This window comes from Mugil cephalus, chromosome 3 (assembly GCF_022458985.1).
Source record: "Mugil cephalus isolate CIBA_MC_2020 chromosome 3, CIBA_Mcephalus_1.1, whole genome shotgun sequence".
In the NCBI taxonomy this organism is placed as follows: Eukaryota; Metazoa; Chordata; class Actinopteri; order Mugiliformes; family Mugilidae; genus Mugil; species Mugil cephalus.
In genome coordinates this window covers 23166672-23237612 of record NC_061772.1, presented here as the reverse complement: position 1 = coordinate 23237612, position 70941 = coordinate 23166672, and the positions used below count along the sequence as shown (strand labels likewise).

Genomic DNA, 70941 nt, shown 5'->3' with positions numbered 1-70941 from the left:
ATGTCTGCAGGCCACTTAGAGACACCATCTAAGCGTCGTGGGACTGGACCCAGAGTTGCATCTTTTGAGTTGGTCTAACAAATCCAATCCAGCAACTATGAAGCGCAACAGTTAAATAGATATCGTTCGGAAAAGAAAAACGTCCCTTTTCTATTCTAATATGTAGTGGAGGGGAAGTATACCGAGCGCTGTGTGTTTGCCAATAGAGAGGTGTAAAGTCTTGTGAGCGTGCATGGGATGGGCATGTTCACAACATAAATAAGGGTTAAAATAAGGGTTATACACAAGTACTGGGCATGAGTAAATGCATTTGGGATGTTTCTTTAACCCCTCTTTCAGATTTAGGTGGATGAACCTGTGGAGAACAGGGCAAAAAACAACAATTAAAGGATTAAAAACTAATATTTATTTTAATATTAAAGGACTTCTTAAAAGTAGACTCCTACTAGAAGCTGCTGGGCTGAGGTGGGTCCATGCTCTAATTCACCCGATCACCAGTGCAGTACGTCACACCAAAACGCAAACCTAATCACCACACGCCCACACAGTGCTGCCGTAACTCAATCACTGCAAAATAAAACCGATACAGGTCTACCCCGTGACGTTTCTACCACTGATAGTGACCCATGTTACTGTGAACAATGTTTGGAGAGGATTTAAATTCCTTACTTTACATGCTCCAGAGATGGAGGCACGTAAAGCCTTCCTGATCAAACATGTAATGCTACTACTACTACTACTACTACTACTACTACTACTGCTACCAATAATAATAATAAAAATAATAATAAAGCAGAAGAGCTTTCTGTGGCTCCACAGGCAGAGATCCCGGTCGGTCTGATGAGAGAGGCTCACTCCTGTCTCGAGGAGGAATGGGCTACAGTTTTTTCCAGTTCCTTGTGACTCTTAAAGTCCCTAAAGTCACCGTGGAGCTTCCCACAGTCTTTATTTCCTCATTTCATGTTCATCCGTAATATATAATACTGGTTTGCGTCTTTGTTTTCTTCACTTGTATTTGTCTGTGTGTCTTATATCCACGATTCATATCCATACTAGGATAATTACCACTTTTACCAACCTCTCATATTATGGCATTATACTATAACACAGGTCTTCAACAAGGGGTATATATATATATCTTTAAATACTACTTCATCTCTCCATCAGTTTGGGGGTCCTTGGCCTGAAAAACGTTGACGACCCCTGTACTATAACTATACAATTACCACCAGCACAAAAGTAGCAAATCCTTTTTGTTTCCCTTCAATGCATTTATTTAGTTATTTATTCATTCATTTACTTGTTTTTCTTCCCCCAGTCTCCCGTACATACAGATACCTTTCAGTATGCACCCACACACACACAGAGTACATAACCTTCCTGTAGGTGTTTCTGTTGTTTGTGTTTAATATCATGGAAATAAAAAAATAAGCTCCCCGGAACATGCGCTTTATCTGAGCACACAGCGATAGGTAGGCTGAGAGGATGAGGGGCATCTCATGACCAAATGTCTCCTATAGTGTCATCGCGAACTGTACAATTCGCGGTGACAGTGTACCGACGATGTGGAGAGATGAGAGATGAGTACATTGCCAGTTTACCCTTTCTGGTAGATGTTTCCATGGCAACCACGTCTCTCTTTTAATGAAGCACTAATCCAGCAGGGGACTGAAACAGAGAGACAATATGGCCACTGGCATTTTAGAATTTTAGCACAACATAATGTGTGCGTGTGTGTGTGTGTGTTCGTGTTGTGTGGGTGATGAAAAGTATGTAATCAGATTGTCAATCAGAGCACGAGGACCGGTCAGTCTAAACTTTTCCCTGCCAGGCTCTTGTGTCGGGGGTTATTTTAAAAGCTGTCTGGTACCCTGCCCGTACAGATCTGTCACGCCGCGGTGGAAATAAATGGACAGAGACGGAAAATATACATCATGTGACTAAGAAAAACCACGAATGAAGAGCCACGGACTTCCTAAAGAGAAAGAGCAGAGTGAATATTTCAAATCAAGCTGCCGTTGTAATGTAAAGCCCTACAGGTGGTCCAAGCATAATGTTGTTCTTTGTCATAGACTTACAATTATTATTCTCACATTGCCTAACCCGGCCTTCAAACTGTGAAAAAGGAAGAGTGAAAACTCTCTCTTTAAAACACACTACTGGCACGGCGAGCGCGCACGCGGACGGTGTTTGTGTGCCAGAAGCACGCGAGGCTGATACAGCCTGAGACCACAAATATTTCTAAATTCCACTTTAAAAAAAGTAATTCCTAAACTGAAGAGCTACACACACACACACACACACACAAACACACACACGCACACACTTGAAGTGAAAGTTACCGCAGATCTATTTCGCAGATGTCTGAGGTGCCACAGTTTGGAGCCACATTTTCTCTCATTATTTTCTGTTTTTGCTCCGATTATACTTTTGATATTTAGCGTAAAGACGCGGGGAACTTCTCAGAGATCAAGTGATCTTCTTGTGGCTTTTAGGAACTGGACGGTTTTTATATCCCGGTAGGAATTATATCCAGCTGAGAACTAGATTGCCAAGAAATCTGCACTCTTTCCAAATCTAACATGCTGAGTATAGATAGATAGATAGATAGATAGATAGATAGATAGATAGATAGATAGATAGATAGATAGATAGATAGATAGATAGATAGATAGATAGATAGATATTAAATGATGGAGATAAACAGTGACACTATTGGCCTCTAATGTGAGAACTTGATAATTAAAGCATCTTTTGACCCTGAAGCCTGAAGCTTCCGCACCAAGTGCCAACACGTTTGTCAGATGTTATTGGAGGGCAGCACTTAAAAGCACACACACATCAGTCTCTTCTGTTCATTTCCTACTTAAACCACCTCACTGTCTGTTAAGACTAGGATATTCCCTGCAGAGTAGTCTTTATTATATATAATGAACAAAGTGTTGCCTTCAGGGTTGCTGAACCAGATTGACAGAAGGTTGCGTGGAAGCTCAGCGTATTCATCCCTATTTACACGAATTTCTAATGCTTTAATGGCTCCCCTGGTCCTCATTAATATCACCAGGATCTACAGCGGAGATGGACATTATTGTGAAGATGCTCACGGCAACGGTAACTAAGCGCAATCAGAGGCGCTGCAGCGCACGTCAGATGTTCTTCATCCTGAATGAGTGCAGGAGGCTGACGTTGATGAGGATATGATGATGCGTTTGTAATATCCCATGGCACCTGCAAGGAACAGCCTGTGATGCAAGCACACGGAGGAGCGATTCACATGGACTTGCACACTTGTAACACAGCTAATAATGACGACAGGAGACTAGAGGAAGAGCAGCCAGTCCACATACAGCGAGTAAACTTGTTGCTGAGGTGGTGAAACGGTTCAAATACTTGCATGCGTTTCCTTTTCTTGAAAGACTTCCACCCGTCTCACTGTGATCAGCACAAGGAGGTCCCAGGTGGTTGCGTGTCAGTATAATTCAGACTGAGACTCTTTCATTTTGGACGTTTCACTCTCTTGCATCACTGACAGACAGCTGACGGTCGACAACTCCGGTGGAACTGCACCGTCCAACGTCCAACATTTATTTTTATCACCTTCTTAACCTGTTTGATCTTAGCTGCTTTAATACCTTTTATTCAGTTCATTTCGTCTTTGAAGCCCATAATCAGACAAAGGCGCTGTCGGGTCGAGCGCCTGCGACAGTTTAGCTCTCTCCATCGAGTGTTTCTAGTGTTTAGAGAGTGGAAAGCATACAAATTGAAGCAGCTGTGTGTGAAATGTATTGCCACATTTGCCCAGAGGCAGATGCAAGGAGCACACTGAACAGATTGGTGTCTTTATCTAGGCTGTGCAAAAGTTGAGGTGTTGTACTGCCCTCTCCTGGCCACAACATGCAAGTACAAAACGAGAAGTTTAATCAGAAGACGTGACTGGCTCAACCACTTCTGTTATTACAGTTTTTGTTTGGTTCTCTGATATATTATATATTTTATTAGATAACCTACAACCTCTCATTCATGTTTTTTTTGCCTTTATGTTATTTTATTATAACCAACCCTTCTTATAATTTCATCTCTCTGTGAGACAGTTTGCAATATTATTTATACATGTAATATTATTTATTTTTACAGGTAAATCTCACTGAGACACGATGACTATGGGAGGACTCGTTTTCAAGAGAGATTACGGGTGTCCAACATAGGGCCAGCAGGCTAATAGCAGCCCACTAGAGGGTCTCATCTGTCCCGCAGCATGAATTTACAAAGAACAAAAATCACATAGAAGACTGCATTTTTCTTAAGAAATGTTTTTTTTTTTGTTTTTTTTTTTTTAAATGATAATTTATTCAAAGTAAACATTTACTTACTGCTAACTTACTACTTACTAATTTACCTTTTTGCTCTAAAAACTAGTGGAAAAAGGAGTTATCATAGCTAAATTCGTTGATAACTTATGGTACTTGTCCGGCCTGCCTGAGATCAAATTCAGCTGAATGTGGCCCCAAACTAAAATGAGTCTGATGAACTGAGGAAATGATTAGACTGAAATTCAAATATACGCACATTTCATGAAATGACATGCTCTAATAAAACAGTTATCCGTTTAAGATAAGGAAATACTCCGAAAGAGGACGACAACGCACAATTCTGGCACAATAATTTACATTTACTTCTGTATTTGCATGTCTAAACTTACATCTCACACAAACAGAACAGAAACACAATCATGCATATCAACACATATCAAAATATAAAACGCAGCTTTGTACAGTTGTGAAATAATACAAATCAAGTAATGGAGGTAAATGTATATATGTATGTATACGTGTGAATATATTCTGTTTAAAAGAATGCGTGCAACTAAAGGTCAGAGTCTGTGACTGTTCGCCAGCTGCCCCTTTGTCTGGGTAAGAATCTCATGCGGAGATGTTCAGTCTCCCGCTGATGCTCCACGGGCTGCTGGGAGAGGTTGTTGGTCTGTGGGAGCCCCTCGAGGGTCAGGCCCTCGTGCGGGCAAACGGAGTACTGAGAGAGCAACGTCACCAGGATGGATTTCATCATCACCATGGCGATGTGCTTGCCAACACAGGCGCGAGGGCCCGAGCCGAACGGCTGGAAGTAACGACGAGGAGCCTAGAGGAGGAGGAGGAAGAGGAGGAGAGCAATAGTTAAAGACTCACGTATTTGATTATAACATCGATATTCATCAAACAGAGAGAAAAAAACCTGGTCGATGAAAACTCATAACTCTGTGGTTTAATACGATTTAAATGACAGTGGCAAAATAAACAAATATCCCAACAACGGTCACCAGATTTTGAAGCCAAAATGGAAAAACTCATTCTTTACATTGTTTTAACATACGTGGTCACAATATTGAGTGTCAGTTCTTTTAATTTTGTCTCCATTATTGCGTCTTCTTTCTATAACCGTGTGTGTATTGTTTGCTGCAGCTGGACCTAAATCTTACTAGAACTCTTCCTGTTTAAATAAAGGTAAAACATGCTGCTAAACTTTGATTGGTTTATTTGGTACATTAAAATGTGCCAAACCCCGCCCACTCTAAACCCACTGAGGCAAACCAAAATCCCCAGTGTTTGTATTAGGCTTGTAGGCCTCAGGGTCTTGTAGACTCATTTTTATTAACCATAAATTACATGGTCTGAGCGGCACACAGAACTCACGCACTACTCACGTGGCTTTTGAAGTGTTCCAGGCTGAATTCATTGGCTTTGAGGAAGAACTCTGTGCGGTGCATTCGGCCCATGTTCAGGATGATGTTTGTGCCCTTTGGCACCCCGTAGCCGTCAATGACGTCGTCGGACAGGGCCCGGCGCATGGTGAAGTCCACTACCGGGTGGAAGCGCAAGCATTCGTTGATGAAGCTCTCCAGGACCGGCAGCTTCTGAAGGTCCCCGTTCTGAGGTTGTCTCTCGCCTACAGCAAAGACAATGGGTGCATCAGCACGTGCAACTTTCTTGTGTGCACCAAGCAAATACAGTCTAATGCAACAACTGTGCAATAAACACCGTGCTTGTGAGGGTTTTAATTTAGTTTTTGTCATTTTCGGGGCTGCATTTCATTATATAGAATAGGGTTTCCTCTCTAAAACAGCCTTCGTTATGACCTTCATGAATATAATATAGTTTTACTATAAAAAGCAGTGTGAGCAGCCTCCTTACCCACAACCGTGTCTATCTCCTCCAGCAGCTGCAGCTCCACGTGGGGGTTTTCTTTGAGGAGCAGCAGCATGAAGAAGAGGCTGACGGACAGAGTGTCTGGGGCCGCGATCACCATCTCCAGCACACACTGCCTCACGTTCTCAGCGGACAGCTCGCCGTGGTTCTGGGAAACACACAAGAAAAATACGACGGGAGCTTAAGGAATGAAAAGCGAGAATGTGGAGGCTTTGGTTCGAGGCGAATGGAAAGCAGGGAGCTGACCTGTGCGAATATGAGCTCTGCTGTGAAGTTGATGTTGTCCAGTTTTTCTGCCTGCTCCATATCTCTCCTCTTCTGCTCTACGAGGCTTTCTATGGCATCTTGTAGCTCCTGGCTGTACAGACATCAACAACACTTGAGAATATATCAAAAAAAAGGGGAGAGAGAGAGAAACAGACTAAAAACCATAAGGAGAGGCTGCAAAATGACTGACTGACTCACGCTGCTGTCTTGTGCCTCTGGTGAATCCAATCAAACTTGAAGTAGATGTCAGGTTTGATCAGTACAGTCTGCCACGTGTCAAAATACTTCTGGATTTTCAGCAGCAGTTCTTTTTCTGGACACAGCGTCAACACAGATGCATTAATGCGGTTTCCCGCCACTGCCTTGATCCGCCACGCAAAATGCATGCGTGCACACTCACCGTCGACAGGCACACCCAGGAAGAGTCTGTTGGAGATGTCGACCACGGTGCAGCGCAGCAAACTGAGGACGTCCACGTGAGCCAGGCTGTCCAGGTCGTCCAGGTGACTCTTCGTCGAGGAGGCGCAGACTTCCACCGTCTTCTGCAAACTCGGACCCGTCAGGGCTGCGACAGAAAAACATTGTTGAATGCATTACTCGATCCGGCCTCAACCAGCAGTCTGAGTCTGCAAGGCTGCTAAAAGGTTCAAAGTATCACCTTTGGAGAAGTAGGTGCGTATCTTTTTCCACATCGCGACGTTGTTGTTAAATATAATGCCTCTCTTATTCATGCCGATACAGCTGAGTCCCTGTTTGCTCCCAAAACGTGAAGTATATTGTTCATTCTTCAGTACGTGGTGCACTGCTGAAGCCCTGACGATTAAAAAACAAAACAAAAACAACAACTCCTGAATATTCTTATTTCATGCTCTGACTGACTTGTGCATTACCTCACATTACCAACCTGCTAAGTATGAGGGTCTCCTCTCCATTGATCCAGACTCTGACAATGTCTCCATACTTGTCGTTGTAGTAGTTGCTTGCTGTGCCTATACCGGTCCAGATAAATCTCACGTATGACAGAAGAGGCCCCAAACCCAGACAGAAAGATGGACCTGTTGTGGTAAAATGCCAATACCTCAATATGCATCTCAGCCAGTACCAAAATGTGTCTTCGATGCCTAACGCGTGACCTTTCATCCTACCTGGTACGTCTTTCTTTTCTGTGTGAGTCCAGGCGACCAGCAGCAGACAGACAAGAAGTATGAGAGTTCTCGTTGCCACGGAGATGCCCGGCGATTCGTCGGCGGTGGCGTTCGGCGACATGGAGAGCAGGTCTGCCACCATGGCGTCCAAAGCTACAGGAGTCACCGCCTGTTCACAAGCGGAGATCAGATCCATAAGAGGGGAGATTTTTTTATTTTATTTATTATTATTATTACTGCTAACCTGCCGGATCCAAATGAAGAAGGCTGCCCCGGGGCTTCCTCTTTTTATAGCCTGTCTGAGCTGGTAAGGAGCCAGGTCAGGGTGATGTTAAAGCCACAACAGAGGAGGAAAAAATGGTAAACAACACACTGATAACCTTGAAGGGGCGGATTTGTGTGTGTGACCTCGGGTTTATAGGATCTGGTTCAATCGGTACATGTTGGCGTGAGCTTGTATTTTGGTGATGAGAAGTATCTTTGAACATCAAAAGGATTTCTTCGGTACACAAGAACAGCTGGGCTGTGTTGATGGGGGAGTGTCAGGGTCACTGTAGTTGGAAATTCTCATCTTTAAGTTTTTTTTTTTTCTGTGAGAAGAAAGATGAGGCCAAGATAGATGAGCTAAAGCTAGGATTAAATGGTTCACCCTTTAAAAATAGAATCGTTTGGCTATTTGGTGTCACAGTGTTTTCACTCCCACATTCCTCCATCAGACTGCCCAGCAGATGGAGAAGCAGAGCTCTGAGGCGTTTAATCAGATCTTTAGATGAAGATTGAAGGCCTTTATATTATTATCTGAACGTAAGTTTTGTAGCAGCTGTTGCGTTCCGCCCACTCACAGCTTTAGCTTCCCGCTGGAGCTAGGAAGTTATACGTCCTCTGAGCTATGGGGGAGGACTGGAATGAAATGCAGCTAATAAGCTATCATTTACATGTATACTGTACAAGACTGTAAAATTTAATGTCCCCATGGGGAAATTCTTTTTCACCGCACCATCTCCATTACACAAAGTCCACCAGCGCAGACCAAGACATGCGGTCAAACACATGAGAGATACACATTTAAAAATGGACAAAACGGTGTTAAACATTTAACCAAGTCCAGGGATTTTAAGGGCCAGTACCAGGCCATGAAGAACAAAGAAATACACAATTGAAAATATACATACAGATGTGTCTTTGTCATGACAGGACAACAGAAGACCTAAATAAAAACGACTAAATGAAACACTAAAGTTATCAGAGACACTGTTTGGGTCTCGGCTCAGATTTATTTGAAACTCTTGTTCATTAAATCTATTACACAACTATTTATTTAACACAAGACACAATCCTGTCTTTATTCAACAGCGGGGATATTCACACCATTGCAGTCCACTAAAAACATTAAAAAAAGCAATATTGGAGGCAGATATTAAAAGCAATATGATATCGTACATTTATCTGAAAAGGGGCGATTTGCACAGCCGAAAATTAAGGATATGTGTGTATGTATATATACACACACACACAGTATATATGTAATATATATTCAGTTGAGGCTCATCTGCTTTGTTACCTTAACAATAGTAGGCTACCCATTTTTTACAGTGTAAAAAAACACATCAAACTGTGAATTGCGCTTCCTTCCTACTTATAAATCTGAGTAATTTTTTTTTTGTTTTTAAGTTTCTATGTTATTATTCAATCCGTGACAAGCGCCATGTTGTCTGGCTTTGCCCCGGCATCTCGTTCCTTTGCTCACTCTGCATAAAGGACTCTGTGAATTCACTCGCCGCCCACGCTCGTCTCCAAGAATGTGCACGGTTCAAATGGCCGACTGTGTGCGCTGAGGCCCTGCCTTGATAACAATCCCGCGAACGGTGGCTAGGGCCAGATTGTTCTGCACGATTAAACAGCGACAGACCCCCCCACCCCCCCACACCCCACACCCCATGTTTCTCTCGAAAACAGAAGTTAATGTAACCTTGTCTCTGGGCTCGACGTTGTGGTCAACCGCATCTTTGTTTCCCCCAAATGTGTTTGGAGTTATTCAGGATGACGTCTGCATTCCTCCTTCAGCGCATCACTTTAATCCATATCTGAAGCAATGCCTGTCTTTTTTTCTTTTTCTTTTTCATAAAATGCGAAAGTTCTGCATTTAAAAATATGGATCGTGCATTTCGCGTGTACGACACCAATTTGCTTAAAAAAATTACAGGGAATTTATCACAGTCTAAATTTAAAGAGAGTTGACAGACAGATATAATAACAACTAGACGATGAACTCAGCCTTCAACCACCCGTCTCATAAAACCCTGAGAGTAATGTGCTGGATAAGATGCTTTGCTGCTTCTTCCCTACACTTACATAATAAAATGCTCATGTAACACTCTTAACTTGAAAATATGAGACATGTTTTTGGTGTTCAAATGTCACGTTGTCACTCACTCACTCCTTTGATTGTCTTTTGCGTGACATTTTACTGATTTAGTACAATTTCTGAATTCATTTCAATTACATTCAAGTAATTATACATTTTTAAACTTGCGTGGGAAAAAAGAAGAAGAAGCAAGAAGAAGAAAGATGGAGAAAGGCCAGGAGATCTGGCCGTCCTTGGCTTTTAGAAGCATATCAGACATGTCCCTCTTACACTTGTAAGGAGAGAGACGTGGCTGCTTTCCCAGCAGCTGCACCTCCTAAAAATGAAAACGGGATCAGAAAAAAAGGTTGGTACCAGACCACAGGTGGGGAAGATTTTGAGGGAATGTCAACAAATAATTAACAAATCCTCCCTTGATCTGAATTCTTTGATCAGGTTTTGCAAACACGGCATTGCTGAAATATGAAGCCGTCTGTGGGATCCTTGAGTCTTCCTTTGGAGTGTCTTTAAATCCGAGAGCAGTTTAATAAATGTTTGCTTTCCTCTGCTCCTTTGCTTTTATTCTTCGTATCAGCTGGATGACCTCAGAGAACAGTGAATGAGAGACAACAAAGGAACGGACCTCAGTGTTCTGTACATGCACATGGAAAAACATGCACTGGAGCAATTCAAGCTGTCCAGCAACTGTCCGTCAGTGACCTACAGCCTCAAGCAGGAGCGTGCACGCTGCAGACAGGGCTCGCTGCATGGACCTACCAGCAATGCTGCACCGTTGCTTCCTCTCTCTACATCTATGCTGCGTTTTACATGGCTGCAAAAGCATGTAGGTCAGCTGCATGAATCCAGAGTTGCTCCGCACGTCAAAACAAAAAAAAAAAAACAGCAGTGCTGACCACCTTTCACAGTCAAGATCTCGTATTTAGTATTTTGTTTTTTTGCCGAACTGTCGATTTTCTAGACGTCTGTCCCTTTTTTTGGCCCAAATCGAACCAATGGAAACGGGTCATTGCTGCTGTCGGAGAAATGAAGCTGCGAGGAAGTGACAGGGATGTCAGCCGGGGGGATAAATTCAGGAAGAGGGTACAGGAGATGAAGCTTCTCAGTGGAACTACAATGATGTTAATATACTTTGATATTTAAAACATTAAATAAAATTAAATAAAATCTACTACTACTACTACTACCGGTCACTATCTCTGGTGGATTTCATGCATTCATGTGTTATGTATGTTGGTGCTTTTGTGCGTACATCATACATAGATGCATGTGTGTGTGAGTGTGTGTGTGTGTGTGTGTGTGTGTGTGTGTCTGTCTGTCTGAGTGTGTGTGAGTGTCGGTGATGTGATGTCAGTCTGCCCACGGCGGTGCAGTAGAATGGGTTGTGATGAATATAAATCAGGTGACTGAACAGGCGGGGGTTTCTTCCCAGACAAGCCCAGAAGATTGTGTAATGCCCACTCCTACATTACTGGTGCACACATACATACCCACAACCCCTTCTCCACTTGGCGAACAGCACAACAACCACTGTATTTACCAGTCTGCCTCCAGATAGACCACCCGGACGGAGCCCACGACACAGACTGCCTACTGGACTCCGTTTGTGGCTTTCAGATACTCTGAAACTTTTCCAGAACTCCCTTCTTGTTAGATTAGACTGCCTTTCATTTTTGGGGAGTTCGTAACACCTGGATTGTCTCTGCCCTGAGTGACTTTTGTCCATTTTCACATATTCACTGTACCGCACTGGACTTCTACTCCCCTGCGAATGCTGAGGTTGGCTGGAGAGCCTCAGAAGAGAGGAGGTGAAGTGGTAACCATGTGGATCCCGACCCCCAGCATGACCCTCCCTCAGCGGATGGTGCTGTACGGGACGTGTGCCGTGGCCTTGATGAACTCCGTGGGCCTGCTGGTTCTCTTGGTCCAGCAGAACCGGCAGCATGTCCGGCTGGAGCGGACGGAGGCGAGGCTGACGGAGCTGGAGCAGAGCTCCGTGGTGGAGTTCCTCCAGGAGGTGCCGAGGGGAGCGGCGGGGCTGCGGGCGAGCGCCGGGACACAACCGCAGTACCAGTACTCGAGGAACAAGAGGAGCGAGGAGATGGAGAAGGCGCTACAGCATGAGCTGCACCATGAGGAGGAAGGGGAGCTCCATCAGCAGGAGGTCAGCCAGGAGGTCGGAGAAGAAGCCGAGAAGAAGACGAAACACAAGCTCAGACACAGCCAGCACTACCACAAGGCACACGTCCAGGACGACATGATGATGATGATGACTTACTCCATGGTACCGGTAAGATATACAGTGTGTAGTATGCCATTTAATGCCGGCTCACCATCTGGATGAACTCCGCAGCAGCCCTGGGGCCCGAGGCCAACAGGAGCCCTCAAGTTTCCAGGTCTAGCCTGTGTTAATTTGATTGCTGTAAATACCACAAAGCAAACATTAAGCTCATTAGGGCGTCACATGAGCCAGATGCTCTGGGTTGTAGACGGCCCCAGGTTAAAAGCTAATATATTTCCAAATAAAGAAACAAATAATTTCTGTGTTCTTTACTACGTTTGAGAGGGAAATTCATATTTATTTGACAATTATGCGTGATTATTCTATGGGTACGTTTCTACATATTAAACGTAACCCGTTTATGAAATTTGTTGCAATGTCGCAGATGAGTTGACCAGCAACAATTAAATGTTTATTTCTTACAGTATTCATGACCAGTGAAAGTAACCCTGAAATATAATATATATTAAACACTGATGCATGAATGATTGTACTTCAACACATTTTTTAATTTTTTTTTAGATAATAATTGATTTACAATAAAGTATAAGTACAGTTACTTCAGTCTAAATGACCTTAACCAAACTCTCATCATATTTCTCCTCAGATCAAACTTTTGATCGACATTTGCAACAGCACCCAGGGAGTGTGCATAGCTGGTACGTCCCAAACATTTAACAACTGCGAATCCTAAAAAAAAAAAATATATATATATATATATCACTTTTTATTCATTAACATCCTCAAACCTTCTTTTTGCAGGACCTCCGGGACCACCGGGTAAGTGAATTTAAACTCTATTCATACTGTATGCGTCCTTTGTGGTTTATTGACCCATATCTTGTTTTTTCCATTCAACTTATTGTAATTTTTTTGGTAGGTTTGCCCGGTACGGACGGTTTGCCTGGCCACAATGGAACTGATGGAGTCCCTGGACTGAATGGACTGCCTGGGGCTGATGGGAAAAGAGGAAAAAAAGGTTAGGAAAAAGTGAGGCTCTATTCTGTTTTCACTCACCGTCTGGAGCCTTAGGGTTAGGGTTAGCCAGTGGTGACCATTTAAGAGAACTTCTGATTCAATGTGAGAAAAAGATGAGTGTAACCTTGAGGTATAAGTAGCTTAATACCAAGAAGTGCACGCACACACACACACACACACACACACACACACTCATTTTGTTCATTGTAGAGCTTCCAATTCATGAACTGCCTTTCTTTCACTAATATTATTCATCTCTGTGGTTTTGGGCCTCAGCTGAATGAACTGGAAATCTCCCACTTCACTCTGTTCTCCTCCACAGTGGACGACATGACTCATGGCTATCAAGTCAATGGAATAATTCATTGCTTTAACAATGGGACAAAGTCTAGTTTTCAGGCTGTGAACACAATCTTTTACGTGATGTCGTCCACAGGGCCGCCAGGTGAGAAAGGAGAACCGGGGGAGAAAGGGGAGGCCGGAGAGCCAGGTCCGCCTGGAGAAGCAAGCCAGGCATCCAACGACGTCTTTATTGAAGGTGAGGAGTGTTTTGTTCTCAGGATATTTTTTATATTCAGCAGCTTTGTAAGTTTTCCTCTCTTCTTTAAACAGGTCCTCCTGGTCCACCCGGGCCTCCTGGACCCATGGGACCTCCTGGACCTCAGGGACCCCCGAGAACAAGGCACCACCGAGCCCACCTTCAAGCTGCACACAGTCTGGGTGAGAGGAGCATCAAGGATACACCATGCTGACAAAATCTTTACATCAAATCATTTCTCAGTCGTTGCTTATCCTGTGAATAATATATTCTGTTTCTAACAGGCCCGTTACACGGAATTCCAAATGACGAAACTTCCCTTGTGACAGAGGCTGTGGAGCTAAACAAGAAGCCACCTAAGAGGAACGGTACGCTTTCAGATGATTGTAGAGCAAAATACGTGACGTGTGACAGTAAACCTCTGAGCAGCTTGTCGTTTTGTTTTCCCTCAGATTGCCTGATCAAGTCTCTGATCAACCCCAGAAATGTGGCAAAGATGGAGAACACATTTGGCACATGGATGAAAGACACAGCTGATCTCAACGACGAGCGCATCTGGGTGGCTGAACACTTTTCTGGTAGGTTGGTTGGTCGGTTTGGTTGGTTTGGTCAAAGGAAAGTCGGCATCGATGTTCCGATCATTTATTTATTTTTTATGGTGAACGTTTGCTTTTCCCAAGGTCGTGTGATAAAGGAGTATAACAGCATTGCCTCCTTCCAGAACGACAAGGGCGACACTGTGGATGTTAAAAAGTTCTACCAAGGCTGCGGCCACATTGTTCACAATGGGTCCTTGTATTACCACATCGCTGGTAGCTCCAGCATTGCCAGGTAAACTGCTAAGTTTGTGAGACTCGATGCTATTGCTGAGAACTGTCCTGCAGTTAACAAACAACTCGTTTGTTCCCAGATTCAACTTCCACACCAAGAGGCTTCAAACTCTCGCTATAGACAACGCTTTGCACCACAACCTCGCCTACCTGCTCCACAACTCCAAGACGTACTTCAAAGTGGCAGCAGATGAGAACGGCTTATGGCTCATCTTTGCGTCCAGTTTAGACGAGAGCATCACGGTGGCTCAGCTGGACCAGAAGACCTTCTCCGTTACCACCTACATAAACACCACCTACCCCTGCAACAAGGCCGGCAACGCCTTCATCGCCTGTGGAGTCCTGTACGTCACAGACACCAAAGACACCAGAGTCACCTTCGCCTTTGATCTGCTGAAGGGGAGGCCCGTCAATATGACGTTTGACCTGAGGTCTCCCGGCGGACTGCTGGCCATGCTGTCCTACAGCCCTAAGGACAGACAGCTGTACATGTGGGACAACAGCTACGTCAAGCTCTCCGTGGTCCACTTCATCTCTGACGAATGAAAAACGTGACGATTACATAAAACACTGAGAAGAAAAGGCCTGCCGACTACTATTTATTCAACCCACCACTGGAAACCGGTCATATTTAGGTTTTCAAGACACAAACATGTGATTGTTAACTTTCCTGTGACATGTTCAAGTCAGATTAAGATCAAGTTACTTTGTTTTTGCTTAATAATTATATACTGCTGTATTTATATCCAGTTTGCTAAGGACATATACGGTTTTGGGGTTACTAATAGGCAATATACCGATCAGCCACAGCATTATGACCACTGACAGGTGAAGTAAATGACATTGACCATCTTGTGACAATATAATGTTCTACTGGGAAACTTGTGGACCTGGCATTCATCGGTGTGGATGATCCTTAGACATGTAGCACCCACCTAGACTAGACCCCACCCCATAGCAATGACACTCCTTGATGGCAGCAACCACCCTTAGCAGGATGCAGCCTGATGCAGAATTGCACAAGGTGTTGATCTGGCCTCCAAATTCACTACATCCCAAACTCATCAAGTATTTGTGGGATGATCCACAGAAGCCACTCCCCTCAACCCATAGGACCCAAAGCCCCCTCACTAACAGCACAGGACACACACAATTTTAGGTCATAATTATATGCCTGATCGGTGTATAATTTTCTATCAGTTGACAATTCATACAAACTAAACCCGCAATTTTCGCATCCGTTTGTATTGTTGCTCTATTTAGTGTGTTTGCATGAAAACCATCTTTAAAGCATTTCTATACAAATGTACAGTTTATGCCTCTGTTTTTCCTGTATATACTCTCAGCCCTGGTCGTTTATGTCTTTGGACATAAAAGAAAAATGAAATAAATAAAATAAAAAAAGAAATAATAAAACAGCGCCAAATGAGCCTGATGAAATAAAAATGGATTTATTCACTTTACAAAGGTAAAACTGGCCACGACCCGCTTTCTCTCACACACACACCCTCAGGCTCAAGCGCCCTCGGAAGAGTCTACCCACGATATTAGCTTCTTTTTGCATTAGTACATGCGCGCGCACACACACACTCAAACACACACACACCGGACACCAGCAGTACCATCGGTAAAACATTTAAGATACATACAGTACACATAGTGGGCAGAAAGAGGGAGAGAAACACAAATCTCTTTAATAAATACCATACATACACTTAACAAAAGTTACAACTAATCCAACTGGTATGATACAAACCAAAAATAAAGAAATGCTTTCATGTTTGTACAAGCTGTTGTGGTAGTTCATATATATATATTTATATATATTTATATTTATATAATTTATATATATTAAAACTATTTCAAACGTTTTACTACTAGGCCAAATAAAGCCAGACATTCATTTGTATATAACAGTTTCTTCTTCGATAACCTACTTATTCGAAATAAACTTTTTAGTGTCTCCAGGATTTGAGTGCAAATATCTATTCCTTATGGATGAAAACAGTAAAAACAACTAGCGAGGTAACTCACACTTACATACAGTAGACTGTGTTGCACATCTCCCAGTCAGATACAGTAAAACCCCTCACATTCCTAAAATAAAAGGCAATAAGTTAAATAGTTGTACAAAGGAATGGTCAACCAAACAAACAAACAAACACAAAGCTATAAATAATTTAAATAATAAAATCAACTTAATTAAAAAAGACTAAACAAAACAAAAAAAACACACAAATTCAAGACTTTCTTGTGCAAAAACCAGAAGTGAATCTTTGTGTTTCTGCTCTGGGTGGGTGCTTAGCTTTGGACCAGACAGATGGAAAACATTGAAATCACAGTCACAGGAGTAAAACACATCATCTTCCAAACAGGAATGTTCTAGCAGTGAGTCTGCCACACAAACAGGCATTTGAGGGCAGGTGGGCGGGCAGGCGTACGGATGGAGGACACAGCAGAGTGGACACGCACTCCAGGACCAGACCGGTGAGGGGTCGAACCCCGAAACCGCGAGAGGCCGGAGTGGGTGACGGGCAGCCAGTGAAATATAGGGGACAAGTGTGGGGGGGGGTGGGAGTCACTATTAGGAGCAACGCACCATCAACTCTTTCATAAGGGCTGAGAAAAGCCGGGCAAAAAGGCAACAGGGGAGCAGAGGGGATGGAGAGGGGTGTGAGGGGGGTTAAAACCATTGAAACAAAATGCAGATTCCAACAACTTGATTCACACTGGAAACCACTGACTTAATAACAAACCACAGTGCTGGTTACAGTAGATGCTAAGAGATTTTCAGCAGTGGGCACAAAATGACGACAGTTACACACTTTTAAAATTTTTGCTTGAGCACTTTTACAGAGCACTATCAATAGACCTGTGATTGCACCGCGTAACGAGAACAGGACATGCATAGCTTCCCTATTGACACACTCTAAGAGTAGAGATTCTTCAATAAAATTACAATAAATCTAGCTTTAAAATCAAGTATGATACCTTTTGCTTGTAACTTTGCTTTCAGCCTTTGTGTGGAGGAAGGAGGGGGAGTCGGTGGGGTTGGGGAGGAGGAGGAGGATGGGGGGGGTTTGCAGCTCCGTTTGTCATTCTGGATGATTTACATCGAGGGTAAACCCATGAACACTGCACACTCTGAAAGACGCCAAAAGTGTGGTGATCTTCTGACTAACTCTTCCCCCGTCAGTTACACTATATATGCCTAACGAGTGTCACGTAATCTTTTTTTTTTCTCTTTTTCTTCTTCTTCTTCCCGTCTCTTTCATGTTCGGACACCTCAGGGGTGGAAGTAGGCGTTACAGGGCGTCCACCAAGGCGCTGGGGATGTTGTAGCGGTCGGGCAGGACCCTCATCTTCAGGGTGCCGTCCGCTCCGCAGGTGAAGATGCGATTTCCGGGCCGCGTCTCCACCTGCATGACGCCGGCGCCGATGTTGCGGAAGATGGACTGCTTGGCGTGCTCGTTGCTGAAAGAGTGCATGAGCCCGTGGCCGGCTAACTTCCACACCTGGAGATGGAGAACAATGCGAGAGAGAGAAAGAGAGAGAGAGAGCGGGTGTTAAGCTCGTGTTCTTCTTTTTCTGCATAGCTCCACAGGAGGTTTATAACGTGGGGGTTGGTGCTGCAACTGGCGGGTGCCAAAACAAGTCTATTTCTGTTCTTTGTTAAAGAGCATTCAGTTCCTATCAAATGATAGTCAAGCAGACTACAGGCGAGTCATTCTCAAGCATATATATTTTTTGTATATTTTAGTGTGTATATGTTTCCGATTTATTTTATTTTATCTTATTCTATATTTTTTATGCAACAAACACCAAGGCAAATTCCTTATATGTACAAATATATTTGGTAATAAAGTCTTTTCTGATTTCTGAAGCAAAAATGGTGAAAAAATACAAGCTCCAGTTTCCAAATGTGATTAGTGTCAATTTAATTTAATTTAATTTAATTTAAGTTAATTTAAGTTAATTTAAGTTAATTTAAGTTAATTTAATTTAGGTTATTTTGGTCGGTAGAACAAACCAATAAATCCAAAAAAAAAATAAATAAAAAATAAAAATAAAAAAGGATAAAGGAACAAAATATAAATATATACTAAATGAAAATTTAATTTAATTGAATATTTAAATTGAACTGTGATATTTATCTTTTTTGCTTAGGTGTGGTTTATTAGTCTCTGAACTGATCAATTATCTAATAATATATTCTTCCAGATTTACCAATAATAAAATAATTATTATTTGTAAATAATTCAATATTCCACTTTCACTGTATTCTGAATAAATTTGGTTCATATATCCCCTAAAAAACGACCAAAACAGTCCCGAGGCGGTTACTGTGAGCGTGCGTCACCTTCATGTTGCCCTCAGCAGACCCGGTGACGAAGAAGTCCTCGAAGGCATCCAGTGCGAGGGCCTTTATGGCTGAGTCATGGGCCTGGAAAGTGTGGAGCAGCTGCCTCTGGCGGATGTCAAACACGCACACGAAGCCCTTTCTGCCTCCAGTAATCAGCAGCTGCTGCTTAGGAGCGTACTGCAGCACAGTGGCCCCGTTCTCGTGGCAGGGGAACGCTGAATGTGTGGGCGGGAAGAAACGTGAGACTGGATCACAAAGGCAACTTTCGAGAAAGCTTGTCACAATCAAGAAAGTCTATAATATTTTGTCTCATTTGAATCATTTGACCCATCTTACCGTGGACCATGGTATTGCTAGGAGAAATCAGAGTATCCCACAGGCAAACATTTCTATGGATAAATCAGGAAAAAAAAAAAAACATTAAGCAGTTGAACAAAACATTAAGAAGTGGTGTGGGTCATGAAGTAAATGCTGACCTATTATCATTGGACTGTCCGGCTGTAGCGATGAGGCTGGAGGACGTGATGAAGGCGAAATCACCGCAGGTCTTAGTGTGGCACTGCCAGCTCTAGCAAGAGGGATAAAAAAAAAAAAAAAAACACAAACACAAACAGCACATGTTTATTTTTCACGACTTCCATTTTATTCCTGAATTGTTTGTGCTGGGAGGAGAAGGAGGGAGGGAGGGAGCGGTCTCACCAGGTACGGTTTGGGGTTGGAGGACGTCTGGTTGACCTGCCAGAGACTGAGGAAGCCCTCTCCGTCAGCGACCCCACACTACAAGAAGAATCCAGAGCAGTCAGAACAATCACAGCAAAACAGATTATAGCTGTGTGTGTGTGTGTGTGTGTGTGTGTCTGTGTGTGTGTACCTTATTGCCCTGGGAGTTGAAATAGAGCCGGGTGACTCTAGCGTTTCCTGCTTGTCTGAAGCAAATGAGCTGCTGGGGTCTGTTCCACTCAAACATCCTCACGCTGCCGTCCTGAGCCCCGGTCATGTCTGGGGGGTCACAGAAAAAGGGCAAAGTCAGGGAGGAGACGGTGGCGGAGGAAAGAAAAAGACAAAATATATAAACTGCTGATGGTCCAGGGGGTGCAGGCCTCAATGTAGGCACTTACAATACTGATATATGGGATGGGACGTCATTCTCTTCACATTATTTAGATTCCTCTTCATAATCTGAAAAACACAAGTTAAAAACATACATTAATCTTACACTTGATTGTGTATAATATATATATTTTTTTCGTCAGAAACATCAGAAAATGGGGACGCACCAAAAAAATAAATAAATAAAGTAATAGAATCCCCTGCAGACGAGAGAAAGACCCTTTTATAATGTGTATTGTCTGACTTAGTGTATCGTGCTAAACATTTATCAACACGGCTGGGACATGGAGAACCCTGGCTGCGTGTTGCAGTGACGCAAATCTGCACCTTGGGTAGCCGGCTGTGAGAGCTGCTGCTATCTGTGTTTACACGAAGCCATCTCTGCCATGCAAACGTAAACCCTCCTCTCTGTATCTGTACAGACTCAGCAGGCTAGCTGTTTAGTCCACAAGGCTCTGTTTGGCTTCGGCGCTGATAACAATTAAAAATACAGCCTGGAAATGTGCAGGGACTAAAGACTTCAGGACTAACTTCAGGCACTAAATTGCCTTTTTAATCAGCTTTTTAATGAACTTACAGATGTGGAAATTTTAGATACGGCAAATCCGTGCGTTCAATGAGTGTTACGCATCTATATGAGAATTCAAAAAGACTGCAGAGTCATACTAATGCTTTTACGCCATCTATAGGCTATGACACAACTTGGTTTCCCCCAACTGGCTAATGCTGAGAAGTGCATTTTTCAGTGTTTGTGCATGACTGTGTATGTTGTTGTAGTAGTGAATCAGCTCTTACCACACTGGCTCCCATGCTGGTCTGACCACTACCGAGCCAGGGCATTGATGCAGAGACCGCCATCTGCGGCGGTGCAAAGGGGACGGAGCTGGCCTGGGCGATGTTGGTATGAGAGGAACGATGGTCTATGTCGTCAGAGCTGTAAAACCAAACGCAACGACTGCTTGTCACTTTGTGATGATCTTTAGACATAGTCAACGTAAATTAAGTTTGGAGTAGTGATTTCTTTTTAATTCTTATTATTTTAAAGAACAAAGCAACATTATGTGATTTGCTGTAAATCTGACCTGCGAGACTCCTTGTCAAAGTCATCTCCTATCCAGGTGTAGGGCTGGACAGCTACTAGAGTGGACACGTCCACCTCCTGGACATCGTGAGTGGAGGCCAACACTATCTCGTTGGAGTTAGCCTGCGGAAGGAAGGAAGCAGGAAGGAGAGGGAAGAGTATATTGAGGGTGCCCTTTGGAACAATCTCATCTAATTTCCTAGAAATAAACTGATATGTTCACCGATCAGGCATAACATTATGACATTGTGCAGGTCTCCTTTATACCCCCTAAACTCATGAGAGAATGAACATGGACCTTCTGCGGGTGTCCTGTTGTGTCTAGCAACACAATGTTGTTAGTGGGGGCCTTTGGGTCCTATGGGGTGAGGGGAGGGGCCTCTGAGGATAATCCCACAGACACTTGACCAGTTTGGGATCTAGTGAATTTGGAGGCCAGATCAAAACCTTGTGCTGTTTTTTTTTTATGTTCTTTTTTAATGTTTTTTGAGCTGCATTCTGCTGGGAATGGCTGCTACCATCAATGAGTGTCATTGCTATGGGGTGGGGGTGCCTGGTCTGGTCTACGTGGGTGCTACATGTCTTAGGAACATAGGTCCAGTCGTTTCCCAGCAGAACACTGAACCATCACAAGATGGTCAAAATTAGTCCAAAATTACGCCTGATCAGTGTATCTGATAATCTGGGAGTAAACTGCTGTCTCAATTAAACCTTAACTTAGTCTGTAATTACATGTTTATTTCCAAGAAACTGTCCAACTTTCCAGTATTTATTTTTAATCACATACACACAACTGACCTTATTGATGGCGAATGCCATGATTATATCAGACTCCTTGTGAATGATTTTGGCCTTTCCCCCCGGGTAGCCCAGATCTGCCTCCACCTGAAAAATCCAACAAAACCGATACATTCAAGAAACATCGGAGCTATAGTGGAGGGCTCCATTGCCAGTGAGTGACACTGCCAGTGAATTAACTCCCTATTATGAGGAATAGGGCAGAATAAGGCTGGGACTTGATTTGGGCCATTAAGCTGCTCCAAAAAAAATCATTTCAGGAAAAGGAAGTATGTACAGCCACATTTAAAAGAAGAGGAGAAGACTGTGTCTGACTGCTGATTTGTGTTACCGCGGTGACAACACCCTGCACAGTTAGCAAGCCTCACACAGCCCTGACAGTGAGCATGCAAGTTAGTAAGTCTACGGCATGTGCCAACTCTCTTAAACTCTTGCTTTTGGGTCCAGCAGAATCAGTCCAGCTAGAGAGGAAAAAAAGGAGTGAGAAACACAAGGAGACGTGTTATTGTTAGGGATCGGAAGTGAGGTTATGTGAGTGGATACGTGTCCCAGTGAGAGGAAAAGATTAGACGTTAGATCTAAGCCTTAAGTAGGTTTTATGCCAGAAAAATCGCCAGAGCAGTCACTGTGAGGCCGAGCTTGAGAGGAAACAGTCAGCACTTCACCCACTTTGGTGCAAACTCCAACTGTAACATGCAAACTTGTTAAAAAAAGCTTGTGCAACATGTAAATGATATATATAAAAATTCTTTTAATGTTCAATGCACTTGTTCCTTCGAGCTTGGCTTCGCAATGACTCTCCCAGACAGACGAACACACAGAGCCAGGGCCTGGGCTGGTACAGTAAATGATACTACCTTATAGGGACTGCTAGCTCCTGCTATGCAGTGTGGGCTTATACGGTCCATATGGTTCTCTACAGACTACACAACACACACAGAGGCAATATAGACACGGAACACACCGACACAGCACAACACAAAACACATGCACAAACACAGAAAAAAAATAAAACATGGAATGAAAAGAAAATGATGCTCGGCTGACAGGATCTTGATGCAAATAAGTCTAAAATTGTCCGCCCTATTAGCGTGGAGCTACAGGCACGTAGCAGGATGAATGGAGATATGAAAAGTGGATTTTACGGTTCAATTTTAAGCAATCTGGACACTCCCATTGGCAAGTAAAAACCAAGCACATGGGACAATAATCCTTGGGAGTTTTTTTTTTTTTCTAATTTTGGACTGGCAGCTACAGTAACAGTCTGTCATGGAGCTGATTGCATAATAATGAATATTTCTAGACATCACAGAAATGTTCTGTACTTGATTAAAAGGAGTCAAAGCAAAGATACTGGCAATAACAAAAATATCACCAACGGAGATAAATGGTCACTGAGCACTTCTCTGTGATGTCCAGATGGATTTAGATTGATAGCCAACATCTGGCTATTAAAAAAACATATATATGTGTGCTGGACTGTTATTTATAGAGACAAGGGGCCTACTGTAGATATGGTGAGTGACTGGAACTGACGAGAAATTAAAATACAGGTCAAACTGGTTCAAATGAAACTACTTTTAAGACTTTTGAGACTTTTGCTTTATCTTTAGATTCTTGCGGCGTAGTTTAGTAAAAGTATGATTAGCCAGTCGAAAGGAAAACTTCACAAATGACTTCTAGTAGTTAAATGTGAGACAGATCCACTTTTAAAACATTCGGGCCAATGAAATAATTGTGTTTAGGGCTGGAAATAAAAATAATAATAATAATAAAAAAAATTTAAATACATTTGGTGTGAATATGAACTAACATAATGATGAATAGTGACTTAGGGAAAAATACGATGAATGTTATTAACAAATGCCGTCGGCTGACCTCGCACTGCTTCCTCTTCTTAGTGAAGATGTAACGGATCAAAGTCTCCTGGAGGACTTCCTGTTTGACCAGGAAATGCCAAAGACGACGGACTGGAAATGACTGGTGGTTCTTTGTCCTGGTAGGAAGAAAAAAAAAAAAAAAAAAGAGGACAGAAATTAGCTACTGAAACAAAAAAACAAACAAAGAAACGTCTGCATGGATTACAGGAATTGAGTCTGTGTTTCTGAGCATTGTTGTTGGTGAAAAGGAAAATGAAGGCAATGAAGGATGATTTCCTTTACTCCTTATTTCCATTTCTCCTTCTGTTAATGACAAGGCGTTCCCAACTTTCAGAGTAAGCATTTCCTCTATTAGGAGGCTCCAGACATGTAACTATGTGCCGCGATGACACAGACTGTGAGAGCTGTGATTGGTCTCTGCTTGGTAGATAGAGTGTTTCCACTTTAACCCTAACTTCTTCATCTCCACCATTATCGACTTGATTTGGATAAATAAAGATGGAACACATTGAGGAAAGTTTAACCGAGGATAGTTTAACTCGGGATACAAACATTTGTATGACTTGTCTTTGGCGAAAGTTGCAAAAGTCGGCATTGTTGAAAATGAAGCAGGAAGTGGAAACAAAAATTGGACAGCAACCAGACTGACAAGTGCACAAGTATAAATGGCTCACACCGGCGTAGGCTCCATGCGTCTATGTTCCACATTACCCTAAATGAGCCTTAATGCCAACTGTGTAATATTTTTTGTGTGTGTGTGTAGTTTATTTTTTTTAATCCAAACATATCTTGGTGTTTGTTACCATTGGCTCAAGGCTGCATGCTGTTTCTACACACCAAGAAAAACACAACAGATACTGTTGCACATGTATGTAGTGTGTGTGTGTTTTACAAGTTTTTCTCTTTCTGTAATTACATCTAAAAGGAACTAATCCTCTAGGAATAAGCGTGAGTTTGTCCTTGCTGAAGTAACCGTGCTGATATTTGCATCGACATTATCTGCTCTGAATAACGGAAATAAAACTAAAAGTGTAGGTGTTAAATAAATATCCTTCTCTCTCCCATCCCTGGTGCGTGAAAGCACGTCTATAACTTGTTATGCTTTACATGACTGAACACTCACTTGAAGGGCGTGTTGTCTGGCTCCAGCATGGCCTTGTGTCGCAGTATGGCAGGGCCACCGCCTGCGCTGAGGTCAGTAGGGTAAGTGTTGATGTAGTTGGGAGGCGGGCCATCAAATTTATTCATTCGCTCGAGCAGAAGCTGCTCCCAGTTCTCCAGAGTCTTTAACACGGCGTTGGTGAGGGGGGAAGTGACTGGCAGGTCTGGGACACAAACACAAAGTCATATGTTTGAATAACTTATGGCTGGGGTCTTTTCTTGCTGTATGTCAGACTTAATTAGCTGCTTAGCATCAGTGATGAGGTGAACGTTTACCTGTGAAGTCGAGGCCGGTGAGAGGGATGAAGTTCTTGACGTTGTTATGAGCCAGAGTCACCACGACCAGGCGGATCAGAGCCCAGCTGTGTACACCACGGAAAGGCGGAAGGAATAAGATTTAAATCAGGTGCACAAGCTTCAAAACTGGTTGTGATTAAAGAAAAAAAAAAACATAAAGGCTGGACACTACCTGTAGGAGTTGGGGTCAGAGTGCTCCGTCATCTGTGTGTCAGAAAGGAAGGCGTCATCGTCATCCTCATCGTCCTCCGCACCGCTTTCGTCCGAGTCGTACAGAGCGCTGCTATCGGACAACGGCAGGAAAGGCTGAGAGGAATAATGGAGGAGAAAAAAGCCAATGAAAAACACAGATATGATGTATAATTATTTAGCCTGAACTAGGGCTGTCACAGTATTGATGCGATGATATGTAAATGATCCAGTACCACTTGACTACATCCACTAAATCTGCCAGTTTTCTTCCATTCTACTGTTACTTTGAGTATAATTCATCCCCCAAAAGAGAGAAAATGACAAAAACAAAGTTGAAGATGCATTGCAAAATCTGCCCTAGTTTGTCGCAATATCAGGCTCTGAAAATCTGATTGAAAATTGTGACAGCCTTAGTCTGAACTCGACTCTCTCTTTGCCTTACTTTGGCCACAAAGTAGTCCCACATGCTCAGCTCTGGAGGGATGAATTTCTCCCTGTAGGCGGGTCGCTCTGTGGGAACAGGAGGCGGGGTGGCGGGCGTCTCCTTCACAGGGCGTCCGGGAACCAGCATCCTCATGTTGAATCTACGCCTGTATCGGTCAACGTCCTCCGCTGGGGGTTGAGGGGGAGTCACTACGGGGAGGAGAGGGACGAACAGATGGCGTTCTTTCAAACACAAGCGAAGTCTGAAAGAGGCGAACTCAAATGTGCTGCAGTTTTGTACAAAGGAGGAAGACGCGCCGAGACTCGGCATCATTTTAATCAAAAAATTAAAAAAAAAAATAGATCAGGAGGGAAAGAACTGCATTCACACCCAACTCAGGGCACAGAATGCTCCACATCGACTACATATCTGAATCGTAAACAGTAGCTATAATTCCTCAGATCCTCGAGTTCAAGCACAAACATTTACCAATGCTACATTCGGAAAAGAGAGGCACAAACACACAAACACAAACATTTAGGATGGAGGCACAGGACAAGACAACACGGGGTTGTGCACAAACCTGCACCATTATCCTGGGTGACTATCTCTGGCATCGTACCAGACAAAACAAGACAGTAGACAGTGCAGTTAGACACACAGATACCACACAGTCCATTACACAATTGAATCAGTGAGTATGTGATGCAGCGCGTGAGACAACACAGACAGAAAACACATCAAACGAAGATCCGTTGAGCAGTCATGTGCCAAGCGTTTTCTTGTTTCCAAAGCACTCGAGGAGTGGGGGCAAACGTGATGAGCATGGCAACATTAGCTTAAAAAGAGTGAAAATTACAACATGATATGACGTCAGTGCGTTAACATTTCTGGGTAGTTGTGGTGCGTTTGTGCACACAGTCCCTCAAAAGGGCAGAAATTTAACATGTGATTTGTATCAGCCGGCTGGCATTTAAGATTGACTCTCCTCTAAAGAGCTCTTCAAGAGGCCCTTGGCCAGGCAGAGAGTTACCTCAGACTCTTTGGAAATGTGGAATATCTAAATGCCAGCTGCTATCTTAATCTTTCACAGACACAATGTGAGAACAAAATATTGTAGGCTAATAAATATGTATGAATCAGACTCATACAGCAGAGCTACTCAGGACTAGGGATGGGCATCAATAAGACTTTATCGATTCCCTTATCAATTCCTCCTGTGAATTTTTGGTGTAGAAAAAGCAGTTTCGTTGTTCGTGGTTTCGTGTACAAAACGGCAGTTTTATTGAGTTTCCAAACAACAGATAGGAGCTTGTGTAAGACAACGTATAGGAAATTGTTCCCTGGATCCTCACTAGCGCAGTTCTGCTGAGACTTAGCGATAGCTGCACTCCTTGACCAGAGGCTGTCGAAACACGTGGCACGTCGCCGACAAATGCGTCAGCTTGTTGGTGGTGTTGCCGCTCTTGCTTGAAATTACGGTGCTGCAAAAGTTGCGCTGTTACAGTCCCTTCTGGAGAAGCGAAGCCACACTAAGTCTAAGTTTCAGTCTCTCCGCCATCGCGTCTTTCTTGTTGTCGTTACATGATGTTAAATACGTGCTTGGATGTGCATTACCGCCACCATCTGGTCTGCGATGTAAAGATTCAGCACTAAAATTATCGATAAGGGAAATCGATAAGCATGAAGGCTAACGATATCGATGAATTGAACCAGCTGGAACCAGTTATCGATGCCCATCTCTAATCAGGACAGGGCAGGCTTGATTTCTACAAATTTAAATAAAAACTTGAAACACATCACACCGGAGCTAATATCAGCCGACGATGAAATATTTACACATTACTAACTACTCTGCTTCTTTCACATTATTTAGACTATTTAGTTCTACAGACGGGACCAAACACAAGGTGAGAACTCAGTTTGAGCTCTAAAAACCACTCAGCGTGTACCTGGTTTAGTCTCAGATTCAGATTTAGCCTGAGAGGGCTGCTCAGCCTTGGTCTCTGAACACTCCTTGCTAGGCCCAGCTGTTGCTTCAGTGACATAACAAGATGAGCACAGATGATGTTACAACATGTACATGCAAGTACAGTACACACACACGCACACACACAGATTCACTCTCTCACAAACGCACGCAGCTGTTGGCTTATCACAAATAACCATGTCTTCATAGCACTAGTGGGCTTTGTTGTTTGTAATGGGCATTCAGTAGTAGCTGCATGAAGAGAGACAGGGGTAAGTCAAGTCAAGCATTTGCAACAATGCAAACCTGTACAATTACCATGCACTGCAATCCTGCAAACCAGCACTGCAATCCACCAGCACAGTTACTCACAGCTGGCCTTAGTTGCAGGCGCCACAGCGCCCAACCCCTCTCCCCTTGAAACAGGAGGAGGGGGTCGTTTGGGGCGCTGGGTTTCAGTGGGGGTGGGAAGGGGGGTTGGGGTGAGGTTGCTCTGCTCAGGTGTTCCTGTCTCTTGAGACTCCTCTGGCCTGGCTGCCTCAAAATCAGCGGGCACTGGGACACAGGGCAGAGGGCACACTCACACAAGACACTACAAACCAGTGGCAGCAGCATCGTAGGAGCATCAACAGGTCAGGACTCAGCCAATATTATATCATAATATATATATATAGAAAGACCCAGAGGAATGGAAGCATTGTCTGAGGTGCGTGTGATTAGAGGATGTAAAAAGCCAACGGATGGGGGAGCAGAACCAGCAGAGCAGAATGAGAGCATAAACAGAATAACTAACCGTGAAATTATTAAACCACTTAACTGCAGAATTATATATAATTTTACCTGGTGGGAGCTCAGGCCTCTTTGGCTTAATAATGACCTTGGCCCCTCCTCCAAAGACAGCGGCCCACATGCGGTTATTGAGGGGGTGGGCTGCGAGGCGGAACAGCTCATTGCCGCTGTGAGTGCCCAGGCCGTGGATAAGCAACGCGAGATAAACGGCCACGACCGCTTCACACAGCAGCACGTTGAGCCTCGGCTGGTCCTCCTCCCTCGCAGATGTCAACAGAGAAATCAGGGACGACACACCTGCAGAGGGAGCACACGCGTGTAACATGGTATTTGTGTAATAGGTTAACGTAAAAAAAATATATATATAAATAAAAAGAATTTCTGAACAATAAAAACGCCTATTTATGAAACATTTCCATGATAGCATGATCACACTCTTTCCATTTCCTTCCCAGAGGCCACTGAGCTCCTATTATAGAACACCATCTGCCTCTCTGCCTAAACACAGACTGCCTCCTTTACTCTGCACTCTTTCCCTCCACTCTTCATATTCTCTCTTAATCATGTGTTTGGTGTTTTCACACCAACTGTACTCTGGAATATGATTTATTATATTGAATCTGACAAGGAACATTTCACTGAAGACCAAGCCCCAATTAGAACGTGTGATATTTTGTTAGCAGATTGTCAAGCAGGAGGCTTTGTTACCTGGCCACTGTGCGGGAGCAGAGTTGGGAGTTATATGTTCTTCAATGCTTTCCGTACGGAGTCGTTTCCTCTCGCTGAGCAACAGCCCCTGGTACACCATCCCGGTAAACTGGTTGGCCTCTGTTTGGCTGCTGCAAGGCCAACGTCAGAAAGGCAAACACAGAAAACATGTATGTTAAACATGAAAAAACATAGGCATTCTCTTTATTACTGCAAATAAATTGGAAGCTAAATATAAATATATGAAGTTTAAGCGTGGCTAAACTGTAGCATTTATCCAAAGCTAGTACAAGTGGCGTACTTGACACCAGATCTCGCAGAGACCTGCGTCACGGCACTAGAGATTCACACTTACCTGTAGCTGTGGCTGTCGCACAGCGCTTGATAGACGCAAGCAGACAGGGAAGCTGCTAGCGTGTGCAGAGAGCTCACCTGAGGACGAAGGACACATTTCATGATTCGACATCGTGATCCATGTTGGATCTGTATAATGTCTGTAATTCTCATTTGAGTTCTGACCCGGTCGTCCATGATGTCAGGATGCGGTGGGGTGTCCATGAGGGTGATGGTGTGAAGGATGTCGTGTATGTGGTTGCTGAGGTGGAGGACGGGATTGGCTATGACGGTCTTGGTGGGGGCGATGCAAGCCGACAGCAGCGGCAGAGTAGTGGGTAGAGGAAGAGGAGACTGCAGCTGCTTCACTGTTGTCTCCTACGAAGTAAGAAAGGATGAAGTTATTTAGATTTTACCGATGACCTTTTTGGCATCAATCCAGCACAGAATATACTGTCTGTGTGTACCTGCTGGCTCTCCTGCAGGAGGAACAGAAGCTCCATGCGAACAGATGTAACTCCACCTCCCTTTGCTCCGTGAAGGCTGCAGTAGGACAGAAACACCCTCAGCAGGGCCTGGTTCTTCCTCAGCCACGCCTTACGCCTCTCAGAGTGCTGCTGCTTGGCCTGAAGACGGCGTCGCTCCATCTGGTGGCGCTCATAGGCCCCGGCCTCTATACGGTCCAGTGCTTCATCTGATATGTCTACTGATGCTGTACGTTCTCCCCAGCGCTCAACTTCTGAATCTTCGTCTTTCCTCTCCACCTTAGTGTTAAGAGTGTTTATATCGTAAAGCCATGGCTAACCAGGAAACACGAAATTTGCTACAGCTACACTGGATATTATGAAATCATACCTTGTAGTTGCAGATCTTGTGCATAGCTGCTATCTCCTTCTCCAGCCAATTGTAGAGCTGAAAGCGGAGCTTCCCGCCATCCACCTCGAACCCCGTGGCCAGTGTACGCAGCTCTGTCATCAGGATCTTCAGGCAGGCACGGAACTTCAGCTGCTCCGCGATCACGTCCACTTCGGAGTCACCCTGAAATGTTTGAGAGTGAGTTAAAGGGAAATTCACACGTAGACTCGCTGACTTTACAGGAAATGATTTGTCTTCACCTTTGAATCCTCTCTTTGCAGTTTGTGGCTAGTATTTCCTGAGCTTTCATTGATCTCCAGCTCTGGTTTCTTCATAGTCAGACCATCGTCTTCATCATCCTCATCCTCATCATCTTCCTTGTCTTCTCCCCAGTCCAGCTTCAGGTCGTCTTCATCCACCTTGACCAAAGGCTGGCTCCAATCCAATCCACCAGCACTATCATTGCCTCCCCAGGCTTGGGCAGGTGCCGCTGGGGTGCTCCAGTCCAGACCTCCCTGGGTGCCATTTTCCAAAGGTTGGTTTGCATTTAAGTTGGCCCTGGAGGAGGCTTTGCTGAGAGGCGAGGAGCCAGATTTCTTGCTAACTTTGGGTATCTTGGAGAGCACTTCCAGAGCCAAAACTGGGCAGCCCACCTACAGACAATTTAGACATGATAAAATACAAATTATTAACACTTTGTAGACAACAGACCACAAAACAACTGTTACAGCAGGGATAGATAAAGGTTTCCTAGTGAGCCCACCTTGAAGTGTGCATTGGCAGTAGTGAAGAACAGTTTGCGCTCTATGAGGTTGATCTCATCTGCGCTGCTCTTCTCTGCAGTGAGTCCCACAGTTGCTGCGGTGCCTTCTGGATTTGCAAAGTGGCGACGGATGATCAAAGGATGTGTCCTCAAGTAGTTATAGAAACTAAACACCACGGGGTTGCACGATTTCACCATCACATCTAATGCACAAAATTCGAGAAAAGGGAGAGAAAAGACAAACGGTGCCTTTGAGCATAACACGCAATGAAAATAATGAGCTATGTAACACCGACTGAAACGTCTGCAACCAACTGACCGGGGTTCTCGTCATCCTCTTTGGGTATTCGCTCCAACAGCGTGTCCAGGGCCCGTGTGTAATCCTTCATGATCCAGTAGGCTATGCTGCGGAGGAAAGGGTCAGGGTGCAGTCTGGAACAGTGGTAACCACTCCCGTCTCTGTTACAGCCGAGGACCTTCTCATACAGGAGACCTTGGCAGGTGGACGAATTCTCAAAGTCGGCCTCGTACAGCCTCGCCACGATCATGGCTAACTGAAGATCCTCCATCTTCTCCATCAGCACCTACACATCATCAAACACCATGGAGGTTAACGCTGTGATTTTAGTAAGGAAGCTGGGCAGGAAAGTTGAGAAATGTAAGGGATTTCAGTGTAGTAATTTTCACTACAAGAAGCTGAAAACTGAGAATCTCACATTTCCATTTTCCTTTTTCTATTTTTATTTTTTTTAGCTATCTGTATATTTTGACTTGTGTGGTGTGGAAAGCTCAGGCCAAGGAAAACTATGTAGGATTGTTATGCTTCTTATCAGTGTAATTTGGGCTTCTCTTCAGTCATTTAAAACCTGCAGAATAACTAGAGACCTCTGCAAAGGAGACATTACACTGATCTAAAGACAGAGATCTATATTGATCTCTGTGATCTACATTACACTGTCATTGCAGTGGAGGGGAAAACGGAGCTTTGGTTACGACTCAAAAGAAATAAACTATGTTTCTTGTGTGTTGTTAATAGCGTGCATGTTTCTGTGGGTTGTCCACACCTCTATGGCGTCTTTGAGGGAGCCAGCCAACAGGAAGAAGGCGGCGGACTGTTCAAAGCGCTGTTTCCCCAGCAGAGAGAAAGCATTTTTGAGCGCTGCCTTTCGCCAGCGGTCTTCAGTGAAGTTGTTTTTGAAGAACTGAGTCATCTTCTCATCATGCTGAGACCTAAGAGAAAGAAAGGTAACCACACAGCTCAGTATCCCAGAGACAGAAACTTCATTGAAAGGTTTAAAGGTGTAATGGAAATTTAAAATTATCACCCCTACCTGAACAGTCCCCACAGGACAGCTTTCTTCTTCATGGCCAAGTAGAAGAGAGCAGCATCTAAGGGATCGTTGTGCCTCTGGAACGCAGTTTTCCCTAACTGAATACACACAAGTGCTGAGGTTAACAACATTTTTATGTCTCAACATCAAATGGTTTAAAGAAAGTTATGAGAGACTATTACGGCAACAACCAGTAACTCCACCAACTATGAGGGAATGAGATAGTAATGAATGGTTTATAGGTCTTTTTCATGGAAATGTTCTTAATTTGACTGTTGGATCAGTTAATTCACATCTATGTGATGTGCTTTGTTTTTGTCCGAAAAATGTTTTTGATTTGACTTCTTGGTTCAGATGTCTGTGTAATACGTCATGCTTTTGTAAAACTTTGTAGTATCTGGACCTCAGGAAGAGCAGCTTCCACCATGGTGACGACTAACGGGGATCCGAGTAAAGAATAAATCACTATTTCTAGTAGAAATGTCCCATTTAATTAGCTGATTGCTTTGTTTTACAGTAATCTATAGAATAATATTAGCTGCTTAACAGTGAACAAAAATGTTGTAAAGAGTAAAATGCATGGCACAAAGAAGAAAAGAAGACAAAAACAATACAAAGGATCATCTTAAAAGATTATTTTTAAAAGATTAACATTTAATTTATGTATGCCCAATTTTAGTAAGGCACAATATATAATGTATATTTTTGGTTTATTTATTATGTTAACCGAAGTTGCATAGCCACCTTACTGTTGCACCTATTTGAAATAACAAAATGAATATATGAACCTGCGTATTATTTAAATAGCGTAATTGTGAATGTCATAATAACAATAATAATACATTTATAAATAGCACTTGACCAAGCTTAATAAGGAACACATATAGTTGGTAGGGGGTCCCTACGTAATCTCTCCATCAGTTTGGGGGTCCTTGGAATGAAAAATGTTGAAGACCCCTGCTGTAGCGGACAACTATGTACTTTTCTAGTTAAGCCAACATAACTGTTTTAATGCCATTAACTGTCAACTAATGGTTGAAACACAACATTGTAGTGGCATCACCAAGCGACCAACTTTCAAATTAACTTCTGATTAGGGTTACAGTATCATATATATAAATCTGTCCCGGTACCTTCTCCACCATCTTGCGCAGGGTATTGATGTTGCGTATCCACCAACCCACTCCAACAGCTCTGAGCTCAGACCACTGCGGGTCGCCTCTCTGCATGGCCGGGATCATGTTCAGCAGCTCCTCCTCCGCCTCTGAGTGGAAGGCCCATGCAAAATGGCATGTGGAAAGGCCTACCACAGAGACAGATATATAGAGAAAGAGAGCGCAGGAACAAATTTAATTAGAAAGATTCAATGAATGTAAGACTGTACCCCATTAATGTTCTGCAAAACCATTTTTCAAATATGTGTCAGCAGCAGTATTATGAACAGTGTGCCTTACCCTGGTGGAGCAGCTGCATGCGGTAAAGTGGGGGCAGAGAGGTGAGCAGGCAGGTGTGAAGACGCATGGCGAGCAGGTACCTCAGCCCACACTCATCGAGAGCTTCGCCACCTAAATAAACACATGGGAGCTGTCAGGTCTGACGCCCTTTTAAAATGGCAGCGAGAGAGCCTAGCCATTTTAAACTCCAGTAACACTTCATACGATTCTGTCAGAGAATACGTCTCCTTGTCCTTGAATCCTCTTACCCTCTCTGTGCTTACTTAGCCCAGGAACAACCTGCTAATGTCTTCCCCTCAAAAGACTAAATAAATAGGGTGGAAAATTGAAGAAAAAAGACAAAGATAATGAAAAAGTGCAGAGGAGTCGTATATTCACTGATGTTTATGTTAGTAAAGATTTGATTGCTGGAGATAACTAGGTCCAAGAACACACAGTCAAGAAAAAATATGTTTTGCTTATATATTCATAACCTTTGGTCAACTTTAATGCAATATCATTTCTTACCAAGGGTAACACTTAATGGACTGTAAGCAAAGAGGCAAGTCAGTCTAATAAATAAAAAGATAAAGCCACTATGTAGGTATGTGTGCATCATTATATGTCTTACATACTACTCTGGTCTGTGTCTTGTCCTTTTCCCTTAAAGACAGGGGGAGGATTAGTAATTAATTTTGAATCAATCAAGATAAAAACTCTAAACACAAGAGATTTGGTTGACTCTCTTAATGTCTTAAACTAAAGACCCAAAGACGTCAGCAAAGCACAATATTTTGTAAAGTATAAATTAAGCACATAAACCGATCAGCCGCAACATTAAAACCACTGACAGGAGAAGTCTTATGACAATACAATGTTTTGCTGGGAAACCCCGACCCCATAGCAATCACTGCGTTCACATGCAGAGCTTAATCGAGCTATGCTCAAAATTCAACTTTCTGACAACAGTCCTTGTCCTAGTTTACATGCAGTGCAAGAAAATTGAATAACTGTTCTCCTCTTCCACACTAGGTGGCGATACGTGTCTTTTCAGCGGGTTAATACCACGTTAATACGGCCCGTTTTCCGGTTGACCTATTACGTGATATAATAAACAAGAGTCATTAATGCGGCGGACCGGCATTTCAAACAACAACCAGACAGATAATACTACATTTTTTAATCTTGTACGTAATGTTCGGGCTACTTCTGGTGGAGGAGGTAAGATCCGCGCTATCCCTAAGATGGTTCTTCTAGCGGCTCCGCTCCTCTACTTCTTCTGTAACCGGCTTTCTTGGACGTTTTTGTTCAAGGGTCACACGCCAGCGCAATGGTTGTGGAGCATGTGCACACGCATTATCCAATTGAAAAGTCCGATTCAATCGCATTATCTGGGTGTCTCAATCGGATAATGAGAACTCCGATTTTACTTGCACTTAAGTTCTCCTGTTATAGTCCGATTAAGGCAATAATTGAAAACATTTTTTCACATGCATGTAAACGTACTGAATGAAACTGAATGACACTCCTTGAACGCAGCAGACATCCCCAGCAGGAAGCAGCCTGATACAGGCACACGCACAAAAACGGTTTAGGAACAACTAAAAAATAGAAGAAGAGAAACAGCACAAGGTGTTGACCTGGCCGCCAAATTCTCTAGATACCAAACTGATCAAGTGTCTGTGGGATGATCCACAGAGAAGCCCCTCCACTCAACACACAGACAAATAAATACATGTTTTCTGTATATACCATGACAAGAATGACTGAGAACCTTCTCAGACATATGTACTGACCCGTGTACTGTTGATCAGCGGAACTTGTGACCTCGGCACTGGTGGTTGCAACCGTATCTGCCAAGGCCACCAAGAACATCTGCTCCAGCCTGGTCAGTCCAGGAAGGCTGGAGTGCATGAGGTGACTGGACAACACCTGGAAATACATGAATATTACATAGATACTGAAATCATTACCACAAAATTGATTAATAAGATATCACATGTTTATATTAGTACTGTTACTACAACAGTATTGCTCTATCACTAATCAGCTATTATAAATGTTTTAGCTACCTAACATATCAGAAAAAATCAAAATAACTACTCTAAAAAGTGCATTATCACATTTTAAACACAATACCTGCGCATGCTCTGGTCCAAAGTAGGTAGGTCCATACTGAGAGAGGTTGATAACGCGTGACTTTTTCTCTGGTTTATCGGTGGCAAAGTTCACAAAGTCATCCGTGGTAACTGCTGCCACCTGTTACCACGCACACAAAGCAGTAAAAGGTGTGTGATGAGATGAAGCTTTACATCCTTTAACAACAGAATTTGTTCAAGTTCTTTCACTCCTGCCTACCTGGAAGAGGTCAGCATACTGGTCCTCTGAGGACTTCTGGGCTCCCTCACCATCAGCCATCTTAGCTCCCTTGGCGGACTCTTCCACTCCCTTATAAGAGGTGTCCAGGTCGGCCAACATGAGGGAGTAGAGGGGCAAGGGAGGGATGGAGTTGATCTCTGTGTAGTCCCTGCCTCCATCACGGCCAGCCACAATGGTGTCTTTTGCTGTGCTTCCGGTCACGCTGATTGTCCGAGAAAGATGGCGTCTGGCTCCGCCCTCGCCCGCCTCCACATCCCGCACCACAGCAACTTCCCCGGCAATACACTTTACCAGGTGTGCAAGGATGGCCTGATAAAGAAAAGGTGTGTATTTATGCAGTGGATACAGCAACGTGAATCAGAACATCCCGATAAAAGCCTAGTCTACATTTTTGTGTATTTGATAAACAAACTCACCTTGGCACGGCGAACCTTGCCCAAGTCCATGAGTTCTAGCAGCTGGGTGGGATGGTACTGGGGTAGAGTCGGGGACAGGGAGTGAGCTGCCTCAAACAGTCCACCTTCCTGAAGTCCCGCTGGGGCACGAAGGGCCTCATCCACCGCAGCACTCCCCTCAAACACACTCTTAGACCTGGCTCTCCCTTCAAACACCGAGGAGGACCCGGTGATTTGACCTCCGGCAATGTCCGCACACGATAGGTTGCCCTCATCTCCCTCGCCCGGCTTCTTGTCCTGATGCCACTGGGCATACACGTGCATTTCGCAGTCCATACCCACTACAAGGATGCCGTCCCTTACCCAAGACAGGGAGACCGGCAGGGACGGTGTGCCGTCCACGGATGACAGGAGGTACACGGACCGAAGCAAGATCCACCGTGAGCGGATCCCCTGCTTGATGCTGCCCCCTAGAGGAAGGGTGATGACCGCCACTCCCTCCTTGCTGCTGGTCTGTTCGTTGACCATGCCAGAGATGCGGCCGTACATGAGAATATTGGAGCCAACGCCCACGGTGAGGATGTGAGATCCGTCCTCCTTCGACAGCCAGTCCAGGTGTACGTAGTGCTTAATGTTGGGGGAGCTGTGGTCTCTACTCATGTACAAATCAGACCTGTGATGGAGAAAATCCTTATGAGACCTCCGTAAAGTAAACAAGTACAAGTAAACCCATGCAAGACGCATAAGTGGTTCGCTCCTGACCTGCTGTAGACAAAGAGGTTTGAGTCCACACTGACTCTTGGATCCAGAGTGGCTGTGGGTTTGGTGAAGTCATCAAGGTGGACGGTTTGCTCTAAAACCCACTCTGAGCCACCAGTGGACTCGCACTCATAGATGGACACATGCATAGAGAAGTCCTCTGCAGAACTGAGCAGCTGAGGACAAGAGGAGAACTTTGTTAGACACAGAATCTGGTGTGGTATGTACCTTTATACGGTATCTCATTTTGAATTAGGGTTAGCAGTTCACAGACCTCAACATTTAGCCATATTTTGTCACCCCATGTATATTCGGTGTCGTTTCTATATGAACTGCATGTATATCTCTAATTCAACACTAGGGATGTCCGATAATATCGACCAACCGATAATATTGGCCGATATTAGCCTATTTTTGTAAAATCTGTTCATATTGTTATCGGTTTTACCACCGATAATGAAAACAGATAACATAATGCCTGGGTTGTGATGCTGCGCGCTCCTGCTGCTGCTGCTGCTTGTGGGGTCCTGAGACATGTACTGGTGCGCGATTGATGACCTTATCAAACCCCAACCCGAGCCAAAACAACAACAGAGTGTAGCTAGTGTGGCTAACAGATTGCTTGCTACCTAAAATTAGTCTGGGCAAAAAAAAAAAAAAATCGAAATCGGAAATCGGAATTGGAAATTAAGATCGCCTATCAGATATCAGCAAAAAGTCAATATCAAACATCCCTATATAACACCATTCTCAGCGACAGGGTTATGTATTTATATGATGATATCTGGAACCGTTATCTACTCGTGGAGAGTCCAGACAAGCCAACAATGTTTAATATGCATTTTTATTGCATCCTCTGCCCTCAAGATAATTCCCACGGGCAGATTCATTTCCACATCTGAAGTAAAACAAAATTCCAATTCCCTACCTGTCCTTGTCGTGGCTGTTTAAAAGCCACAGCCAGCCTGCCGATGTAGGAGCAGGACACAGCTACAGGTCGTCCCGAAACACACACAGAGCTGTTGTTGTCCTCCTCCTCGTTCATCAGGGCCCAGGGCTCCCAGCGGTACACCCGGTTGTCCTTGTCATCCCCATTACACCCGTCATCGCCCTCCACAGCACAGTGCCAAAACCGCACACGGGAGTCAGAGCAGGTGGTAACAATCAGGTACGGAGCCAGGCACACAGGGTAGATAGAGGAGGAACTCAGATGACCTAGAAGAAATATTCAATCAAGTTATTGCAAAGCATATAAAAATTCGGGATTTCTAGAATCAATCTGACCTGAATTAAAGACCCTAAAATAAATACAGTCATCAACAACAAAATGGTCTGTGCCGTATGTACTGTGAATCCCAACCTGCAGAAGGTGTAGCCCTAGTAACTTCCACCCCGTGGGGCAGGTCAAGCCGCCTGCTGTACACCAGCTTTGAGCTCAGGATGAGTTTGCTGGCCGACTGCAAATTGGCCGTAGAAGCCGAGCGTGGCAGGGGTCTGATGGGAGAGGTTTCCGGAGATGACTCGGCATTCACAAGTTGATTGGGAACCATTAGCTGGCTCTGACAGCTGTAATCTGGGCTCGGCTCATCTGGACAGAAATACAAGGAAACATTACAGCTGGGCTGATCCTCTGTAGAGGTCATTTTGATATAGATTAAAAGAGGAGAGGCTTTCACATGCTTAAAATAGAACATTTCCAATCAGACTTACCAACACAGGCTTGAACAGATTTGAGGTGCAGGTGCCACATTTGCAGGACTGAGTTCCTGTTGAGATCCTTTTCTATCACCACCAGGAAGAACTTTTCAGAAAATGGAGGAGGTTGGTAATCTGGATAGAAGAGAATTCATTAATATCTTCATGCCAGGTTATCAGGGTTGGAAAAAAAAACTCTTTATTTAGCAGTGTGCTATACCTTCGCCAGATGGAAATGCTGGGGTGTATGCTTCTGGTTCTTTCTGGGGCTTGTAACCTAGTATGAAGTCCTCTTGGAAGACATGGAGCAGCTGCGTGTTGGCGCCACACTGTAGGGCGAACGGACAAAGCATCAAATTATTCACTATGTCTATTGATCTTGAGGTTTCAGGATTTCAGGCTCAGAATGTGAGAGTGAAAAACAGAAGGCAGCTGCCAACCTGGTTTGTAATGACATCCAGCTCTATGATACAACCAGGTCTGGCAGTAGACTGCTGGCTGACAATGTTGAACACTTCACCCACCAGTTTCTAAAGGGAGATTCCCAGAACAAAAAAAAAAGGAGTGAACAGTCAATTTATTGGATTTCATCAAAACCATCAGTGTGGTTAATGTTAGCTGGAGGTACTAATGAAGCAAGAGCAGATAAATATGAATGAATAAAGTAGCCATATTTCTAATAAATTGAAGATCTGTGTGACATGACATGGACTGTACTGATGTTTCTGGTGACATTATTCAATGAAAGCAGCATTAAAAGGAAATTATTAAAATACTCGCACACTTTTAAAGACAGATCTTTAACAGAAGTAAAATAAAGAGTAAGTAATGTGGTTGTATCAGATTAGTGATTTTTTCACAATATTGTGATATAGAAAAAAAAAAGAAATTCTAAGCCTTTACGATGGATCCTTCATGAGGGACAGGAAGACATAAAGGACAGAGCCTCTAAACTGTAAATACAGTAAAAATTATTGATTCGTTATTTGCAGTGACAACCGTGTGTTTCCACTCACAGACGTTTCGGGGTCTGACAACTCATCCAGCAATTTTCTGGCGTCCACCACCGCTTGATAGAGACGCAGGTTTTTACCATCGGAAGCAACAAAGCATGCGCTGGCACTATTACAATAAGATCCTGAGGGACATAACACAAAAGGTTGTAGGATTATTAACAGTTCTAAATAATGTGCGAATAACAATTTGCTCCGCAATGCAGATATGCACACAATATATATATTAAAAAAAAATCAACAATGTAACAGCTCACATTTTTTTAACAGCTACGCTACTATGACCAATTCATTTCCCTTGTGGATCATTAAAGTCTGTGTATGTCTAATTGCTAAAAACGTTTCAGTGCAATACTGACTTGCAAAATTAGCTTATGCTACTGCTAACATCCAAATTGAATTGACATCCACTTAAAAAGAATATATGGTGTGTTTACCAAGCACAGAGCTGGGCACTAGCGTAGGCAGCCAAGCAACATTGCTGAAGGCAGAGGTGTGCAGAGAGTTGATACGAGCCAGTTCAGAGACTCCTCCAGTGCAGGACAGAGGTCCAATGTGGTCCACTCTCCACAAAATCAGCTCACTGTAAATGGCGTTGGGATCATGGAAGGTCCGTGTAGCTGCGTTGCGAAGCTGCTTCCTGTTAAATCACCACAACACGTTATCAGAACTCTGCCTATGACAGCTCATGAGAGCAGGATACAATGAGCAGCATCTAACATTTCAACACATATTCAGCTATAACAGGGAAAAATTATTCTGACATATCCGCCATATTATAAACAAGCAGCTAGTTAAATCATTATTGTACAAATTGCTTCGATGACTACAGAATAGATTTTTTTCAGGCACCCGGACTGGCAAGATTGATTAGCACTGCAGTTCTGTGTCGGTGCTCGAAGCAACTGAGTAGTAAACAACTCTGTGCAAATGAGTGTGACTGGCCTTTGAGTCATTGTAGCTTGCACTGCATCACAGGTACATAGTTGAGCTTTTGTCACTGCCAGATCCCATTTACAATTAACAGCCTTGTAAATCTCCCAGCAAGCTCGATAGTGTAACAACCTCTCTCCGCCACTCTCTGTCCTATACCTGGGAAGTCCCTTTGGTAGGGGAAGGGTGGGAGGCTGCTCTCCTTCCAGACTGCCAGGCGCTGAGGGAGGGGTGAGCAGGGCGTTGTGGTGAGAGGAGGTCAGCAGCAGCGGCAGCACCGTGTGACAGGACTGGTCGTTCAGATGGAAGCGGTGGCCGCAGTACCGGAACTTGTGAGATACCGTCAGCACGTTGGAGAAGGCAGAGCGCTCAGCAAATGTCACTGCCCACTGTAGACAGAGGAAGGGTTTAGAGGAAGCACATGAATGTAAGTATTGTTCCTCAACAGAAACTGTTTAAAAAATGTGTTTAATGTCAACCGTGTACCTGGTTGAGGGATCCGTCGACGTGCTTTGAGACCATCATGACAGCAGGACTAATGCCAGGGCAAGGGTTGGGTGAGGGGGATAAAGCGTTTGAGTCCAGGCCAGCCGAGGCAGATGCCGAGTGGGACACCATCCTGCCCTGCTCGCCTGCCGCGTTGCTCTCACCCTCAGTCAAAGTGCAGGCGTACATCAGAATGTTTTTACTCAGCGAGTTGGCATCACCGGTAGGAAACGCAACAGGGATACGGGAGGAGAAGGACACCTGGCGGAAGAGTTGGAGGAAAAAATTAAAACCTAAATGACCAAAATCAAGTTCGTCATCTATGTTAGAGACTTAATTGGTAAATTATAACGAAGGATGTCAGTTTTCAAGTTCATCCAGAGCAACAACATGGTACACACTGTAGTTTATGAAATATTACATTCATGTATACACCAATTTTGTGCACACTATGGATTTCAAATGTTTGCACAGCATTATAAAACTTGTCCAAGTGCTTGTGTATTTTCTTATTATGCCCATAAAAAGATACAGTGTTCACATACAGGACTGTCCACAGGACTGCAGTTCATGCAAATTAATCATAAAAAGTATTAATATGTAAAGTTATTTATAGAGCTGTCGACAGCTGCTTCTATTGAGATGGATCCAGGAACATTTTAGCTGATGCAGTATGTAAACAACATCAAATCACAATCTTTACTGTACACTGTGGCGCTTTGTCCTCCGCAGCATGCTAATGTTACAGCGCCTAATATGATTAGGGGCTAATGTAAATGTGTCAATCACCCAGGTCATGGTAAATTTTGCAATTTTGCAATGAGCACTAGGGTTGGGTATCGTTTGAGTTTGAACGATTCTGGTTCCGATTCCGATTCCCTCATTTCGATTCCGGTTCCTAACGGTTCTCGATTCTGATTCTTTTAACAGGCAGGATCAAAAAAAAAAGTTTGCATTAAATGAGCTAGCTAACCAGAGTTCTTTCTGGATGAAATAGTCTGAACTTCTCCATGAATTTTAATTCTATGAACTTTTTACTTTTTAACTTTACTATGAATCCTCGAATCTGATTGGCTGTGGGGTGTACATTAAAAAGTGATAATGGACACCCATAAAGAAGTTCGGTCAAATTGCCTGATGACAGTTCTAAATGTTTGCGCTGCCTCAAACGCTTTGGTAACCGTAGCAACAGAAACACATACGTTGTTTCACAGTTTATTTATCACAGCGGCAATACAGTTGACAAAAAATGAGTGATTCTATTGTCTATTTTAACCTATTTAGTGAATTTGATAATTTGAAGACTGGGATGCACCAGAAGAGAAAGAGAGAAGAGAATATGAAAAGAAGAGGATGCGACACAAGGAGGTGACACCGGAGCGACTGGACAATAGAGTGAATGGTGGATAATATTTCTCGCAATACAAAACGATTTAGGAAACTGTGGACTCTGTGGAAATTTCGCATGATCCTCGGTAATAAGTGCACTGGCCTTCTGAAATGATACTTTGTATCACATAATGTAACGTTAAGCAATCATCTCACTTCCCCTCCGCCCCGCTCCGCTGATTAATAACTGCTGCGGGCGACGCCTGCGGACGGGAGATGTTAAATAGTCCGCTCAGCCGCTTCTTGTGAAAAACTTATGATATAAACGGGCCACTCCCTTAGTTTTATTCCACGTTGAACCCGGAGGTGTTCAACACGTTAGTTGTCCACCCTCCTTTGGACAATATTAACTTGTTGCAGATGTTGCACTGTTGAGCCAACTGTTTTTTTTAAGTAAAGCCAAACTTTATATCGCTGCCGCGCACTATCCACTTCCTGCAGACTCTTCTTCGCTGGTGTTCGGCGGCTCTTCTTCCGGTCGGCGCATTGGGTATCAAAACTACGAATCGAAATTAAAAAATTTGTACGACTCCGGGAGAATCGAAATGTTAGTCCCGGTTCCAATCGATACTCGATACTCGATGCCCAACCCTAATGAGCACTGCCATAACACTTTCAAAATTATGAGTCTTTTATAAGGCTGAGTCACCTTACACTGGAAAAAGTTTAACCACAGATACACAGCTGTCACTCTGTGTGTGTGTGTGTGTGTGTGTGTGTGTGTGTGTGTGTGTGTGTGTGTGGCAGTGAGCATGGTAACAAATTGAAAGCGAAGAGTAAATCATTGAGACTAAAAATCTAATTTCCTTTTTGCTCACCTGAACCTGTCTGAAGATGCCCTGGTTGAATTCATCCAAGTATTTAACGTGCCAAACCAGGAAAGATCCATCAGAAGGATGGATGGTGAACAGCATGTCTGGGCTCTTGTTCCACTCCGTGATCAAAGTCTCCATCTTCCTCTCTAGCAGCATGGAGGGCAGAGGCATGCTGGAGCTGGACCCGGGGGAGGATGCCTTGGTGCTTCCCTGCTCCCCCGGCTCCCCCTCTTCTCCGTGCTCAGAGGATGCTTTGTCAGACATCTCATCCAGGTCTAGACAGCAAGAAAACAATACGCCGTTACAAAATTCATGTTTCTCTTACAGGCAAACTTTGCTTGAGAGCATGTTTGTCGGCCTGGTTGTCGATCATACCAAAGTCAAACTTCATAGGAGATCCTTCAGGGTCCAGGGGGTCTTCAGCAGTGTGGTCGAGGTGCTGCTCTGAGAACTTCCGCAGCTGCAGCATAAAGAGGTCCATGGAAGAAGTGAAGCTGAGGTCCTTGTTGTTGAGCCAGTGAACCATGAAGCCTCCCCCACCGGTGCCATCGTCTGGGTTGAAAATTGCAGCGTCAGCTAGCACTGATGGGATGTCTGAAAAAAAAAAAGGGAAAAAGGGTAAATAACATATTACACACAGATCAACTTTGTGGCTGCTCTAAATGTTATCAAAACACATGATTCACTCCTTCACCTGTGTTGGGGTTAATACTGGCTGAGATATGGAAGTGACACAGGGCGTTGGCATGATGAGCGATGTGGCGGTGAGTGTGTGCGTCCTGGGTGCCAAGTTGAGAGGGCAGAAGCTCACTGTGCGCCACCAGTGCAGAGGACCGTCGCCTGCCTCGGCGTAGATGTTTTAAGTGGTGGATTGACTAACGGAGCCAAAAACAAGAAGAAAACCAAGAGGACAGATTTACCTTATATATAATGTTTTTTTTAAAACTTCCATTTGGTTGTATCTGATTAAGTGTACCTCCAAAGCATGCTGAATCTTGTCCTTATTGCCTGCCAGGCCTGGCAGACTGGAGCTGAAGGAGTGCGTGTTCTCAGAGATCTGCCCCCCAAGCAGACTGTCTTCAGGTAACAGAGTCTCTGACCATAACCTACACACACCGTCCTCACAGGATGTCAGCAGCACATTGCACACCGAGCCCCTGTAAGACAACGGAGGGAACTGTCAGTCAGTGTTATCAATATATAAAAAAAGGTCTACAGCAGAGCATGCAAATCAAACAGATCAGGACCTACCCGTGGATACTGTGATGAAAAGTGAAATGGTTTAACCACTCACCATGTGGAGCATATTATGTATTGGTGTGTGTGTTATTTAGGGCATCAACCAACTATTTTGCAACTTTAAACCTTCACATTTTACCAAACTACAGTAATGTATAGAGATACGAGTCACAGTCACAGAGTCAAAAACGTATGTTATACTTTAGGAAACAACAGGACAGTATTAGAAGGTATAAAAGAAACATGTTACTGCCCCCCCGACTATGTGATGACTGTGTAGTCTTACTTGGGCATGTACTTGCTGGTCTTCCTCCAGGACATACCAGTGACCGAGCGAGGATGGGCCAGGTAAACGAAGGAGAAGTTAACAGTAGCAGACTTTTTATCAGACGGGTCGTGGACCACGACGGCAGAACGCCAGCCCGTGGTGGGATACCACACCTTGAGTAAACAGTCATCCTGTGCAGAGACATGTCTGTTAACACACATTATATATAAAACAGCTTCACATCTGGTATTTTGGGATGTGTCAACTTGAATCAAATACCTTCCCAACTGTTGCAAAGTACTCCCCATCAGGAGACCACTTGGCAACGTGAACAGATGCAGCGGTCCTAAGAAAAACACAACGATAAAAAAATATCACCTACATTCACTTCCTAATGGACAAGGCTTCACGAGCAAGACAACACATGTGGTTCACCTGTCAGCGTGTATGTGTGTCAGCAGTGTGTCTGAGCTATTCGGGGTAATGTTAGCACACTAACCTACTCTCGTGACTTTCTGTGTGTCATCATATGACAACTACTAATATAGTCTGTTTATCTAAGTCTATTTACACAGCTTAATGCACAGGGTGGCATCAGTCCATACTAGATCAGTCTGAATAAGTAAAAATATCGATATGGCAATATATCGCAATATTTTTTCTTTCGATACAATATCGATTCGTCTTAATATCAATTTTAAAAGAAAAAGTCATGTTTTGAGTAGATCGTGAATGACTTCCGTGCCTCCACCACCACTTTCTCTGTACAAGTGCAATAATCGCTGTCATCTGACGTACATATATAGAATAAACTGCATTTAAAATTTCTCTGTACAGAATATTGCACTAGTTCGCAATATCATAATATCACAATAATATATCGTATAATGACTCAAGCATCTAGATACATTTCGTATTGTGAAGCCCTTGCCAATACTCACCCCTATAACTGCCTATAGTTTTTATTAGCAAAATATTACAATTTCACAAGCTTAAAGAGGAAGTAATTTTGTAAATTTGAGAAGGTCAAAGTCTTGACTGCACATGCTACAAAAAGAGAAAAAAAACAGTTGCTGGGTACTTACAATGGCACTTGTTTAATATTTAACAGTTCTCTTAATGTTTCAATTAAAAAAATCCAATTAAATTTTCCCAAAGCTGACAACTAAAGTTGTTATTTTTAGGGTAAGTTAATATTGTCGTTCACCTGACTAAAAAATGCTTCTACTGGCTTGACATTTACAAGAAGACAGACAAAAGAATGAAGAAAATCTGGTCCGTTCAACATTTAGTTTCCTGCTTTCTCAGCTCTAAGCGTCTTTTCACGTTTCCATTTGCACTACTTCTGCCTTAGTGCACATAGCTTTGAAGCAGCAAGACATTTTTACATGACAATCACACTGCACGGATTCGGAGGCATGTTCAAAAGCAACAACGTACTTGCACTGCCAGACGCAGGTCCAGTCGTTGAGGACAGGGTGGGGTTTGTCGTCAGTCATCTGCCCATCCTCCTCCTCTATTAGGGCATCCGTCGGTGGAGGAGCCCACAGCTGGAGCCGCTCAGTTGCTGCTAGGATACGGTTCCCTGGGGACACAATAGCACTGCGTTGCACACCTCATGTCCCACGCAGACTACTACAGACCACAGTGCCACATGCGCACTGTGACTCTTACATAACGCACATGTTGTTCCAGGCGAACCAAAGAGGGCTAAGAGTAGGAGCTGTGTGTTGTGGATTATTATTATTATTTTTAGACATCTGTTAACACACACACAAAGCATAAGTGTACCTTGTGGGTCCCAGGCCAGGTTGTAGGTGATGGCATCAAGGAAGAACTGTCCTGTCTTTTGCCACTGATAGTTAAGCTGCTGTTAGTGGTAGGAGAGCGACACACACCATGCAATGTTACTGGCACACAAGTGTGATTAAACCCACTAGATATCGATTTAAATGGCATCATATGTCTAATGTACAGATATCCAAACTCACCTTGTGCCGTTTATTTGGGTTGGTAGAAAGAGGTTCAAAGATGCAGACCGTGTTCCCGTAGGAGGCGGCAATCTAAAAATAAAGAACGGAGTTCATCGTCACAACATTACTCACCCCGTCAGTGCGTCTGCACAGTCATTCCCACAGGAGAGGGGCAGGTTGGGAGTGGTGCATGAGAGCAGGACAGCGAGGCGAGCGAACGCGGCCAAATGTGCATCTTTATGCTCAGCATAATTGATAATGTCTTCTGACTGCACGGAGAGGCGAAAAACTGCGTGTGGGAGTGTGTCCGACTGTGCAGTCGACACTTACCCTGCCAAGCTGGTGGGAGCACTCCACGCATCCCACCTGTATGTTTCCATTCTGAGCTCCGGGGATAATCTGAACGCACTCAAAGTCACTAGCCAAGATTACCACATCACATCCAGAGCCGTAGGCCTGAAAAAGAAGAGGGAGCGGAAGAAATTAGATCAAATTGAACAAAAAATCAATCAATAAATCAATAAAAGTGTTTAAGTATGACATGGCAGGTGTTGCAAAAATGCTTACATGAATTAAATAATGCAAGCACACTTAAATTTGAATTATAAAAATACAGTTCGACCATCATAGGACTCTAGGCCATATTTTAACAAAATCAAGCGCAAAGGCAAGTGCAAAACAGTAGATCTACAAGGCGATGGCTGTGTGGGTGTTTCCAAGCTCACCTGCCACTGTGGCTCTTTTATGTATGTACAGCAGCATAATGTGGAAAAAGGCTGACAGAAGTTGAATATATGAGGGGGAAGCCGTTAATAAATAAACACTCGGCCACATCAATGGTCTGTTTGAAGAAGGAAGACAGACGTTCAACAAATGGACCACAAACATGGAACATCCATCGACTGTTGGTGTGGGTTCTTATTGAACATGTCAAGAGAAATAAAAACAAAGTGGAGACAGAGAGCAGAGTAATCTCCCACATACATTTAGTACCAAGCCATTAGGGAACATGTTGTTCTAAGACATTTATCACTGCATGGAGTTACATTGCATCTTGCATCATCATCATTTAACAAATGGTAAACACAGCTGATGGTTCTGTGTAATAGCAGGGTCAGACACCCTTTCCGTGATAATACTAACCAGTTACATGGTGCGGCTTTCTTTGAATGAACTTCTACCCGTCTGCACCTCGGGTTTTCCACCGAGAGCCACACAGATGCACAAAGCAAATAACAAGTCAGGAAATTAACAAACACCCTTTGTGCTGATCACTGTGATACGACAAAATAAACAGGACCAAAATAGCACAAATACAAAAATATTACATTTGAAAGATGCGCTATTGCAACATGGCAGTTCGTGTTCTTGGAAAGAGACTGGATCATTTAACTAAAAAAGCATAAGACGCTGCTAACAGCGTGAAAGAAATTATCTATTCATGTGCAATAAATATGCCTACACCACACACGCTTATTTCCCACGCTCGATGGGCAGACTTGCGTTAAGATTTGGAACATGGGCTGGAAGGTAAATTGATAGCCTGGTGATTGCTGGCAGCTGGCGTACATGAGGGGAATGGCAGCGATGGCTGCAGCACCTGGGAGACAGGAAAGCTGGCCTCAAAGCAACGGTACAGTCAGCATGACGGCTCGTGTCTTTCATTATTCAAGAGAACAGGAGGAGAGGCTGAGAACCACCGGGTCACACAACGGGGCCGCACTATAGCCAGTGGTATAACACAAGCAGAGGTGAGGATGAAGTTAAACTGAAGACTAACGTAGGACTTTACTTAAGATCCTATAACATAATATGTGAGTGACCGGTAGAAAGAAGGGCGGGAGGTGGAGTGTGAGCTTCACTATTACTGCAGCATTTCCCTCTGCACATTACAGCTGGAATTAAAAGCGGTCACCGTCACGCACTGTCTAGGCCTACACACACACACAAGAGAATGTGTGGGTCCATTTTACTCTCTTTGTCAGCAAGGTAATTTGGACCCGGCAAGACCTTGAGCAAGTGAGCTCGAGTGCAACAGCCCTAGACCGGACGACCTATCAACATCGCTTTGTTCCTTTTCGGGTTCTGTTTGCGCCGTGCGTTTCCTTCATTATCTACCGATCTACACGCATTCACCCCTTACATATACACAGCAAACACCGAGGCGCTAAGAGATGGCATACCAAAGAGGATGTGGCATCCTAGCGAACAACAAGTACGCAACATCGACAGTTCTGCACATTCGCAGTTCAGCGAAGTAAGCAAAAAAAAAAGGAAAACCCAACAACCATGGCTTCCGGCTGTTTTATAACACATTACATGGAGTGAGTAGAGTGAACTGCAGATTGTGTCATGATAGTAATATTAAAGTAAGAAGTGATGCACTGTCAAATGCTGCAGGTCGAAATGAAAATTTTGAGTCTTTGTTCTGGAAGTGCAGGTATGTAGACATGACTAGACGCTTATTGTCCGGATGACTGGGCAAACCAAACTGACCAAAGTTCAGTAGCCCGTCGGGAATGAATAGCAGACCATTACAACCCATTACAGCATTTGGCAAATCTCAGTATATACAGATGGCAGATTTAACTGCACAAGCAGGACGAAATGACTAGACATTTTGAGTCAGTTTATTGAGGAAGTGCATTTATGAGAATGACAAATGCAACAATCATTGCTAGAGAGTCCCATCTCATGTCTTCACCACCTCAAAGTCCAAGCAATTCTACATTTCGTCCTTTAACGATCAGTGCATTTTCAAAGCTCGGTCAGCGTGGCCCCATTTACGAGAGAAGGCAAAACAGCTCCGGAGAAACCATTTGACTGATTTTTAAAGTAAATCACACAAACAGTTAAGAAAAAATGTATATCAATATAAGGCAGTTCTTCAAAAAGCACAAATGTTTGCTGCAAACTTATTCTACTGTCTTTAATGTTTAGTTTGCTGTTAGCATATATTTTTTTTGATTCAGTAAAAGTCGGCAATGACGAGCCACTGATTCTGTGTTCAGGTCCACAGGATAGCAACTGCAGCCTACACATCCACTGATTTAATGAGGGAGACCCTGAAACAGCAAGGTTTCCTCCCTGTCAGAAATATAAGCTGCTTACATCAAGAATGTGTTGGATAAATAATACCTCTCACAAAGCAGATGCATCTAAGGTGAGCAGGGAAATAATGAAAATGGTGTTGTTTTGCTAAAATTACTTTTTATCTGCCATCCTCTGGCATGTTATCATTTCACTGAGGCTCTTCGAGGCTTTACAGCCACCCAAGCATTGAATTATGAAGTTCAGCATAATACTATTCATACCCTTGTCTCATATGTGAAACACAGATATGAATAATGCAGCCTGATGTAACACAAACGGCTCTGACTGAATCACCACTCTGGGCTGGGCTGTTTGGCAAAATTCTGGGAAACCCAGGCATCATTCTTTAAAAACATCTTTGAGGAAGCCACGATGTTAAAGCCGTTGCACAACTTGCTAGTTACGGCCATTTCAACTGCTATTTGCAAAGTGGCAAACGCCACGATGCAGAGGCGAGAGCTACCTTTCAGGGTAAATGTATTTTCGAAGAAACGAACGAATGCAGCAATGGTTTGTGGAAATGAAAATAGATAAGAGGAAGAGAGTAAAAACATCACTTCTGCATTCCTTCCATCAAATGCTTCTCCAAACCTAAAGCACTCATGCAAGCATGTTTCACAGCCACAGCTGCTCCCAGGTGAAACATGTGATGTGTGTCTGTGCCAGCTAGTTAGCAGAGTTTACACTTCAAAGCATTCAGCACCAAATATTCAAAAACATGAATTGATGAGCTGAGATCTGTAGTAACCTGGTGTTTCTGTTGTCAGTCTGTATTAAATTATCCCTAGGAAAGCCTACAGCAAAGACATGCACTTTGACCGTCCTTTCTACAGTCAAATCATAAGGGCCTTGTTATTCTCTGCAACATGACGGCAACGAAACAGTGAGCATTAATGACTGAACCAGGCCTGGCTTCAATCTTTCTCCATTCTGTGAGTTGGTCATAGCGTGCGCAATGCAATCAATGTAGCCAGCCATTCTGGCTTCGTTTACAGAAACTCGGTTTCTCTTAGATGTGCTATCAAAGCTCATTACATACTGGCCTGCAACTCTTTAACATATAAGGTATTTCTCTTTACCCAACTCCATATCTTTAGTATAGTTCCCACTTCTTCCATTATTATTGAATTTTGGTATATAACTGAGAAGCTTTGGAGAAGGTTGGTTGTTTATGTTTTTATATGTTATACCGAAGATTGGTAACAAGTGGTCAAATCTACTTGAGGAAGATGAAATGAACTAATTAGTTTAAACGGCCAAACATTTGGGGGATTTTATTTCCTGGGCAGGATTTACACAAACTCTCAGGAAAATCCCACAAACCTTTGGCCGATCTCAATCTCCATCTTTCATTATGTGGCGATATCTGCATTTTGAAGTAGATCAAGATGGAGGGGAATATGATGCTTTGGTGTGGCTATGTACTCTCCCTCTCTGTGGTTTGTAGTTTACACATGCATTCTATTTTTAGAAGCTCGCACATCTGCAGCCCTGCATATCAAACTCACTGGGCTGTTTGTAGGTACATCATTAACTGCAGGAAAAGAAGCATTGTAAAAGGCATGAATTAAAATCTGACATAAATCACACCTGTGACACAGTTGGACGTATACTCAAATGAAAATCACTGAAAACCACAATGCTTGCATAGTGTGGTTTCAATTCCTCCTTGTAGGTGAGACTATTCTCACCAGGGGTACTCAACACAAAACTGATTCCAGCCATTGGCTTGCAACAACAGGACACATGTAATTCACCACCTCAATACAGGGAGATGAGCATGAAACAATGTTGAAGCCATGCTGCAGTGGACGCATTCATGACTGCTGTGGGAAAGGTCCTGTATGTGTGTGTTTTGTCAGGGTCAAGACTAGGAGCCCCAGGGGTCAGTGTGAATGTAACTGCATTGGACATGATGTCTAGCATTCTTCAAATACCCTTTCAGACACAGAAAGAAAACACCAGGCACAGACACTGGGGCCCTTAGGCACCATTGCGGGTTATAGCTTCACAACCATCTCCCTCCTATGTCGTTGGGCTGATATGACCCTAGGTGCAGCAGCCGCCGCTTTACATCGCCTTGTACATCGCCACTCTTGATTCAAAACAAGGGCAATAGTTTTAACATGTATAGTTTTTACGCCGAATAGTGAACTCCATAATAGGGAGAAGGGGAGAGTGCGCTCCCAAAAAATAATACAGATGTAAAAGCATAAGAATCATAATAAAACACCACCTCACTGATATACAACAGACCAAACCCAGATCTGGCAAATGGCATTAGAGTGGAATACAGTGACCTTATCATGATGGAAGGGTACTGTGCCACATGGCTGCTCAAGGATTAATTATGAGCTAGAAATGACAGAATTTAACAAATTAGGAACCTTTACACTTTTAAGAAGCATAAATCCAACAACTTATAGGTCAGCACTATTCAAGTGAATGTCTCTTCTATCATCGTTTCGGTGACAGATGATCCAGACAGTATGCAGTCAAGTGTTAAACCATTCTGTTAAAATGCAACATGGTGACAGCCTTTTAGGGGTTTTCTTTACTGGATGTCACAAGAGATCATCTGGCTCGCAATACAGTCATAACCACTTATCTCCTGCTCTCAAAACAGGAGCTGAGTCAGAGTGCTTGTTTTGCTTTCTATCATACTGTACTCTCCATTCTTACTTCGACTGATCCATCCAGAGCAAAACGGCCACAACATCTGCTAGAGTCGGTTGGCGTTGTGTGCTGCAATATTAAAGGTTGCTGCTGCACTAAATGGAATATTGACTTCTTGTACTCGTGAACTTGACGCACAGGTAGAAATTCAGTGACCTCAGACGGACAAATTGAATATCTATAGCCCAGAGAGGTCAAAACATACAGCAGCAGACGCAGTATTTCGTCCATGATTGTGAGGCTTAAAAACACTTACACTCACTTGACAGTTCATTAGGTATAATATAACCTGCACTAAATAATATATTTATAAAAGTTGTTATATTAAGCATTTGCTTAAAATAACTAATGGAGGTGTTGTTATAACTGTGGAGGTTGTGGTTTGTAGAACTCTTTTAATTTATTACTGTGCTATTATTTTGTGGCCTAAGCTAAATAAGAGAAGCAGTTCTGTGTTTAGGGCGGCACAGGGGTGCACTGGTTATCACTGACGCCTCGCAGCGAGAGGGTTCAAAGCCATCGATCCTTTCTGTGGGGAGTTAAGTGGGTGCACGGGCTTCCTCCCGCAGTCCAAAGACATGCACCTTTGTTTTATTAGGTTAATTGTTGATTCTAAATTGGCCATAGGCGTGGATGTGGGTGTAAAGGGTTGTTTGTGATTTTGTGTCAGCCCTGTCCACGATGTACCCTGCCTTTCTTTCTTCTGTTTCAACGAAAACTGAACATTACAAGAGTCACAAAGCTAAGATCTATTGCAGGACTGTTATATCAGAACGCATTTGATTTATAAGTGTACCTAATGTTTTGGCAAGTGAGTGTTAAGACTAAATGATTGAGATCAGACATCTCCATATGAACTGGCAAAGGTGCCTTAAGACTAAAGGGAGGAAAATAATGTTATTCACAAAAATTCAAATGATTATGGATGCATACAGATGATCAGGCATAACATTATGACCACCTTCCTAATACTGTGCAGGTCTCCCTCCAAAACAGCTGTGACTCATAAGAGAATGGACATGGGCCTTCTGAGGGTGTCCTGTGGTGTCTGGTAACAGGATGTTGTTAGTGGGGGCCCTTAGGTCCAGTGGGTTGTGGGGAGGGGCCTCTGTGGATCAGGCTTGTTTCAGTTCATCTCAGAGACACTCGATCTGTATGGGACTGTACTGTGCTGTTCTGAGCAGGCTGCATCCTTCTGGGGATGGCTGCTGCCATCAAGGAGTGTCATTGCTATGAGGTGGGGGTACCTGGTCTGGTCTAGATGGGTGCTACATGTCTAAGTGGCATCCACACAAATGTCAAGCCCCAAAAGTTTCCCAGCAGAACATTATATTGTCACAAGATGTTCAATGTCATTCACTGGTGCTGTCAGTGCCTTTAATGATGTAGATGACCGGTGTAAGTGCACAATATGTTATTTTCAACAACAACAACAACAACAATACACCGTCACACGTCCTTCTAGCTCATGTGTCCATATAAGGCTCTCTACGTCATGGCTGGCGCAGCTGGTGCTAGGATGACAGCGAGCTAATGATCCGTGAGGAGGATTTAAAGCCAAATGGTAGCGAGCTTAGCTCGAGACGAAACACGCGCTGTTTTTTTTTTTAAATTATTCATTCTGTGGTGACGCGATTTTTTTTTTTTTTAATCCTTTTTGCCAAGCCTCATAACAAATGTCACCTGTGGTGTGTGCGTGTGTGCACCGCTGACATTTCTCCCTCTGCCTGGTCCCGCTGCAAGAATAATTCCCGATAATGTCGCAAAGGGATTCCCTTGCAGTAATTCTACAAGATGCGGCTAAAGGTCATTTGAGTGGCTAGCGTTAACTGGTCTCGGAGCGATAAATAATAGAAAACGTCGAGGTGAATAAGAGACGCAGGCATTGCCGCAGGTCGTCTATTTGGGAGGAGGGGGGAGTGTTTATCAATGAAGAGTATGGAGGGGGGCTCAAAAATAAGAGAGGAGGCTTGTGATAAGGATGTCCTGCCTGCGTAGCCTCGACTGTACTGTGAGTGGATCTCCTCGGCTGGCTAGCATATTACTACCCGGCTAGTAGCCAGCCCGTTTTGCAGCCCGTGTACATACAACTACCCTGCTAGCTGGCTAGTGCGCCGCTAGCTTCAATGGGTGTCATCTCAGAGCAAATGATATCAAAATAAAACCCTCACCGTGAAAGGAATGTCATTCACGCTTCCCACCGAGTAGCAGCAGTCTCCAGGGTTCACAGCTCCCGTCAGCACCTGGTGCAGATGCATCGTCCTAATATTTTAGCAGCAGATGAGTTTATATATATATATATATTTAATTTTATTTTTTTAATTATTTATAACGAGTCCACCCTCTCGGTTTCTCCATCTAGCTGGGAATTCCATCAGTAGCATTAACGTCGTCCTCGGCCTGGCAGCGGCGTCGTCTTCCTTCACGGACGGCCTATGGGAGGAAGAGGAGGAGGAGGGGGGGGTGGCAGCGGAGAATCTGTGTTGGGACGCGTATAAATGCAATTTCACCGGGTCCGGACATGCATTTAAACGCGCAAAAGCGGCCGTCCGTCGCCCCTCGCTGTCAACACCATCCCCGCGATTAATCGTGAGAGCCAGCCGAGGCAGCAGCAGCAGGATCTCCGCAGCGATCCTGACATGCGCGTTCACGACGTTTTCCAGGCACGACTGAACAGACATAGATGTGTGGTGTCTAGATTGGGAAATGCAGACTCCCGATTTTTTTTTTACTCAATCATTTCTCAGTCTTTTTTTGTGTATATTCTGCAAAGCTCAATGCGCTGATTTACTTTGACGTGTATACACTTTAAAATATTATTAAATATATCGTCTGAATTCGCCGCACTTCTTTCTGACACGCTGTAAATCTCTTCTAGTACAGGTTTTCTATATCTACCGGTTTGTGGATTTGGGTTCATTGATCATAAATGTGGGCTAGGTGGTAAAATCGAAACAGGTTGGGAAATACAGTAGTTTCGCTAGTGACCAAACACAACTTGTCAAACTCAGTGTGGCAATGCAACAGAGAGGGTAACAAAAACAACTTAATGTTCTTCCCATATACCAGCTAAATTAATAAAACTTTTAATTGCATGATGCATATAATAAATAAATAAATGATAGAAGATTCCATGTTGTGCTGAAACAGTTAATTTATTATTTTTTCCACATGATAAATTACCAACAATTAGATAGATAGTGATTAGATAGTGAATGCAGTCATATTTGTGTAGTACCATCTAAGCATCTAAATTGTAAAATCTATTACATTTCTTGATTTACTTGCACAATAACAAAGTAATTTTAATGTTTTTACATTTAGACGGATAGTCAGAAGCAATCTGGCAATAGTAATCTGCCATTTTCCAATGTCAGTGTGCATGTCTTTTTATATCTCATGTAAAAAGTGAGAGTAATAGAATGTACTTTAAAGGGCTACACAACTTATTTTACAGTGCGTGGGTAGCACTTTTAATAAAAAAAGATAGTAAAATAAAGATTTAAAATAAACTGGCAGACAAGTGTGCTGCGTTTGTCCCCCGTGTGATTTTTAAAATTCACAGTGAGACCTTTATTTCCTAGTGAGCTAGCCGATGATTGAGCAAGATCCGTCTGCTCTCCTTTGTAACTGTCCCTCAACCTCTTATCTACTCTCGCTCATCTCACTGATGAGATTTACCATAACGTTGTTTATCCTCTCTCCCTTTTGTGCCCCCTCACACATCCACTGTAACACTCTCTCCTTCATTGTTTCCAAAGAAATGATGAGAGCGATTCCACGGGAGCGATACACAACCAACCATGATGGCACTGGCCTAGTTATTTAAGCCACACTGACATCATCAGACAGGGCCTGCCTGCCAGCCGCCATGACACACAGGACAACAGGACTGAATATTACAAGGCCCTAGCCCAGAGAGAATGTGACACATGCGCATAAACAGTGTCAACAACAACGGCGAGCCACACTCGTCATGATGTAGCAGGTGTGTATATGCATTTAGAATTCGGCGACTGCGAATTTTCTGAACTGCAAGTGTCAGACTGTGCAGCTGCTCTGCAGTCTTGGACTGGACACACTGACTGATGCGTGAGTCCGACAAAGAAAAGTACAAACTGTATCGAATGAAGAGCCACCCCCTTTGAAAGCCACTTTAAAGCAAAATCCACAGATGTCTGTGTAGCGTTATGTAACTCAGAGAAACCATCCAATAACTGATAGTCAGTGAAATCTTGCCAAAAATCTGCCTCTCCCCTTGTCTTTGGACAGTCTTAAAGGGCAGATGGCCATAAGAGAATGTGACTAATTCAGTGAGTGCATCCCTCCATCCCGAACTCATCTAATCTGCATATCTGTTTGCAAGGCAGTTTGTACTCCTGACCCCTTTCATCAACCCAGAGGGAAGTCGACTGACAGGACTCCCGGCAAGTTTATTCACGTGCGCCTGTTATATTTGAGATGATGGAACACACACTTCCACTTTAGATTATTAGGAAGTCAGGAAATTCATCTCCTAAGTACCAGACATGAGTGAGAGCAGAGCCAGATACAGTACATCAGCCACAACATTAAAACCACTGACAGGAGAAGTAAATAGCATTGATCATCTTCAATCAATGCAACATTCTGTTGCCAGACACCACAGGACATGCTCAGAAGGCCCGTGTCCATTCCCTGATGAGTCATAACTGTTTCGGAGGGACATAATATTAGGAAGGTGGACATAATGTTTTGTTTGCATAAGGAGACACTATTGCTGCAGTATGGCTGAACAGAAGAGCACATTAGAAAAGAGGCTCATGTGCAAAACTTAGAACAGCAGGAGTGAAAGAAATAGGGTCGGAGGGTACAGAGTGGATAATGGCTGCTGTACGTCTCGATATTGCAAAAAGGTTAGAAGAAGGTTGATGCAATGTTTGTAGTCCATTGGTGCCACCGGGAAGCAGTGCCTTGATCTACAGAGAACAGAATTAAATGCATTATAGATTTTCTCATTTCATGGATGGCTGCTAGCTGGAGGGAGGTTCCAGTCTGGCCCTGAGGTGCAAAACATCCTGCTTCCCGGGACAAAAATGTAATGGAACTTTTTCACAATCTCAGTCGAAACATGATGATTTATGACATCTTAACATTTACAGTTTGAACAAATTAATTTTGTGTCAGACTGGAACCTTATCTATTATCACACTTGGTCCCCTGCGTGTTTTGGAAAGAGTTACGCTAGAAAAGACAAGACGGGAAAAAAAAGATGCTACGCTTTGGGATGTTCCAAATTGTCCACTTTCGACATTAATATTTCATAACATATCCAAGCTTCTGAGCTTCATATTTTCTTTATTTATGACTTCAAACCCGACCAGTAAATAAATACCACGCTAGTAAAATGCATGCTGGCCTACACCATATCTATAACTAAACCAATTATGTGCTGCTATTTCTCCCGTTGTTCTATTAGACCACGCTAGTAAAATGCATGCTGGCCTACACCATATCTATAACTAAACCAATTATGTGCTGCTATTTCTCCCGTTGTTCTATTAGTTTGTCCATATCTGCTTTAGAAAGGAAATTAAATGTGTCGTGGCACTGGCAGAAAAGCAATGATGCTTTCCAAAGAACAGGGCTGTTGTAAACAGCTGGGCACAATTTGCATTCATCCAGTTATCAAGAGTCCTAAAGGAGACAGAACAAGAGAGGGATTTGGAATCAGGCTTAAAACAGGCCACTCAAGCTTTCATCCGTTTACGCTATTCATGAACAGATGTACATGCCTCCGGTCCCAGCTCTGGCAGCCGGCAGTCTGCACTACACTGGCTTTAGTTTACTTCTCCTGAACATTTCCCTAAAGTGACCGTGTTCAGTGGTCCTCTAACAGCTGATAATCTGTAAATCATAATCTCACATGAATAATCAAAATGTGTTGAAATGTATTTAAGCAAACAACAAACATGACTGAGTGTCATTCCCTGATTAATCCATTATACACTCCCTTGCCAAAACATTAGGTACACACATAAATCCAAATACGTAAATCCCTCATCATGTTTTAGTATTTTTTTTTCTAAAACGTTCCCCTCATATGATAATTTTTTGAACTAAACACAAACTCTTTCTGTTATTTAGCCTCGCCCACTGACTAAATTAGGGTTGTCAAAATAATAGAAAGATGTGTCAGCTCTCCCATTATTTCTCATTATTTTAAATAAATACCAAATACGAGATTTGGAAGATTTACTTTTCAGTTAGTCTTATTTTAATGCATTTCTTTTTACTTGTGCATAGCTAACACTATAACTAGATTGCATGAATTTGGGAGTGACCCAGGAGCACTCGAGTGATGCACGATTCTTATTCATCCCATTATCCTCAAACAACCGCTTGCTTCAATTAGACTGAGTACCAATCAGCACCAAACTGTGTCTTTTTTGCTGTCTAAGGGCAGAGACTGCCCTTAGACTTTGAAGTAATGTCCCCTATTTAAAACCTTTACTACTTTGTGCAGCAGTTTGTGTAAAGTACCCAGAAAGCCGTGTTCAGATCAAGGTCTACTCCTCATGAGGTGGATGCCTTTCTGGCCACTTTTTAACCTTGTTAGCTTTGTGTGAGTGTGCGTGTGTGGAAGCACACAAAAGCAGCACTGTCTCTGCATGTGCACATTTTGAGTCACATGGTTCAAAGAAGACACATTTAACTTTTCACATAACATGTCAAACTGACTGAAGGAAAAAAATAGATATAAATATATCAACTTTGTTTTTTTGAACGGTTTTATTTATCTGACTGTCATCCACATGTTAAGAATTCCTTCTTTTTTTTCTTTTTTTTTTACTGCCTAGCCACTGCACAGTGTGACTCCTTTTTATGATGTTTGTTATTGGTGTTTGAAAAGGCATCAGGTCTCATTAGAAAACGGAGATAATACAGGGGTCAGGGGCATGCTGATAGCTGCCTTTAGCATTCCACATGACCACCATGTTTTGTTGCAAGTCACACACGACCCGGTTCATTCCCCTTCGTTCAAATCAAAATCTCTTTTTGAATCCGGCATTCTAAACAAATATTAATATACACAACAGTTCTCCGTGGACACCGCAGTTGTTTAACAAGGTCTATTATATATGCCGTATTTGCATTTTGGCTTTCGGATAGCTCACATCCTTTAACAGATAGTTGTTTTGCTGAGAGCAGTAAGTGAGCTGCATGTGCTGCAGATAGGGCTGACAGTAAATATCCTTATTATTTTCTTTAGAAAGGCTGAAAATCCTGCGAGCATCACCTTCAGCGTGTTGTTCGGTAACGGCACAACTTAATAGGCCATGACTAAGGGCAGTCAGTGAGTCTTGATGGATGGATGCTAATATTCTTTCTTTCCTCGAGGAAAAATTACAAACACTCACAATTTGTGATTCCCATAACGGGTTTATTTGTTTTCTTATCAGCAGGTGCTTTCTTCCTGTGATTGAGTGTTATTACTTCTCCTCACCCCCTGAGCCTCTGTAATTTTGCTCTCCACGATATTCGATTTTGATGCAAATGTTTTCTTCTCTTTTTTTAACCTCACACACCTGCATTTATAATATATTGTAAGTCTAATTTCTCGCCTTCTATCCTCTGCTCCTCCTCTATCTGTGTTCCGCACCCGCCGCAATTGCTCTCAGAAATTTCTGTATCCGCAGAGATACTGAAGATTGATGACGGCTATTTCAGAGCTTAGTTTCTGTCTTTGACGGCGTCCCTTCTTTCCCTTCTTTCTCTCTCTCTGCATCACGCCGCTTTCCACGCCTCCTTCCGCTCCGAAGAAGGTCAGCCTCTCTTACTGTAGTTAAACTAGTCCATCTGTCTCTCCTACTTCCCTGTCCAGCCAGCCTTGGGCTAAATGATGGATCTCTCACTGCTGCAGTTGTTTCAGGGATGATTCACAGTATATAAGTGTATATGAATTATTCCCTTTCCTGTTCAGAGGTTCCAGATCCTATTCAGGTTCCGTCCCTGTGCTCAATTCTGCAATTTCATTGTGTGTATTTATGTGTTTCCGTTACCTGTTTGGTGCATTTTCTGGTGTAAGCGCAGATCCTGTCAAGTCCAGACCAAAAGGCCAGTCCTAATGAGGCAAAATGTAATTTCTCAGGTCCAGGTTAATGTTATAGGGGAAGTGTCCTCAGTTAATGAAAAAATCAAAGCAATATCCTAACAAGGATATCTGCGCAAGCTCGTACGTGTGTGCTCACATTTCATCTTCCCCTTTTGTGCTGTAACAGGATTACCAATTATTTCATCTCGACATTAACGAGCTTTATTAGGTTTCTCTGCTTCACTCATGTTTAGACTGTCTGCAAACCTGTTCTATTATTAGCACATGGGAGTGTTTGCTCACTGTGTGTCTGATGTGTGTCTATTTTCCAAGTACCTGTGCATATGAATGATACACACCGAATAGGCATAGCATTACCTGTGAAGCTGGGAAACCTTTGGACCTGTACCACCCACCTAGACCAGACCAGGCTTCCCCACTCCAAAGCAATGACACTCCTTGATGGCAGCACAAAAACAATTTCAGAACAACTCAACACACATGAAAAAAAAAAAAAAAGGCTGGCTTCCAAATTCACCATCAAGCAACTGATCAAGCATTTTTCCTCTCAACCCATAGGACCCAAAGGCCCCCACTAACAACCTCTAACAGCGAGTGATGAGTCATAACCCTTTTTGAGGCACAAGGGACACCCACACAATATCAGGATGGTGGTTTTAATGTTGTGACAGATCGGTGTAGCGACAGAACCAATTTGCAAAACACATGAATAAATAAATACATGTTTTCTCATATATACCATGACCAGGATGACTGAGAACCTGGTCGATGTGAGGCTGTAGTGTATAATTTGAGAACATAAATGGGGGTTCTTAGTGCAGCGTGTATGACAGGAGACCAGATGGTGGGCGGGAGCAGATTTGTGAGGTCACTGTGAAGTGTGAAGAGAAGATCAAGGGCTTGGCACTACAGCGCTCATGCACACACGCACACACACATACACACACACGCACAAACAGACCAAACCAAATCTTATAATCCGGGCTGAGTTGCAACAGGTTACTGAATGCATGTGGTAGACAGCCATGAGCCCAATAAAGAAAGGCCATGCATGATCATTTTGTTTTGAATTATGCATTGTCTTTTTATGCACACGTGGAGCTTAGACGATTTTACTACCACATTAAGACAAATCTGTTATGCATCATTGCTCTCCAGTGTGTCGTATTAGCCCATATTTACTACTCATATTTCTGCATCACTTTCGCAGTTTGAATAAACGCCTGACGAGATGTGCCACAGCGTTTGGCAGGGAGCTATAGACTGTCGCCAATGCAGATTCACGTTGAGAATGATTGATACTGAGTTTGCAAAACCGGGTCAAAGGGTGGAGCAGGTGCGCACATGACTTGCTGTGTGACCGGAAGTCCATAAAATGTTGTCTGATTGAGTTGTTTTGAAATAACGCGTTTTATGCAAGAATTGCTACTGTGGTTATAACGCCTCATGGAAAAAAAAAAAAAAAAAAAAAAAATGTTGGCCACTCTGTCCCTGCACAGATGGTGGACATTGGTTCAGCTGAATGTCTTCAGCTCAGGGGAGTACTTGCAGCCAAAACACCAGAGGTGGATGGAGGAAACATCTCTCCATAGGCTTTTATTTTGGCTTTAAAAGAATAGTTAGTCCAGCAAAAGTGTCTCACATGGGGCACTTTGTCATAACTCAGAGGTCTAAAGTGCATGTCAGTAACTGCTATATAAAGGCATGAGTCTGACTAGAGACCTTTGTTCAAAATCTTTTCCTGTTCTTTCTCTTTAAATTTCAGACTTTTTTCAGACTTAAAGCTCACTTAGAGTACTGCGGGACATAGACACCGTGAGCTACGCATATAGCCAGCACCGGCACCAGTCATTTATACCTGTGTGCTCGTCAGTCTGTCTCGCTCTGTAAGAACACCACCCAAATACTAGTCAGCGCTGTGTTTTTTTTTTTTTTCTACTTCCTGCTTCACTTTCAACAATTTCACTGAAGCTGAATCATACAAATGTTTGTATCTCTGAACCTCCTCAGTTAACCTTTCCATTCAAAAATTGTGGATATGGGGAACTCTTGCGGTCTGTGTTGCTGTAGCGCGTAGTTACATTTCTGGGGAGGTCCAAGTCAGATATGGTGTCAATGTAGGGTCTGGGGTGTTGTCGTAGCTATAGCGTCTAACTGGCCCAGAAGCTTTGCTTTCAACCTAACAGGCATGTCTTTGTTTCATTGTTTATAACAATTTCAAAAGGTTTAGACCATCTGCTAGTGCTACATTTAGGTGTGGCGGTGTGATCGCTAACCAAATTGATTTTCTCAAGTCACCGTTGGACAACTGGTGGTGGTTTGATGGTTCTTTTCACACCATTTTCCATCCAAGGTGCAGATGACTGATCGCCCCCTGTATTTCAAAACCCAGGAACAAACAACCCCACTGGCAGGGCTGTGACAAGCTCTAAATCATCGCTACTGCTGTAAATGTGCTCCCTCGATTTTACTCCTTCAGTCAAACCGAACCGGGGGTAAATGTATTCCAGGCCTTCTAAAATCTACACATGATAGAAAATTTGTCACATACCTTTTTGCTGTCACCTGAATTCACTGTGCGCTCCGTCAGCAATCATTTTGTTAATGGCGACAATATGTCATGCAGCCTGTTTTGAGAGACAATAGATGTTACATTTCATACATAAATATCTGCCGTATAATTCCATAGTTTTCCAACTTAGTTTAAGTAGCCTAATATATAGCGTGGAGTATGCGGTGTCGTAGAAGAACAGCTTAGCTTGTAGCTGCACAGTGTACTGAAAAGGCCCTTGGTCACAGTGTAATAAAACATATTTGCCACAAGAGTGCACTGTTGATTGGTGACAATACACTAAGGGGAGCTTTAAGCACTGACGTGGGCACATAAATATGATGCAGAAGCAGCTGGTTGGGAGTTAGGGTTACACAAAGGATTTCAGTTGTTTCCACACTGCAAATACAAGCAAAAGAAGACGTGCTTGTAGTAATAGGGATACTGTATCTGTGTATCTGTGTGCATACCGATGCAAGGTTCTTCAGCTTCCAGACTGACAAACAGGTCCGAGCTAACCAACTGGATATAGTGGTGGTGGACAAAGAGCAGAAGAGGGTGGTGGTGATAGAGGTGGTGATACCAGCCGACGTCGACATCAGAAAGAAGGAACAAGAAAGGATTCGGAAATACCAAGGGTTGAAAGAGCAGCTGGAACGGATTTTGAAGGTTAAGGCGAGTGTGGTCCCCGTGGTAGTAGGAGAACTCGGGGCAGTGACCCACAAACGGGGAGAGTGGCTCCAACAGATCCCAGGAACAACACCTGAAGCCTCAGTCCCGAAGAGCGCAGTACTAGGAACAGCTAAGATACTGAACCAGCAGAACCCTCAAACTCCCAGGCCTCTGGTGGAGGCCCGTGAGGGTGAGAGGGACGTTTATATTTTTATTTCCTGCATATTTAGGTCGGCGTGCATCTGCTTGTGTGTATTTCCCTGCATGCACATATGCATTTACATATGTGTCTGGCGTAGGCAGACGGGTGAACCCCGGGAACGTAGCAGCCTATTGAGCAGGAGGAAATGATTATACCACACGGTGCCACTGCTGCTGCCGGTGCTGGCCAGCTCAGCCTCTTCCTCTTTGTCTCCCTCCAGCTTATTATGTTGGCTGAACAACCTACAGTGAGATTATCGGGATTATATCATGACACAGACTAATATGGTAAACATAATACAAAACAACAGTCCGTAGATGAGATTAGGAAAGCCCCACAATAAAAGTATGACTTAGAATTCAGAATCAAGACATGCAGAAAAAAATAAATTGTCTCCACATTGTTTTATTATAAAGGAGAAGATCGTATTTTAGAATTGACTAAGTAATAAGTAGCTTCTAATCCTTACATCCCTTTTAATTAGGTGGGGGAAAGGCACACATTTAATTACTCGTTTCAATGTTACGCCAAAGCCCACACTGTGTGAAAGGCAGCATAAACTACTTTAGACTTGCTTTTTCTTTCAAATTGAGATCAGATATAAGAGAAAAAGGTCTGCAATAGCAAATGGTGCTTTTGAATAGCGACTGACTTAAAAGTAGACTGTGGTGAATGGCTCTGTCTGTCTGTGCGTATCTTTGTGCCCTGGCTGATCATTAATCCGACCTATCGGGATAAGATAAGATGTTTCTAAAGAGAGAAGCGGCTAAAAGATCGCCCACAGACTGATAGGTGTGTGCAGAGAGAAAAGAAAAGTGTGTCGAGGACAGAGAGTTCGATGACGGCCACACTGCAGCCCTTGTAAATTTTACAGGGAGCTCATAATGGACTTCTTATCTGCCGTGGAAGACAATGAAGCCTATCAAGAGAGGGAACGAAATATGGGGAACCGGTGTGTGCGGTGGACGGCGGGGAACAGACTATTTAGTGTCTGTTCAAATGAGCACCAGAGAGAAAATGTCTCGAGTTCACAGCTAGAAATCGCTGAAATTACTTTGATCACTTCTTTTTTTTTTTTTTATCTTGCACTTTATTTTTCAACAAAGTTTTTCATTCTCTAATGAATTCAAATTACTACAAATGCAGTTAAATAACTACGGAGGTCTTACAGTGGGCTGCAGCAGCAACAACATTCCAATCAGAAGAGATTTTTTCCAGCATTGTAATGCATATTCTTGAGAAGGCATGTCTTCATTTACATTTCATTTACACATAGAAGAGATGTGCTTATGTTCATGGAAGTATGCTGCAGCAAACAGAGCTTAATTACCTAATTAGGCAATGCAGCTACTCATATTTTTGGTCAGGGCTGACCGCTATGATGTAAGAAAATGTAAGAAAAACATGAAGCAAGTCAAAGGATAGCAGTGTTGCATGTTGCCCGTCTGCTCCGGTAAAACAACAGCTCTGCGTCAGACGTTCCTTTCATTATCACCTTATTCATTCTGCGTGGTGATTGGTGGGACTGATACGTTGAAAACACCAGGATTAGTCAGATAATTTCCCCTGACAGTGGGTGATATGAAATCAGGTCACTCTGCGAAGCACACTGTTGCAGATTCTGCCTTTTTGCTGATTGAGAAATATCACATGTGAGTGTTAAAACACTGCTCCTCAGTTCTTATTATATTGTGGTATTATGCCCACACTGCATTCTGACCAGCTGGAGCTTTGTATTTAAGAGTTCTGTGAAATGCTTTTTGCATTGAAACAGACCGCAGGACACACAATCAAAAAAAAAAAAAAAAAAAGGGATTTAATAACGTTGTGTTCACATTTCCTTCACTGCCGTTAGGGGGCAGTAGAGACCAAGATAAAAGCTCAGCTGCAGTGTCCATGTCACTTCTACCTGAAATAATTTTTAAAAACCATCCATGTCATAGATGGATATAATAACAGCTTTCAGCGCTGAGAGACGTCTTAGCTTTGTCCTCCTCACTCAGTTTTGTAACTCAGCCAGAGATGGAGAGAATAAAAACAGTGAGCACAAATGGAAACTCACACACACACAGCGTGTGAAAGAGCAGGTTGGCAGCCCATTCAACTTTGTTTTTACGTCCTCCTTGTGTGCATTGAATGACACTGTTATGATTGTCTGTAATGGTTCCTGCAAGTGATATATGAGAGGGGGACTCAGTCGCCCCCCAGACTATTGGTGGCTTGGTCAAATATCACTCCTCTCCTCTAAATGGAATCTGTCAGGGACGTTCTCATGAAAGAGTGTCAGTATCTTCCTCGTGTGCGTCTGATGATGTGAGTGACTTTATCCAGACGGGCATCTTAACAAGAACAAGCACTGCCCTCTGAGAGACTGGCAGCCTTTTCTTTCCGTGATTAGATTGTGCTGTTATGTGATTCCTTCCATAATCACCCCATAAGCCCCTCCCACCCCCTGACGAGTCACCTCTTCCTCTGGCTCTTCTCCTTCACTCTCCTCCCTTCCTCCCCTCTTGGTCCTCGCATCTCTTTTCACCCCCCCCCAATCACGACACGCACTCGCGTCACGTCTCTTAATGTAGTGCATCCTCTCAACCACGCACACGCCCCCCCCTCCGCAGTGTGGCTGTGGCTGCACCTGGCCTATGAGAATGAGCAATGAGTGAGAGGAAACTGTGGAGCGTGCACCGGCTCAGGGCACACGGTAGCCATTACGGGGCTAAAGCACTGCCAGCGTGCTTGATGAGGGGGAACAACGGAGCCTCGCCCTGGGACACTCCATTAAACTCCCCCTCTTTGTCTTTCTGTCTCTGGCTAATACGAACACACACACACACACACACACACACACACACACACACACACACACACACACACACACACACATGGGGTTCCATATGGGCCTCAGGTGTGTTACTGTACATGACCAAGGGCCATGTTTTTTTCATCTCATCTTGACCCAGCACTCAAAACGAGGGTCTTAGCAGCATTAGTTCCCTCCCTCCCCCATCCATCCTTGCCGCCCTTTCCTGCACATGAGCACCCCTCTAACACACAGCACGAGAAGGAAAAGCCGTTGGGTATTTTAAATTATTGTGGGTCAAATCAAACCGAACTGCAAGCGATGTCTTACACACACGGAACTAAACACAAAGAATTTGGGAGAGGCTTTTTACAGCGTGTAACACTCAACTATGCTCATAAAGCCCAGGCAAACTACAAAATAAAAATCAATTGCACTTCTGAGAAAAAGCCCAGGGGGATCACCTTTCATAGTTGAGGATATTGATCATGAGTGATGCTTGTTTGCAAACAGTTATGCCAGGATTGCTTAATACAGCTCCCTCATTATGCAGACAATGTCATTTTTCAGCAGCAATTTGAAAAATGTTTGCCGCAATTTTCCTAAATGAGAAAACGGGCCGTGAAGATATGGCTCAACTATTCAAAGCACGCTCCCCGCAACTAAAATGACCTGGTGGGGTTGAAAACCCATCTTCACTCGGTTGTTATTCGTCTGGAATAATTAGCATGCTAATGGGTTAATAAAAGTCTCCTGGTCCTAGGTTGCCATTGAAGTTGAAATATGACAAAGTACTTTTTAATGAGGACATGCTAGTGTTATTGCTTTATATTGGACTCATCTTTCATCGTAAAAATTTTATTGAAAAACTTTTGCAGAGGATTCCTATATCTTTCTGAGTGAAATAACCGGGTTCGAACTAAATGAGCAATCACGGATTTAAATTATACTTTGAGGGAAAACTTTACCAAAGCATCCTTAGCATGGGTTCTAAACAAAGAAATGGAGGGAGAGGGTTGTTGGCTGTATTTATTTCCAGTAGTGAAAAACTTGACTCAATCAGATCTGAAAACTTACTTTTTGGTTTCTGAATCAGAATATTTTATTACTATTATTTATTTCATTTGCAAACCAGATGAAACACAACAAGTTGCGTATTAATGGCTTCGCTCTCCTAGCCCCACTCAGAGTGCAAGGCCACTTTTTTCGAATGCAGAGCACTCATACAGCTCGCAAGGTTTAGAAAGCTGGACATATATTTTGCATTCAGCAAGCAAAGAACTTGAACACAGAATCTGATTGAGGTGGACTTCATTTAAAACACACGCAGAATGACAATTACAGCTAAAAACTAAATTGGGGAGCTGCCTCTCTGGATTATTTTGGTTTTAAAATTACATATTTCTCAAACTGTGTTTAAATAACTCGAGTCCACAGTTAATTTTTAATTGCTAAGATTAAACACAGATCATGCATAACATTATGCCAACCTTATTATTAGGTCTCCTTTGTGCCTCCAAAACACTTGTGATTCATCAGAGAAGGGACATGGACCTCCTGAGGGTGTCCTGTGGTGCCTGGCAACACAATGTTGTTAGTGGGGGTCTTTGGGTCCTATGGGTTGAGGGGAGGGGACTCTGTGGGTCATCCCACAGATACTTGATCAGTTTGGGATCTAGTGAATTTGGAGATCAGGTCACGTTTCATGTTTTTTTTTTTTTTTTTTTTAGTCGTTCCTAAACTGTTTTTGGTGTGTGTGTCTGTGTCAGGCTGCATCCTGCTGGGGATGGCTGCTGCTATCGGGGTGGAGGTGCCTGGTCTGATCTAGATGGGGGGTTCATGTATAAGTAACATCAACATGAATGCCAAGTCCAAAGGTTTCCCAGCAGAACACTGAATTGTCCCAAGATGGTCGATGTTATTCACTTGTCCTCTCAGTGGTCATAATGTTGTGGCTGATTGATGTAAGTTGACAAAATGCACTTTATTTTGCGCATTTTGTCAACAAATGACATTATCATTATCGCACATCCCATTTCAGACTATGATTATGTTTATTCAGACATTTGAACTTATACACCATATACGGAAGCCCTACACGGTCACGTGTTTATACATATTATTTGCTCCATTTTCCCAGTTAAGGAGTTAATTTCCTCCACATCTCAAATTATTTATCTTCTTATCTCAACAAAGTATTGTTTCTCAAGATCTTGAGAAATGTTATCTAGGAAGCATTAAAGCACAAAACAAAGAGCTCATTTTACAGTAGTCCTGTTACGTTGGGCTATATTGTTATTACTGCATTATTACTTAGTGTTAAGGGCAGCCATCGGGCAGAATGGCAGGTCACGTGTGACGGAACCCTCTCGCATTAAATATATCGAGATCTCGGGAAAACAAAGCTTCATTCACCTCATTATCATGGGAAAATGAAGGCAATAACATGTGTGAATGCAGTCCAAAAGAATAAAGAGAACTTCTTGAAGATGCTTCGCCACTCATCCGAGTAGCTTCTTTGAAACATCTTCAAGAAATTCTACAAGTCCAGTTGCCTTTATTCAACGCCTTTTGGATAACCATGGCCTGGATGACTGGGAACCTTCACAGACATGTATGAATGCTTGGCAGTTTAGGGCTTCAGCAGTTTTGCACTATATACTACACGGATTTCCATTAGTGGCCAAACAAATTGTTATTTTTTTTCAGAGGTTATATACGCCATCGCAGACCGCACAGCCATTGATTGAAAAAATGAAAAACATCTTTTTTTTTTTTTTTTTTTTAACAAACTCAGGTTCTTGCCATCAAAATGATCTATCGGTGCTGCAACTAGTTATTTGAACACCAGCCACTAAAATTGTTTGTGTCTCAGAAAAAGTTCAGCTCCCCACAGGCCAAATACATTACAGATGAGGCTGAAGCCGGAGCCAGGCACCTGTCAGCTCTCACGAGGAATCACCTGCACGCACTGTAAGCAGGGTCTGTGCAGTAGTTCCTGTTTGCAAAAAAGACTCAAGGACACAAAAAGTATGAATATCTGATCAGCTGGTCCGCGATCCGTCTCGCTGTGGCACGACATGACAAACCACGACGCTAAAAGTGATGGCGGATTAAAGATTTATTTCACATCCCATTCTGTTGCATTGCTTCGGATGAAGTGAGCGCAGAATATCTTGAACTTATCGCAGTGGCAGGAAACAGCGTAATGGCTGTTTCTTGGTAAAAGACTAATACCCACTGACACGGCAAATCAAAGCGCCAACAGAGCAGATCATAAAACAACACAAGGATTTTATGCTTACATCAGTCATGTCATTCGCCGCACGCCTTCCATATTCTGCGCCCTGCCTGTGCTGTGCCTTTTATATGAAAAAACACAGCATGATGACGCTGCAGCCTCAAGGATATGCAGCGAAA

General features: G+C 43.3%; 3 protein-coding genes across 7 annotated transcripts; 1 reads left to right on the top strand and 2 right to left on the bottom strand.

Moving 5' to 3' along the window:
* Positions 1-4651: 4651 nt before the first annotated feature.
* LOC125005804 (aromatase) lies at positions 4652-8242 on the bottom strand. Of its 2 annotated transcripts, XM_047581396.1 has the most exons (9): positions 7613-8237; positions 7372-7522; positions 7126-7280; positions 6868-7032; positions 6666-6780; positions 6447-6558; positions 6186-6348; positions 5699-5940; positions 4652-5136 (listed from the first exon to the last, which is right to left on the bottom strand). In XM_047581396.1, exons 1-9 carry the CDS (start codon positions 7806-7808, stop codon positions 4864-4866), a joined length of 1572 nt encoding a protein of 523 aa, XP_047437352.1. In that variant the 5' UTR covers positions 7809-8237; the 3' UTR covers positions 4652-4863. The 2 variants fall into 2 exon arrangements, with proteins under 2 accessions (XP_047437352.1, XP_047437351.1); XM_047581395.1 differs by having other exon boundaries at positions 6666-7032; positions 7613-8242.
* A 3182-nt stretch (positions 8243-11424) lies between these two features.
* gldn (gliomedin) lies at positions 11425-15528 on the top strand. The gene is made up of 10 exons (XM_047581393.1): positions 11425-12264; positions 12863-12914; positions 13018-13035; positions 13136-13234; positions 13670-13771; positions 13846-13953; positions 14056-14139; positions 14224-14349; positions 14452-14602; positions 14682-15528. Exons 1-10 carry the CDS (start codon positions 11746-11748, stop codon positions 15145-15147), a joined length of 1725 nt encoding a protein of 574 aa, XP_047437349.1. The 5' UTR covers positions 11425-11745; the 3' UTR covers positions 15148-15528.
* Positions 15529-16036: 508 nt separating this feature from the next.
* On the bottom strand, positions 16037-55850 carry dmxl2 (Dmx-like 2). Of its 4 annotated transcripts, none has more exons than XM_047580141.1 (56): positions 55373-55850; positions 47763-47888; positions 47451-47522; positions 47251-47329; positions 46900-47044; positions 45739-45805; positions 45478-45650; positions 44929-45109; positions 44647-44827; positions 44328-44546; positions 43956-44227; positions 41749-42009; positions 41422-41651; positions 40767-40969; positions 40333-40454; positions 39757-39846; positions 39537-39645; positions 39332-39451; positions 38982-39209; positions 38550-38836; positions 37625-37797; positions 36884-37535; positions 36447-36776; positions 36228-36347; positions 35885-36020; positions 34110-34220; positions 33789-33958; positions 32656-32753; positions 32389-32554; positions 31644-31908; positions 31325-31527; positions 30822-31214; positions 30562-30744; positions 30174-30470; positions 29893-30084; positions 29729-29805; positions 29374-29504; positions 28717-28962; positions 27860-27943; positions 26491-26517; positions 25926-26116; positions 25464-25597; positions 25271-25356; positions 24957-25158; positions 23832-23949; positions 22811-22876; positions 21954-22040; positions 21157-21278; positions 20870-21008; positions 20083-20143; positions 19836-19963; positions 19664-19741; positions 19441-19532; positions 19301-19353; positions 18962-19179; positions 16037-18116 (listed from the first exon to the last, which is right to left on the bottom strand). In XM_047580141.1, exons 1-56 carry the CDS (start codon positions 55457-55459, stop codon positions 17907-17909), a joined length of 9291 nt encoding a protein of 3096 aa, XP_047436097.1. In that variant the 5' UTR covers positions 55460-55850; the 3' UTR covers positions 16037-17906. The 4 variants fall into 4 exon arrangements, with proteins under 4 accessions (XP_047436097.1, XP_047436098.1, XP_047436099.1 ...); XM_047580142.1 differs by having other exon boundaries at positions 47251-47326; XM_047580143.1 differs by lacking the exon at positions 22811-22876.
* Between the last annotated feature and the right edge of the window lie 15091 nt (positions 55851-70941).

What these genes read in the sequence shown, in the direction of transcription:
- dmxl2 (XM_047580141.1), bottom strand. Translation starts at nt 55,459, where the DNA reads ATGCATCTGCACCAGGTGCTGACGGGAGCTGTGAACCCTGGAGACTGC. An exon ending in TCCTGCAGGAGAGCCAGCAG is followed by an intron (nt 30,085 to 30,173) that starts GTACACACAGAC and finishes CTTACTTCGTAG; the next exon opens with GAGACAACAGTGAAGCAGCT. An exon ending in CACCCAGGATAATGGTGCAG is followed by an intron (nt 26,117 to 26,490) that starts GTTTGTGCACAA and finishes TCCTCCCCGTAG; the next exon opens with TGACTCCCCCTCAACCCCCA.
- gldn (XM_047581393.1), top strand. Translation starts at nt 11,746, where the DNA reads ATGCTGAGGTTGGCTGGAGAGCCTCAGAAGAGAGGAGGTGAAGTGGTA. An exon ending in TCAAGCTGCACACAGTCTGG is followed by an intron (nt 13,954 to 14,055) that starts GTGAGAGGAGCA and finishes TGTTTCTAACAG; the next exon opens with GCCCGTTACACGGAATTCCA. An exon ending in GGTGGCTGAACACTTTTCTG is followed by an intron (nt 14,350 to 14,451) that starts GTAGGTTGGTTG and finishes GCTTTTCCCAAG; the next exon opens with GTCGTGTGATAAAGGAGTAT.
- LOC125005804 (XM_047581395.1), bottom strand. Translation starts at nt 7,808, where the DNA reads ATGGATCTGATCTCCGCTTGTGAACAGGCGGTGACTCCTGTAGCTTTG. An exon ending in ACGCACCTACTTCTCCAAAG is followed by an intron (nt 7,033 to 7,125) that starts GTGATACTTTGA and finishes TTTCTGTCGCAG; the next exon opens with CCCTGACGGGTCCGAGTTTG. An exon ending in CAGAGGCACAAGACAGCAGC is followed by an intron (nt 6,559 to 6,665) that starts GTGAGTCAGTCA and finishes ATGTCTGTACAG; the next exon opens with CCAGGAGCTACAAGATGCCA.